The 72089-nt window shown below is 39.8% G+C and overlaps 1 protein-coding gene across 1 annotated transcript; it reads right to left on the bottom strand.

Moving 5' to 3' along the window:
* Window positions 1–14610: 14610 nt before the first annotated feature.
* Window positions 14611–33136, bottom strand: LOC5572258 (farnesol dehydrogenase-like). Its single transcript, XM_001653893.2, has 4 exons — window positions 32996–33136; window positions 15642–16244; window positions 14918–15064; window positions 14611–14840 (listed from the first exon to the last, which is right to left on the bottom strand). The coding sequence occupies exons 2-4, from the start codon at window positions 16233–16235 to the stop codon at window positions 14799–14801; spliced, it is 783 nt and encodes a 260-aa protein (XP_001653943.1). The 5' UTR covers window positions 16236–16244; window positions 32996–33136; the 3' UTR covers window positions 14611–14798.
* Window positions 33137–72089: the final 38953 nt, after the last annotated feature.

Below are 72089 nucleotides of genomic sequence, written 5' to 3'. Positions count from 1 at the left end.
ACTCAGTGAGTAACTTACAAATTCCAGAAGGTTCGTAGTGGTCGAACGACCTTTGAAAAAGCCGTGTTGAGCGTTTGTTATACGAGTTTTTATTTGAATAATCTCGATCGTTTTCCGAAAATGTTGAATAATTTTCTTGAAAAAAATTTGCGAAAAGATTGCAAATATCTTCAGAATTATTTCCTACTTTTTCATCCAAAGTCATTGTCGATGGAAAATTGCACGATTTGAGTTTAGTTTTAACGTAATTGAAAAAAATCTTTGGACATGACTTTATTTCATTTTCAATTTTTATGTTGTACTCGGTAAGTGCTGTAGAAATGGCTAAATTGAGTTGGTCGCAAATAATCAAATATTTTTCTAAATCGTCTGGTTTTTCATATCTTCTGTAAATTTTGTGAGCTTTTTGTTTTCGATTTTTCAAATTTATGATTTGCTTGTTGAACCAAATTGGATTTTTTGAGTTGTGATTCTTTCGTCTCTTCTTAACAGGTACTTCTTCCCTAATGGTTTCCCACAATAAATTGTAAAAGATTTCTATTGCACATTCAATATTATTTTGATTTCTCAAAACAGATTGCCAATTTGCGTTATCTAATTTCAGTCTGATATTACTATAATCGGCTCTACTATAATCGAAAATATTCTCATACACATATTCGTGAGGAGTATGATAAATATGCATAAACATAGAATATTCTATTGCCGTGTGAAACGCTTCATTTTTCCATAATGGTGAAATTGAGTCACTTACACAAAAATCTTCATGCATATTTGTCAATAATAAAAACTAGGTAACAGTTTTGTTTATTTTTAACGTGATTTGTTTGATTAGGGCCTAAGGATGCAGTTTTGTCAAAAGTAAATTGCAAAGTTTCATTATCGCCAACAACAGGGAGTAGAATACTCTCGTTTTCAAAATCAGGAATGAAATCAGCATTACGTTGATTGAAATCGCCATAAATATGCACCTTGTTTTCGGGAGGAAGTTGATTTATGATTTCTTGTGCTATCAGGAAAAAACTCTCGTATGTTGACTTACAAGCCTGATCTGGGGGAAAGTAAACTGATACAAAAATATGAGTTTCATTACCAATATTTGATTTAACCCACAAATGCTCAAATTGGGGCCCAGATAGCCGTAGCGGTAAACGCGCAGCTATTCAGCATGACCAAGCTGAGGGTCGTGGGTTCGAATCCCACCGGTCGAGGATCTTTTCGGATTGGAAATTTTCTCGACTTCCCAGGGCATAGAGTATCTTCGTACTTGCCACACGATATACACATGCAAAAATGGTCATTGACATAGTAAGCTCTCAGTTAATAACTGTGGAAGTGCTGAGCTGAGAAGCAGGCTCTGTCCCAGTGGGGACGTAACGCCACAAAGAAGAAGAAGATGCTCAAATTTACAGTGCCCTTTTTAGGGGTTCATTCACAAATTTCATAACGCCACAAATTGCCATTTTTGACACCTACCCACCCCGTCGTACCATTTTTTTGTATGGAAATTCTACATATTGTGTATGGGCTGCAACATTTTGAGGACAACCACCCACAACATTTTTTCACCCTTCAGCTTTTTATGGGCTTTTAGTAAAATAAGCCTTTTATAGACTGAGCAATTTCCTTGTCAATTTACCATTCCTGTGCAATGTGCCTCTATGCCCAGGGACGTCAAGTAAATGTTAAATGCATAAAATCCGCCATCGTAGGAATTCGAATCCATAAGCCTCAATATGGTCTTACTGAACAGCTGCGTGATCACCGGTATTTGGACTTCTTGGTGGTGCTCATATTTCAATTTTGTTTTTAAACAAATATTTTCCTTTCTTATGAATATAGGTTGTGCCATAGCATCACGTTGTTACCATGATCATTCCGGTCATAGCTGCAAACTTACACCAGAAATTTGCCCTTCTTTCTTAAATAGGCTGTTCTTTCAAATTTTCGTTGGATAATGGATAAGCTAGTCACTAATGTTTCCATATAGAACAGCTTTTTTAAAGGAATATACCCTGAAGGCATTCACCAAAATGAACCCTGCTGTAATTCTAATCAGAAATTTCCCCTTTCTTATATCTTCTTGCATTAAAACAGACATTGTATCTTATGGATTTGCTCATCACTTTTCTGCCATCATTCTTCATTGCCTTGAATCCAAAATAAATATTTTTTTGTGGTTATCTCAAAGAAATTCAAATTAATGATTTACTGTAGCGGCAACCAGAGGCCGCCGTTTTTCTAACATGCAAGTGTATTAACGTTTCCTTGCTGCGGAACGGTTCAATTTGGTCTTTAAACGGGTTCCATAGAACAACACTAGCAGCGACTATCTCAAGGTGATCTTCCATTGCTATCGTTTACGAAACAAGATGTTAATGCTAGAAGCCCAACTCCTACAAAAATGAGTAAAGGAAGTGGGTACCGACGTCCAATAAGCATAGCATAGCATAGCATAGCATAGACTGACTGTACATGTCAATGGTTGCTATTCCGTGATTGATCGGAACTGGTAATAATTGCACTGCGATCCAAATGAATAAAGGATGGGAGTTTCCGCTTACTCTCGGAGTGCAATTTTAGCAGATCTAATATTATTGATCAATAACGGCGCCGGCCAAGTCCTTACAGTCAGTTGGGATAGGGAAGGAATGTTAGGGTGTAATGATTGTTGCTTCTAGAGACCGAGAATACCTCTGCATCTCCACAATCACCACGGGAAGGGTGTTTATTAGTGGAGAAGGAAAAGATCTGGGAGTCACCTTTGGTCGGTGATGCGATCCATGGATAAGGAGGAAAAATACGGCTTATACTTAAAGCTAGTTTTTAGTTTTGTCTCAAAAAGTTTTTGGTAGAAGATTTGAAATAAACGTCAACATCTGTAATGTCGAACCATTCAAAAGAAGTTTTTATTAATGGCGAAAAGAGAAAAATATATGCGTATATTTTAAATTATATGAAACAAGAATAATGCCGACACTTGTAGTGAAGAACCATACATAGTTTGTTTGAAAATTACATAAAAGTATTACTGAACATTTAGGCCTCAAGTAGAAAAGTCTTTCGAAGAGTAGTGTGTGATCCTTTGACCGTGACGCTTGCTCCTGCGGGGGCGGGTGAAGCGGTCAGACAGGATCAATCTTGTTACGCGCGCAGTGCAGTGGGGGGAAGAAAAGTGGCGTGATTCGCGAGATAATTTAGTAGTGTGTGATCCTTTGACCGTGACGCTTGCTCCTGCGGGGGCGGGTGAAGCGGTCAGACAGGATCAATCTTGTTACGCGCGCAGTGCAGTGGGGGGAAGAAAAGTGGCGTGATCCGCGAGATAATTTAGTAGTGTGTGATCCTTTGACCGTGACGCTTGCTCCTGCGGGGGCGGGTGAAGCGGTCAGACAGGATCAATCTTGTTACGCGCGCAGTGCAGTGGGGGGAAGAAAAGAGGGCGTGATTCGCGAGATAATTTAGTAGTGTGTGATCCTTGGACCGTGACGCTTGCTCCTGCGGGGGCGGGTGAAGCGATCATGTTATGCGCGCAGTGCAGTGAAAAAGTGTATAGTATTTCGCGGTAAGCTCAGTGTGGCGACAGGAAAAAAAAGAGCATTACATCCAGGTAAAATCGTTCATTATTATTATTTACTCACCTATTACCATTTGAAACTAAATACGTGCCAGGGTCGAAAATTTAATTTTCGATTCGGGAAGTGTAAAAACATTTCATATATCCATTTGATATCTGGGTGTTTTTATGCGGGGCTTACTGTATATGAAAATGACCTCAGAATGTGTGTGTATTTACTGCCATTCTTGAAATGGGTCGTTGGAATTTCAGTAGAGCTATCGCCTTTCATCTCCCGGGTTAAAATTGTCTGCAGATATAAAGATTTCGAAGGGTATCAAATATACATGCATACAATTTTCTTCCATAAAAGCACTGCCGGTCAGTGGGAGATGGATTGTATACACACACACACACACACACACACACACACACACACACACACACAAATCGCTTCCCCGACATTTGGAAGCGACAAAAGCTGGTGCTGCTGCCTAAACCAGGCAAGCCTCCTGGAGATCCTTCAGCATATAGACCGATATGTCTGCTGGACACAGTTGGCAAAGTGCTGGAGCGAGTAATCCTAAACAGGCTTACGAAATACACGGAGGGAGAAAACGGCCTGTGTGACATGCAGTTCGGCTTTCGGAAAGGTAGATCAACCGTTGATGCCATCCGAACGGTCGTGGAAGCTATGGATACGGCGCGGAAGCAAAAGAGGAGAGGAAATCGGTACTGCGGTGTGGTCACTCTAGACGTAAAAAATGCCTTCAACAGTGCCAGTTGGGCTGCGATCGCCGAATCGCTGCACAGATTGGAGGTCCCCGAGTATCTTTGTAAGATTTTGAGGAGCTACTTTCAAAATCGTACACTGATCTACGAAACAGACGCTGGGAAAAGGTGCACGACAGTCACAGCGGGCGTCCCACAGGGTTCTATTCTTGGCCCGACTCTCTGGAACGCTATGTATGATGGAGTGTTGAAGCTGAGCTTCCCCCGGGGTGTGAAGATCGTCGGCTTCGCGGATGACGTGGTGCTCGTAGTCATCGGCGAATCACTAGAGGAAGTAGAGATACTTGCTACCGAAGCAGTAGACGCCGTGGAAGAATGGATGCGAGGGAAGAAGCTTGTGTTAGCCCATCACAAAACCGAAGTTGTGATGATAAGCAACCGAAAGGCAGTGCAGAAGGCGAGAATCTCGGTTGGACAGTGTACCATCGACTCAAAGCGGGAAGTCAGACACCTGGGAGTGATGATCGATGATCGGCTGAGCTTCAACAGCCATGTCGATTATGCATGTGAGAGGGCCGTGAAGGTGATATCAGCTCTATCCCGGATCATGCCCAACAACTCAGCGATCAGCAGCAGCAAGAAGCGACTACTGGCGAGCGTGTCGACGTCGGTACTCAGATACGCTGGTCCCGTGTGGGTGACAGCACTGCAGACGAAGAGGAACCGCTCCCGGCTGAACAGTACGTTCAGACTGATGGCCATGCGTGTGGCGAGCGCGTATCGTACGATATCATCTGAGGCAGCCTGTGTGATTGCAGGATTGATCCCTATAAGCCTTCAACTCGAAGAGGACAGCGAGTGCTACAGGGACCGACGCACGCGGGGAATTCGGAAAAGAGCCCGGGATGAAACCATGAGGAAATGGCAACAGCAATGGGATAGCGCTGAGAACGGTAGATGGACCCACCGTCTAATTCCGTGCCTGTCGACGTGGGTAAACAGAAAACACGGAGAAGTGAATTTCCACTTGACGCAGTTTTTGTCTGGCCATGGCTGTTTCAAGAAATACCTCAATAGGTTTGGACACGCAAGATCGCCGTTATGCACCGGGTGCGGCGATGTTGACGAAACCCCTGAGCACGTGGTCTTCGAATGTCCGCGCTTCGAGCATGAGCGAGCCGAGATGACATCCGTCGTCGGCAATGACGTTAATGTGCACAATATCGTCCAACGAATGTGTGCCGACGAAAAGAAATGGGACGCGGTAAACAGAACTATCGTTCAGATGATGTCTCTTTTACAACGAAGATGGCGAGAGGAGCAGCGGCACTCTACACAGCGGACAGCACATGGCTCTGAATCGTTGGGGCAGCCGGAATCGTCGGACCGACCTTGGCGCTTGACAAGTCAGCCTGTTGAAGAGAGCATATGAAGGAGACCAACGGGCGCGACCGGAGTAGGCTAGATCCTCCGCCGGGGACTAGACCGAGTAGAGCGGGCGTAGCGTAATATCGGTAATAAGTCGTCAAGGCGCCTGCAAACCGGAAGTCATCCTCCAACCGGAATTGCAGGACCGACCTCGGCACTTACCGACCAACATCGCGTCGGAGTAGGCTATGTCCTTCCGCCGGGGACTAGCCGAGAAGATCGCGAAACAGCTCCGGCAAATGGTAGTCGGGGCGCCTGTGAACCGGAAGTTTCCCACCACCGGAATCGCAGGACCGACCTCGGCATCAGCCCGGTCAGCTTCGGAGTAGGTTAAGTTCACCGTCGGGGACTAACTGAGTAGAACGCGTAGTTGCACCGGCAAATGGTCGTCGGGGCGCCTGTGAACCGGAAGTTTCCCTCCACCGGAATCGCAGAACCGACCTCGGCATCAGCCCGGAAAGCATCGGTTCGGGAGATCTTCCGCCGTCGGGGAAATCTTCGTCGGAGTAGGATAGATCCACCGTCGGGGACTATTCTGAGTAGTCCGTAGCGAGTCACCGGCTTAAGTCGTCGGGGCACCAGTGAACCGGAAGCCATCCTCCAACCGGAATCGCTGGATCGACCTCGGCACTTCACCGGTCAGCAGCAGTGATGCGGGAACAAACGCGTAACGTTATCGGTTTCGGGAGACATTCCTACGTTAGGAACTCTCCGCTGGAGTAGGCTAGCTCCACCGTCGGGGACTATGCCGAGTAGCGATCGTGACAACCACCAGTTTTGGGTCGTCGGGGCGCCAGTGAACCGGAAGCTACCCTCCAACCGGAATCGCTGGACCGACCTCGGCATCCAACTGGTCCAACCTGGAGAACTCGAGAATCGGCGGATTAACAGCAGGCGCAACAGTTGCGCAGGGCTCTGGCGAGATGTCAGCCCCAAACACGTCGCAGCAGAGCAACGAAGCGTAGCAATGACAGAAGCGGTAGTAGAAACATGGCCCTGGCGCGATGCCAGCAGTACGAAGAGAGCAAGGGAAGTACAGGAGCGTAAGAAGGAGCAGTGCAGTGCTTAGCACAATAGCCTCCCCCATGAAGTAATGCCAAGAGGCAGTTCCGGGGGGAATGGCTCGTGGGCGAAGGTGGACTTTAGTCGGTATAAAGGAGTCCGACACTCTGGCGCACGATGGACGAATTCGATATGACTAGCCTCCATATCGAACGTGAAACGCTGGGTTAGTTCGTAAATGTAATTTACCACCTTCTAAAAAAAAAAACACACACACACACACACACACACACAGGGTTGCAAAATGGTGAGTCGACAACTAGGAAGGAGCGACCAACATAGCTCTGGTCCTCACAAGCCCCTACCTCACGCTTCCACGGGTCTAACGATGACAAAGACCGCCAGCTAAGGGTTGCGTACTTAGCTGGTAGTGCAACCTGGGCACTGTTGTCCTTCTGACATCAGCTAGAGTGAGGGGGTGCCAGGTGGGAGCTTGGGATTCTTACCTTTTCCAAGCGAAACTAGTACATACAGCCGTATGGAATACCACCTTTAGTACTTCCCTTGGGAAGTGGCCGAGCGTCTGGTCCTTCTGACTAGGGGCTCAAGCATGGTCTACCTAGGATGTGGCGGGGGTTCATCAGTGGGCTCTGGTGAATCTCTACAAAAAACCACAGATCTGCAAGTAGCCCTGAACAAGCGACCTGGTACCGCTTTCAAAGTGCCTTAGCCCATCATCTGGAGTGCCAACCGGCACATTAGGATCGACGCCAGTAAGATCTTAATTACGGCATACTGGCGGCATGGACTGAGGAACTGGAACAAGGAACACGACATATCTACGCTACAGAGCTGACAGCCGCACTATTCTACTCCCTTAGTAAGGATGGGTGACACTTCCCTGAAACGGCGGGTGGGCCAATAGTGCGGTTGCCCCCGTCCCGTTAAAACCGTGGCAGGCCTTCAAGTACGTTCGACGTCTGTTCATCAAGCGTGATGAGTACATAGGTTCGGATGTAGCATCCCCGATCTACGCCGATCTGGCACTGTACCCGGCCCTTGAAAATTAAGCACATGGTGACGAGCATTAGGTCCGCCGTATCAGCAGCTGAGCGTGAGCAGAATGCGCTCAGAATGCGAGCGGAAACGGCTGAGAAAGCTCTTAAGGAAGCAGCGGAACGACCTACGACGGATGTTCAGGAGACGCCGAGAAGTCACCAAAATACCCGCTCGGAGAAAAGGTTCAGGGAATCACCTGGAGAACAAGAGGATGCAAAGAAGCACAAAAACGAGAAGAAAGGCGTCAACAACCAGAGAGATGCTGGAAGTGAAGGTGAATGGCGTATCGTCGGAAGTCAGCAGAAGAAGAAGAAAAACCGGAAAGTGAAGGAAGGAAAGAAGCCGGAACAGAAGAAGAAAGAAACACGTCAACCTCCTAGGCTGAGGTACAAGGGTGATGCTCTGGTCGTGGAAGCGAACGACAAAACAACGTACGCTGCGCTCCTCAAAAGAGTGAAGGAAGATCCGGAGCTAAAGGAACTGGGCGAAAACGTTGTCAAAACGCGGCGCACGCAGAAGGGCGACATGATCTTCGTTCTGAAGAAAGACCCCTCTGTCAAGAGCACGGCGTACAAGGAGCTCATCGCCAAATCCTTGGGCGACGAGGCCAACGTAAGAGCTCTTTCGCAGGAGGCAGTGGTCGAGTGCAGAGATCTTGATGAGATCACGACGGAAGAAGACCTGAAGTGGGCACTGGCCGAGCAGTGTAACCTAGAAGGACAGATGTCTATGCGGTTAAGGAAGTCGTATGGAGGCACACAGACGGCGGCAATCCGGTTGCCAGTGGATGCTGCCAACAAACTGGTGGCGCTAGGCACGATCAAAGTTGGTTGGTCGGTGTGCCCGCTGAGATTGGTACCTAGAGTCGCCAAGCAAATGGAGAGATGCTTCAAATGCAGAGGATTCGGCCATCAGTCAAGAAACTGTAAGGGCCCGGACAGGTCCGACCTATGCTGGAATTGCGGCGGAAATGGTCACGTTGCTCGGGACTGTACAAAGCGGACTAGGTGCCTGCTATGCATGCCGGAGGACGGAAACGATCATCCGACGGGAGGCTTCAAATGCCCGGCGTATAAAAAAGCGAAGGCGTGCCAATAAGGATGGAGATCACGCAAGTGAATCTCAATCATTGCGACACTGCACAGCAACTGTTGTGGCAGTTCACGACAGAAACCAAGTGCGATGTAGCAATAATTGCGGAGCCATATCGGGTTCCCCTCGAAAACGGTAATTGGGTGGCTGATAGAGCAGGTATGGTGGCAATACAGGTGATGGGCAGGTTCCCCATTCAAGAAGTAGTCGATAGCTCACACGACGGATTTGTTATTGCCAAAGTCAACGGAGTCTTCGTATGCAGCTGTTATGCGCCTCCGAGATGGACAGACGAAGAGTACAATAGTATGTTGGATTTGCTCACAGATACGCTGGTGGGAAGAACGCCGGTAGTCATAGGAGGAGATTTCAACGCCTGGGCCGTAGAGTGGGGCAGCAGATTGACCAACGCCAGGGGGTACAGCTTACTCGAAGCTCTGGCGAAGCTAGATGTGAGGCTGTGCAACGAAGGGGCTGTCAGTACATTCCGTAAAGACGGTCGGGAGTCCATCATCGATGTTACGTTCTGTAGCCCATTGTTGTTGGATGACATGAATTGGAGGGTGAGTGAGGAATATTCCCACAGTGATCATCAGGCGATTCTCTACAGTATCGGCCGGCGAATCTCCCCAGCGCCGATGAGAATGAGGACATACGAGCGGAAGTGGAAGACAAAGGACTTCGACAAGGAGGTGTTTATTGAGGCGCTTCGAACATACAGCAGGGCGAACCTTGACGCAGAAGAGTTGACAGAAGTGGTAGCAACGGCTTGTGACGCATCGATGCCGAGAAAGTTGGAGCCTAGGAACCGAAGGCGCCCAGCGTACTGGTGGAATGAGACGCTTAGTACCCTCCGTGCTGCATGCTTCCGAGCCAGAAGACGCGTCCAGAGAGCAAGAACCGAAGTAGAGAGAGAGGAACGGAGAATCGCTTTCCGTGAAGCTAGAGCTGCTTTCAAACAAGAGATTAAGCGGAGCAAGTCCAGCTGTTACAAGGAGCTATGTCAAGAAGCCGAAGAAAACCCTTGGGGCAACGCCTACCGTATTGTGATGGCGAAGTTTAAGGGTCCGGTGACACCAGTCGAAACATGTCCAGACAAGTTGAGGATTATCGTGGAAGGTCTGTTTCCGCATCATGACCCAACAGTGTGGCCGCCTACGCCATACGAAGACGAGGAAGAAGAACCCGGAGGTGTGCGAATCTCTAATGAAGAGCTACTAGCAGTGGCGAAGGGTCTGAAGGTGAAGAAAGCTCCTGGTCCTGATGGGATCCCCAATGTAGCACTAAAAACCGCGATATTGGCGTTCCCGGATTTGTTCAGGACGACGCTGCAGAAACTCTTGGATGAAGGCTGTTTCCCAGACAGTTGGAAGGTTCAGAAGCTGGTGTTGGTGCCAAAACCAGGGAAGCCACCAGGGGACCCAGCATCGTATAGACCTATATGTTTGCTGGACACACTTGGTAAGCTCCTGGAAAGGATCATCCTTAACAGGCTGACACAATGCACAGAGAGCGAGAGTGGCTTATCGAAGAGACAATTCGGATTCCGGAAAGGGGTCTCGACGGTGGATGCAATCCGGACAGTTGTACAGAATGCGGAGAAGGCATCCAAACAGAGGAGGAGAGGCAATCGGTTCTGCGCCGTAGTGACGATTGACGTCAAAAATGCTTTCAACAGCGCCAGCTGGGAGGCTATAGCCTTAGCACTGCATAGAATGCGAGTTCCTGGCTACTTGTGCAGTATGCTAAAAAGCTATTTCCAAAACAGAGTCCTGGTATATGAAACGGAGTTGGGTCAAAAGTCGATCAGGATCACGGCAGGAGTGCCACAAGGCTCAATCCTTGGTCCAACGCTTTGGAACGCGATGTACGATGGAGTATTAATGCTGGTGCTACCTAACGGAGTGGAAATTGTTGGATTCGCAGATGATGTCGTTCTAACGGTGACTGGCGAGACGTTGGAAGAGGTCAAAATGCTGACGACGGAAGCGATTGACACGATTGAAGCGTGGATGACTGGAGCAAAACTGCAGCTGGCTCATCATAAGACGGAGCTAGTGCTGGTTAGCAACCTCAAAGCTGTTCAGAGGGTTGAAATCAACATCGGTAGGCAAGATATTTCATCAAAACGTGCTTTGAAGCATCTGGGGGTGATGGTAGATGACCGTCTAAACTTCAACGCTCACGTGGACTACGCCTGCGAAAAGGCGTCGAAGGCGGTCAACACGATAGCGAGGATCATGCCGAACGTCGGAGGACCGAGAAGTAGTAAGAGGCGTCTCCTAGCGAGTGTAGCGGTCTCTATTCTCAGGTATGGAGTCCCAGTCTGGGCCGCAGCGGTAAAGACCAAGCGTAATCGGAGGATGTTGAACAGCACATTCCGTCTCATGGCCATACGAGTAGCGAGCGCCTATAGGACGATTTCATCGGAGGCAGTATGCGTTATCGCTGGCATGATGCCCATCTGCATCACCCTGGCCGAGGACGTGGAGTGTTATGAGCGAAGAGGCACCAGAAATGTGAGAAGGATCGTTAGAACGGACTCGTTGGCTAAGTGGCAGCAAGAGTGGAACAACGCGGAGAAGGGAAGGTGGACTTACCGTCTAATTCCAAATGTGTCACTGTGGGTTAATAGGAAGCATGGAGAAGTGAACTTCCATCTGACGCAGTTTCTGTCCGGACACGGCTGTTTCCGGAAGTATCTGCATCGGTTCGGACATGCTTCTTCACCTTGTTGCCCGGATTGCGAGAATGTGGAGGAAACACCGGAGCACGTAGTCTTCGAATGTCCTAGGTTCGAAGAAGTGAGGAGGGACATGCGAGGAGTCACTGTCGATAACGTTGTCGAAGAGATGTGCCGAGAAGAAAGCATTTGGAACGCTGTCGATAGCACGGTATCGAGAATAATGTCCGAGCTTCAGAGGAAGTGGCGTAGCGACCAACGATCTGCTAGCTAGAGTGAACGCACGAAAGGGAAGAATGGCTGCTCGGTTCCGGGAGATATTCCTTTGCCGGGGAACTCTCCGCCGGAGTAGGCTAGATCCACCGTCGGGGACTAGCTGAGTAGACGCGACGTAGCACCGGTCCCGGGTCGTAGGAGCACCAGTGAACCGGAAGTTAGCCTCCACCGGAATCGCTGGACTGACTCCGGCACCCTACCGGTCGGCCCGTAAAAAAATTGAAGAGCAGCAGTAGCAGCAGCAGAAGAAGAATCGGTCTCGGAAGAACTTCCATCGCCGGGGAATTCTTCGTCGGTGTAGGCTAGGTCCACAGCCGGGGAATAGTTGAGTAGACGTGTCATAGCGCCGGTTTTAGGGTCGTCGGGGCACCAGTGAACCGGAAGCTAGGCTCCACCGGAATCGCTGGACTGACTTCGGCACCCTTCCGGTCGGCTCGAAACGTAGAAAAAGAAGAATCGGTCTCGGGAGAATTTTCACCGCCGGGGAATTCTTCGTCGGTGTAGACTAGGTCCACCGTCGGGGACTAGTCGAGTAGAGTGCGTCGGGACGCTGGTAATGGGTAGTCGAGGCGCCTACGAACCGGAAGTTATGCTCAACCGGAATCGTTGGACCGACCCCGGCATCCTACCAGCTGAACAAAGAAAAGGAGAAGGTCGTCGTAATTGTGTGAGTACGCGCTCTGAATGAGTGCAGAGTAGTGTACAAACTGGAGCCGAAGGGCTCAGAATGTTGCATGTAGGTACTAACAAATTGACGGGTCGCCAATGGGCGAAAATAGGTACTAACAAATTACTAACGGGAGGAGCCGAAGGGCTCAGCATGAGGCACAACGTTGAACGGTTTTAAAACTGCTAACAGGAGCCGAAGGGCTCAGGAGCCAAAGGGCTCAGGAGCCGAAGGGCTCAGGAGCCGAAGGGCTCAGCATGTAGAAAAACAAATTGAAGAGGTGCGCTCAGCACGTTAGCCTCCCCTCCGAAGTAATACCGGAAGGTGGTTCCGGAGGGTTATGGTACTAAACCTAGGAGAGTGTTTTTAGTGGGGAAAGCACTTTGTGGATCCCACACCGCGCCAAAAATTACACTGGCATGAGCATGAACATATACAGGCCAGTCTATGAAGATTTTTAAACTCCTAGTTGCATGAAAAAAAAAAAAAAAAAAACACACACACACACACACACACACACACACACACACAAGTAGAAAAGTCTTTCGAAGAAGTTTCAAAATAAACGTCCACATTCATAATGTCGAACAATTCAAAAAATATTTTAAGTTATGTCAAAAAGTTTCTATGTTTATTAGAATTGTATAAAACAGGCATAATGCCGACACTTGTAGTGACGAACCATACAAAGTTTGATTGAATATTACAAAAAAGTAACGTTTACATGAAAAAATGTGTTATCATAAGCATGAAACGAGTAAACGGTAATCCATCCTCGACTGAACACGAATATCTTTTCGCACTCACACAGCGCGAACAGCAAAACTTCTCGGCGCCTCAAAAACAAACCGTATTGCTTGGGCTTTCCAAAACACTGATCAGCAAAACCCACGAACCGAAAAGCAAACTCCCGGCGTCCCGAAAACGAAGCATCTTGCTTGGGCTTTCCAAAACACTGCCCAGCAAAACCCGCGAACCGAAATCCAAACTCCCGGTGTCCCGAAAACGAAGCGCCTTGCTTGGGTTTTCCAAAACACTGCCCAGCACAACACGCGAGCCGAAAACCGAATTCCCGGCGTCCCGAAAACGAAGTTGTCGTATTCCCATTGATAGTTCAACATTTTCAATATCCAAAACTTCACTTTTCGGGAAACGTGGTCACAATTTGTTTTCAATCGAACTCCAAAAATAAACGCGACTGTACTCGACAAATTTCGATCACTGAATCAGGAAGTGGGTACCGACGTCCAATAAGAGACTTTACTACATCCTAATTTTGTGCATATAATAGCTATCCTTTTCATAATAAATTCAACCTTCTTTTCTAAATAGGTTGTTCTTCAGAGCATTGCAATGTGGCTGTGTGAATCTAACAAAAATTAAGGGACAAATCCAAACAAAACTTATTATGTCAAAATTATTTGCTAGAAAACTAGCTGATGTTTTATCTTATAACATTTTAAAAATACATTGTTGAGCCAAACTCGTTAAATACTCATAGGAATCGTACAATTATCTCCCCACTATCTAGTAGTGGGTAGTGATCCATTCGGGGTAGTTTCATAGAGTCCTCTCATTTCGCCAACGTGCCTTTGGAGCCGGCCTTCTGATACCTGATAGCAATATTCTATTGCTACGATGAGTGCTCTAATTATTTAGGTTAGATTTATGGAAAAGCGTTTTGATTTTTCTAATCAGCAGAAGTTCTCCTAAAATGGTCGTAACAGCTACGGCAAATGATATGTAATAAATTGTTAAAAAACGTCACAATGTTTGACTTTCTTACCTTGTTACTCTGCTATAGTATTGTTCCGGGAGATAATGTATTATTTGTTACCTGTTATTGTCTAACTTGGTAGTCGAAGTTGTTCCGAATGATCCACAAAATAACCTTTGAAACATTAAAACCATCAATCTCAATCATTTCTATGGTGAATCAGTCCCTTTATATATTAAAAACAAAAACCCAGAGAAATAAAACCAGAATTAACAATCAAACCAACCAAGGGTAACGAATGCCAAGGGATGTCAGCGACAATATCCGCCTTTATAAACTAGAACGATGATGGCTAGGCACATGAGATGGTTTTCTTTCAACACATTCGCAACAGTGGTAAGCAGGTTTTTACTGATGTGATTTTTTATTGCTGTATAAAAATAAGATCTAAAATAAATAAGATTGCGCTTGAAAGCATACTTTGGTTTTTTCTTGTTCTCATTTTGAAACTTCCTACATTTTTAGAATAATCTGAATGTTTGTATCGCCCTATTCAGACACATTATGATGTACCGGGTGAGGTTTATTTTTAAATAAATTCTCCCATCGGTTTGATGACAAGTTCGTGGATCTGTAACAGTTAATCAACAAGTTAATTGATATGTTTTTGGGCGACTTCCGTTTGCTGGGCAAGCTTGGTGTACTCACTTGAACATTATCTGGCGTGGTTATGGCGTATAACACGGCGTCAGCCACATCCTCGGGTTTCAACTTTGGCATGTACTTTACGAGGTCGTTATCGCCAGCGGTATGATTGGCAACGATGTCACCTTCCACCAGCCCGGGACTGATGCTCTGAAATTGATGACCAGTAATATGTTAGAGCAATAAATGTTGAGTTTCGGATAACAGTGTTTCTCAAACAGATTGAGACATTTAAAATAAATAGTATGCGATGTAATCCCAGCTAAACTATTCGATATCGTACATGATCACCAGCATATGTGGCCATGCTAGCAAGCAGGACAGGATATGTTTTATGAGTAATGGGTGAACATAAATAATGGAACTTCGTTTTTATTTTATCAATTAAAACGAGCTATTTTATTTTACGTGACGTTTCAGCTATTAACTATAACTGATAGTGTCCTAAAAGCCGACAACCAAGAGTTGAACTACAACTTCCAGTCGCAAAAATTATGAACCCTGATCACACCATTAAGCACAGCATAATATGTTTTATTAGTTTGCATAAAAATAAGATTACATAACCTTATTTTCAGCGATATGTCAATCATTCATGTAATTATTTTGATACTGTTTTAAGCTGCCCTCAAATCTGTACTGCAAAGTGAGGTATGGGTTTCAATGATCAATTTGAGAAACGCTGCACCAGCAGATCAAGATTTATTAGTGAATTAGATCATCTTACCGATACTTTGACTTGCGCATCAAGATAGATTAATTCTTGACGGATGCACTCGGTGATCGCGGTGACGGCAAACTTAGACGCTGGATACATTCCATTCAGTGGTCTCGTCCCGGGCACTGCCTGGTGCACTTTATGGCCGAATATACTGTTCACATTGATTATATGTCCGTGAACATCCCGTTGCTTCATCGATTTGACTGCTTCTCGGGTGCAAAGGCACAATCCGATGATGTTAGTTTCCATGGTGGTGTACAAATCTTTGGTGTTATTTTTCTCCGTCAACAGACATTTGGTGATCACTCCAGCGTTATTGACCAGCAGATCGACTCCACCATAGGTTCCCTCAATCCATCCGAAAGCGTGTTTGACATCTTCCTCCACCGTGATATCACATTCGACGCAGTTCAGATTTCCGGCCACGTCAAACAGACTGGCACGCAGTTTTTCCACTTTGTCCCGCCTTCGGGCCAGGGCACAAACGATCATACCCGCTTTGACTAGTTCTTTTGAGATAGCTCCACCGATGGCTCCGCTGGCTCCCGTTACAACGGCCACTTTGCCTTCCCATCGTTTCATTCTCTCGCCGATGTTCATGTTGTGACACTGTAACGAGATAAAGTATTTGATTATTCCTCAAACAATATCAAAACAATTGGTGGAGATCCCCCAGTACCGGACAGCACCCAATACCGCACAATGTCTAAAGATTGAGAAATCATCCGATCAATATGATGTACAGTGCCGGATTTGGGCTTCTGTGGGCCCGGGTCTGAACTCTTGAGGGGGCCCCTGGTACAAAATGAGTGGAAAATGCTAAGTAATATGGAAATGAAATATTCGGAAAAATTAAAAAAAAATGTAATACTACATGCACGAATTTTACTATAACCACATCACTTCGTGAATGTTACGTAAAATAAATCATATGTATCAATCAATTGAAACGTCTTACACAATAGATGTTAAGATTGAATTTCAACTGAATCATTCTCAATCAAATTAAAAATATTCCTTTTCCAATCAAGACAATATGATTTTCGAGATTTGGATAACAATAATAAAAATGAACTAATATTTTTTCAATTTAATTTAATGAACTTGAATGTCATTTGTTATTGAAGAAATAAGCGATACGGTTAGCTTTGGTAATATATCGTGAGGTAATTTCTGATTCCCTACCTTTATTGTTAGAAAAAAAAGATCATTTCGTGACTCGATTAAACTTTAATCTTTGAAATACTCAATTTGTTTTGCATAACGGTAAAACAACAAACAATTATCAAGCTTTGTTTCAATCAGAAATTAAACTAATATTTAAACACAGGGAGCAATTGCTTTCAGAAAAATACATGAGCATCACTCGCGGTGTAATAACAACTTCCAGAACTAGCTACATAAGCTTTCTCCAAGGCTCATGTTTTAGTTCCTTACTTTATAATTACTGTTCGAGATATTGACAACAGTTTGTAAACACTATGCTCGCTTAGACAACCTGCAGATGCTATAGTTTCTGTAAATAGCTCTCGAGCAGAAATTTTGCAAAGTCCATAGCAAAATAACCTTGATATTTTATCCACTGGGGCTAGTAATTTAGGGATCGGTTTAAATATAGTTGTATTTAAATTCTGTAGATTTCAGTCAAAACTAAGGTCAATTTTAAACTTTAAGTAAAAATAGCAATATTTAAACAAAACCATGATAAAAATAATGCAAAATTTAAAAAAAACAGACACAAATTGAAAAGAGTAACAGTAAAATAAGGAAACATCAAATTTCTGCCAGAATTTCGATGTGTTTGATAAGTTGGTACACAGTTCGAACGAAACGTGTAAATTTCTGAGACATATAATGCACATAATTGGATCGTGGAATATCATGGATATTTACATGATATGTCATGTAAACTTCAATTATATGTCATGTAATCTAGCAGGATTTTGAGTGATTACATGACATATAACACATTTTTACATGATTTCAAACTGAAATTTACATGACGTCATGTTTACATCGCATAAATGAAGTTTACATGACGTGTAATCTTCATTATTTTTAACTGTGTAGTTTTAGTACTCTGACAGTAAAATTAAGAAAATGTATGAATTACCGAGTATCTTCGATTTTACTGCATCCTTCCAGAACATAGAGCACTGTAATTTAATCCAAAAGGCTGTTACTTGCTTTATATTAACCCGAGAAGATTTTCAAAGTTTTTGATGGTTTTCATTGGATCAAGGGTTTTTTTCCCAGCCTTGTTCCTGAAAGCAGTCTCGATGAGATTATCAAACAAAACATTAATGTTGCTAGTATTCAATCTACGAAGTATACCGTATCTACGCTAACGCAAACATGGATGGTTTTTATTGCCGAATAGAAGGACTTTCATTAAAACTGAAAAATACAGATGAAAATCGTATGAAATTTAATGCTAACTATAAAACGATATTTCCGATGCATTTTAAATTAAAGATCATTAATGTAAAGAATAATTCATCTTTCACTTTTTTTTTTTAATTCTCGGGGGGGCCCCTGAGCACCCCCCCCTCCCAAAATCCGGGCCTGATGATGTATTAGAAGAAAATAAAACTATTATGCAGAGTAATGTTTGCGTAACACAATGAATTTCATATGCATGCCTTTTTGGAAAAGTAGGAATGTTTGAAAATCTTTAAATAGTTGGCGAATTTCCTGAGGAAATTGCCTACTTTTAGGCGTATTACGCGGTTCAAGGTGTTTTTAATTTTGAAATAACTCAAAAAGAAAATGACTTGTAAGAGTTTGGTCTTCATATTCGGCTTCAGGGGCCCTGATTTTAGTAAGTAACGACATTTCCAATATTAGCGAACGTTGTTTACTTGGGTGATCAATGTTACCCCATATCAGCTGAATCAAAAAATCACTTAAAACATTTATTTAAACATGTTTAAATCTTTCGAAAAACAAAATAAAGTACATAGCTAGGAGCGGTGGGTGCCAGTACTTGTTTTAAAAATATGAAACTTGTAACATTTGTATTGTGAAATGAAAAATTTAAGAAAAACTAAAAAAATGATCAATGTTACCCCGGATTACGGTACCCAACATAGGCTACTTGATGAGATTCACGATTTTTAACTATTGTAATGAGAGAAGCCACGTAGTTTTCGCGAAATTCAAGCCTTATATTGCCATTCCTAGCCTTGATTATAATTATCTTTCTTACAGATTAATGATGAAATGACTGTCTAAATGATGGAAAAATCTTAGTTTGTGAGCTGCGTAAAGTAATGATCTTGTAATTTGGCAATTCCAGAACAAGCATTCATGGTTGGCCACTTTGCTAATCCAATATATGTTTGTCAATTCCAGTCATTATCAGTTTCTCCATTTAACCTTTTTTCCATTCATCCTTTTGTACATTCGACCTTTTGCCTATTCGACCTTTCGTTTTCCGATCTTTTGCCCATTCGATCGTTTGTCAATTCGACTTTTGCACCTTCGTCCTTATGTTCTTCGACCTTCTCTCATTAGACCTTTTGTCCTACAATAGCCCTGAACTATAGAAAATTCTAAAATATATAGTTTCCAAATCTGCAAGCGTAATTTACGATCTTCTTATTCATTCGTGGCGTTTCGTCCCAACAGAGAGAGAATCAGCTACTGAGCTTAGTGTTCTTATGAACACTTCCACAGTTAAGAGCTTTCTTTGCCCATTGACCCTTTTTGCATTCGTATATCGTCTTCCAACACGAAAAGATCCTCGGATTCGAATGCACGACCCTCAGCTTGGTCCTGCTGAATAGCGTATTTACCGCTACGGCTATCTGGGCCCCATTATATAAAAACAATAAACATGTATGGCTGCAGCCATAAGAAAATCTGAGCCGATGTACCTTCCCCGAGATACGGCTGTGATAATTATGTTCTAGGTTATGGCTTTTAGTCTGTTATGCTCAAAGACGAATTTTATGTTTTCATCCGACGTTTCGGACACATTTATTGTGGATTTTCCAAGGAATATGACAATGAACTGTTTATTTTGTGTTTCTATTATGTTAAGGTAACTTACTAAGGGGTCGTCCATAAATGACGTAGCTTTTTTGGGGGGAGGGGGGACTTCACGAATTTGTGACGATGTGTGACGAGGGGGAGTGAGGGGTCCTAGCTAGTGGACGTAGCATTTTGAATCACATCGGTAAAATGAAAGGCGCTGATAAAAATGACATACTATTATTTTTTATCAAACTTCTTTTTTCTTTGTTTGACTTAGAAAGTTGGGTTATAAAATGATGATTCAGCTTCAAAACATTCAATCTTAGATTTTCTTGATAAGTGCATTCAAACAGATTTTTTTATTGCTGTAAATAACTATGTGAAATTTTATTCATGTCTTGATAAATCAATTTAAAAATAAACAAGTTTAAAGTTAAAAAAATTATTCAAAAACAACGTTTTAACGATTTTGAAAACATTATTCTAGTTCTTTTCATATTTTCTGTAAGAGCTTATTTCTTAAAAAAAAAACATTTGTTCGTTTTGGCACATATTACATTGAAACAAGATATTTATTTCGTGAATTATGCTTTCAATGTTGCAGAAGATCTTAACCCAATTTCATCGATTTGTTTTGATATATCAATAATCTTCATGGAATAGCCTGAATACAACTTGATGAAAAACCTGGTTAACAGATTCGAGTGTTATCGAAATTATTCTATCATTCAATTTTCTTAATAACTAGGTAATTTGAAGAAAGATTATTCTTAGTCTTTATTTGTTTTGTTATAGGCTGTGTAGGATTATTTCAGTATGGGGATAATGATGTTAAGCTGAAATATTAATAAAGATGAATAATTTGTATAATAATCGCTAGGATCTTCTGAACATTCCAAATATTACAAGCGTAATCTTTTCTACATCTGGTTACTGATTTCTAAATGGATTTGAATTTGGATAATAATGACGAATAGCCATTTCAAATTAAGATATGCTGTTGATCAATTTCATTTAAATATATTCCCTAACAACGAATAATTAAAAAACAATCCTCTAATATAAAGATTTTTTTTTTCAACCTATTATAAAATCTATTGTACCTCAACTCGTTACTGTTAGCTTCATCAATGTAATCAATGATTTGTTTTTCTACATTTTCAGCTGTAAACTTGTTCTTCATGATAACAACAGCAAAAGTAATACAATTTGGACAACAACTTAAACAGGAAAAAGTTTATTCAAAACTGTTTTCCAAAATAGTTTTGAGCGCTACTGCATATCAAACTTTTAATCGTTACATTATCCTTACGTTTCAGACAGTAATTAATACCAAACTTTGTATTGAACTTCTGAATTCCATTTCTTTGTTTTGATCCAACTGCTAAGAAAAACAAATTAAAAAAAGAGTGGGGGGGGGGGGGGTTGCTTGATATGCTACGTATTTTCCAAGGGGGGCTATCAGCATTTGTGACGAAATGCTACGAGGGAGAGGGGGTGTAAAAAATCATTGAAAAAATGCTACGTCATTTATGAACGGCCCCTTATTTTTTGAGAATAAACATATTTCAAGAAAACTCACATGGGCATTCATGCGTAGTAACATACGTTATTTCTAAATCAGGTAGGCTGTGGGGTGTCAGTCACAAATTTTTACACTTCCTTTGCTCATTCAAGTTTCAAAGTAAGATCCGGTAAGACGCCGTTCACAGTTTTAAGCCAACCCGAGGAGGAACAAATAACTCCCCAATAACTTATGCATACCCAATAATGGTGTCATACCAAAATTAGGTATTGTTCAGTTTTCAAATACCTTAATTTGGTATTATAATGTTATTGAAAAAAAATTTAAAACAAATAAAAATATTTCATTGAGGTATTAAACAGCTATTGAGGTCTGCTGGAGGTATTGAACTACTGTTGAAAAATGGCACTTTTATATGAAAATCCTTCAAGTATTATTGAGGTTTTACAATACCTGACACAGTTATCAGTTTGGTGTTCGTACAATATGCTTGAGATATTATTTGAGTATTTTATCTCTTATGCAGGGCTCATTCATACCTCATTCAGGTTGTAAGTATTGGAAATTATCGGGTATGGAATACCTTAGTTTGGTATTCAGAAGATATTTTCTTCTACTCGGGTATTAGTCATTCGTGTGCTGAATTGTCTACAAATATGTATACACGAATCGCTCCATAACATAAAGGCTAATATTTTTAAAGCTAAACGATCACTTCGACATCTGGTGGCTTTTATAAGAACCGTCGAAAATGAGGTTGGGTGGAGACCCAAGCAAAGTCCAACATCAAAATGAAAGCAAGTTGAAAACATATATTGTTTCCGCATCAAGTTGATATCATAATTTGATATCAATTTATCAATGAAATATTCGATATCATATTTTGTTTTCTTTCTGCTATCATTTTAAATTTTTACTTATATTATCTTTTTATTTAATTATAAATTTATTCATGCTACATGTTTAAATACAACGAGAATATAAAAATAAAGCACTTATTTAGTCGCAGCCATGTTTCAATATCAATCGAAAATATGTATATCTCAGCGAGTTCTCAATTTGCTTTCAATGACAGCAGAAACTGTTTTCAATTTGCTTTCACTGACAGCAAAAAGAGTTTTCAATTTGATTTCATGGGAACATTTTTCTGCTCTCAGTTTTGATATTTTAACCGTTAAAACGACCAAAATGACAACAAACTGAGTTATCAAAATCCGCGACAGCACAACATCATAATTAGTTTTCAATATGATCTCAAGCTTTGCTAGGGGAACGCACCGTGTGCACTCAAGGAAGGAGCACACAATTTTGACTTTTTCTCGGAATTGTTATTTTGTAGACGCTTGGAGCTCATTGAAAAACATGACAAACTTTTTTTTTTCGAAAATGTACAGGTTCAGTTATTGCTCATGTGCGATTAGTGGGTTCTTCAAACGGATGTAGAACCAGAACTTAGTTGATTAAGTCATTAAGAAATTCAAAGCAATTGAATAAATGACATTTGAATGCAATCCTACATCATATTTGATAACGCCCAAAACAGTACTGAAAAGTGCAACTTTTTGATACTGATATTAGTCCTGAAGAGTAGCAATTTTCAGCACTGTTTCTTTCAGTAGGAAAAGTAGGCTGATTTGCAACGTAACTGCTAAAACAGTATTGTTATAACTGTTTAGCAATCAAAATGCGAATTCGTTTATATCTGTTTAGGGTGACACGGGAGGCCGTGTTATTTTCCCTATTATTTGTCTTAACCTAACAATTATCATCAAAACTTTGCAGAAGCAAATCTCGAGTTTTAATGAACCGATGAAGCTGAAAATGGAATGGGTTGTGGACTACGTTATAGAATTATAGTGATATTTTTTTCGCATCGTTATATGGAGTGGTTCTTGAGATTTGCTTCTTCAAATGGATAGGATGAGTATGATTACGTCCCGTGCGGCCTTAAACATCTTATGCAAATGTAGCAAAACAACATGTCATCGCTTGTGTCAGCAGTGTTGTGAAAAACTCAATTTCTAATACTTAACTCACGCTTGAGATTTTCCATGCGAGAGTTGTCAATCACGAAATTCAGCAGTCAAAAAATCTTGGATCTATCAACACTGGCACCTTTTAGACTCACTGTCTCGTATTTCCACAGTATACTCACACACGGTAATAATTTCTTGTAAGTCTGGTAAAATTATAGTAATCCTTTCTAACGTAAACAACAACATTCGGGTTTCACGAGTTTTTGAAGGGTTTTGCGACTGAATCATTTTTTACGGTTTGAGTTGATTGAGTAATTTTGCATCAAAATCTCAAGCGTGAGATTTGCGAAGCAGATCTCTAATGAGTTTGCTCTCACGGGAGAGCGTATTGATTGAGATTTGAGTGTGTGTCTATCAACACTGGCTATGAGTAAATTTACGGTGAAAATGGTTAAGTAATCAACTATATTCATTGGACACCTAACAGAAAATTATTATCAAAACACAACATGTCAAGGTAGCTGTTTAAGTAAAAAATAGTGTAAAGAAAAAGTTTTGTTTCTGCTGACGCGTTGACTACACCTATCAATATTTTGTCGAAAAAATGCATCAATTTTTATTTACAGGCAAACAGTTTAAACTGTTCAAACTAAAAAGACTTTAAGAAATTTATAGGTAAAACCAATTTTGAGTGTTTTCCAAAAAAAATATCACAGCTCAAACATACTTTTTAGACTTCTAGAACGAAATTTATATCATCAAGTTTAGGTTTGCAAACGAATAGTTTAAAACAGATTTTTCGTCTTAGCGCAGAGTGAGCGGAATGCTTTTTCTCGGTTGTTTCTTATTGGTTCAAAAAGAAAGAAATTTTTGGTGAAAAGACGAGTGGTCAAGTTCCAGAAGCTCATATTAATGTCACAGTGTTAGTTTACTTCGCACGGATTTGTTTCATAGTAACTCGCTTAAATGATACGTTATCGTTGAGGGGAGTTCTGTTTGATCTTTCGACCTTGACGCTTGCTTTTGCCGGAGCGAGCGACGAGGGCAGGATCAAACATGTCGCGCGTCGATCTCGTAAGTGAAAAAGTGGCGTGATCGGGGAGTTCTGTTGGAGTAAGTTAAAAAGTGCCGCGATCGGTTCGTTCTTTTTGATCTTTCGACGACCTTGATGCTTGGTCCTGGGCAGTACATCAAGAAAGCCCGAGCTGTCGTCCGTGTTTTTTTTTTCGGGTCGCGCGCCTATTTTTTTTTTTCTGAGTGCTAGCCGAGCAAACGAGTGAAGCTGAAAGTGGATTGTGGCTGCTCAGTCAAGGATAACGGATCAATTGGTGAGCTCGTTTCATGCTACTATTTCTAATCTATAAAATAGGTATGACTGCACATTTAATCGTTACAATGGTGGGATGTAAAAATGATGTTTCAACAAACTATGGATGGTTCGTCACTGTGAGTGTCGACACAAACTCTGATTCATGATTTATTTATGTTTAACATTTTTTTTTTCAGAACTCCCCTTATATACCTTTATTTTTGTAATTAAAAAACTTTGAATGGTTCGACACTACAAGTGTAGACTTGCGAAAGGTTCACTTTATTCAACAAACTTTGGATGGTTCGCCACTGTAAGTGTCGGCATAAGAATAAGAGTGTTCTATGATGTCCCAACCAATTGAGTCTTTTGTTTCCTTTCAAATGAGTAAAATATAATAACACATGCTTTCGTACTGACAGCTGTAGGAATGTTACATTTAGGTATTTGTTCAACAAACTTTGAATGGTTCGTCACCTCAAGTGTCGGCATAATTTTCCTCTACATAGAAATTATATGAACAATTATATTTACGTATAAGCATGTATATATCTCACAAATCATTGTTTATCATGGTCTAATCGCTTATCAAAGTGAATCCTTGACCCAACGATCCTCCCCATTAACAAACATCCCTCCCAGTAACCTTTGTGGAGATGCAGAGGCAAACACGGTCTCCAAATAGCAAAGGTTACACACTAACATTCCTTCCCTCAATCCCACCTGACTGCAAGGACGTGGCCGGCGCCGTTATTGACCTTGTATAAATAGAGGCACTGAATTATGCACACTGAAGAAGATTATGGCCAATCCCAGCTGAACTTCTAGTTGATTCTTTGTGCATTTTCACTGACTTCGGTCAATCACGGAATAGCAACCATTGATATGTGTGGTCAGTCTAAGCTAAGCTAAATGATACGTTATCGTTGAGGGTGAAATACTTCGACGACATCGTTTTGACGATCAGCTTCACAAAGATAAAAAAAAACAGGTGAAATCTTCTCGTGATGGATTGTATCATTTGATTATATTTATAATATTATATTAATTTTGTGTTGGGTGGGACAATCAGGGCACCCAATTGAAGCGAGATAGATAGGAGAAGTGAAACTGTCAACTTTCTATCCATTTCGTGGAATAAGGGCGGGCTCTCCTTCCCATCTATTGGGTCTTTCTGGCAAACATGGGCTTGATTGCAGTGCTGGGAATGGTAATAGTAGTAGGCTTGAATTTTCGCGAAAATCACGTGGCTCTCCCAGTACAGTAGTTCAAAAACGTGAATCTCATCAAGTAGCCTCTGTTGGGTGCACGAATTTTCTAAATCATGAGTGTCATTGAAGGCCCTAAATGCGGGAAATGCAGCGGGAAATAGAACATTTTTCTACAGTAATTTTGGGTTGCCCTTAGCAACGGGTGTTTTGCAATTTTCAAGGCATTTTGCCTACAGCAGCGATGGGCGTGAGTTTCATTGGCTTCGCTGACTGTGATTGGCTTTGTTTGGCTACTGTAGAGTGAATTTCAGATTTTTTCCCAACCCTGCTTGATTGTACAAATATTTGTGTAAACTTACATTTGGAAGGAGATTCTTCTTCTCCTGCAGGTTTCGCGTATGTGTCTTTGCTTATGGATCCGCCATTCATTTTTGACTCTTCAGACAGGAGTATGATTGAATACAAAAAGTCATACAACAAATTGTTTTCTAAGAATAGGCCATTGCTACCGATGTATACCTTGCAACAATATCATACTAACGAATAATTTAAATCAATGAGGGTTTTCTCATATTTTTGGCAAAAGAAATTTTGAGTTTAATTTAAAATTTTCATTTCATCCCATATATGTTCAGCGATATTCTATAATCAAATAAATACCAAAGAAATAAGGTGTTTTTTATGAATTTCTATGTCTGCTTAAATATGTTCACTGGACTTGTCCAAGCAATTTTTTATCAAAAATCGCCATGAATTTTGATTTACATGCAAATAGGTTAGAAACCTAAAGTGTTTTGTAGTTTTGTTTTTGAATAAAACAAAACAGTAATGACCCGATTTTGTCAGCCCCCGATTTTGTCTACCTCCGATTTTATCTTCCCTCGATTTTAGCACCCATTTTGACCCGATTTTGTCTACTTCCGATTTTAGCTTCCTTTTTTCCCGATTTTGTCAGCCTAAAACTGATATTTATTTAAATCAGAGTAAGCACGTCTATACTGGCAATGTTGGGTGCATTAAGTCGATTATGACCTATTATCTAAAGACCGAAATTTCGAATTTTGAAATTTTAGATAATTATGCAAGAAACTGATCAATTTTACCTTGGATAACGGTACAAAGAAAATGGAAGTTTTTTTTTCTTTATTAACGTGAATTTTAACACATATGGCTAGTTCTTCACTCAAAATGGAAGTGAAAAAACAATGTTTATATTAACAAAATCATAGAACTAAGTCCTAAAGTAAAAATGAAACTTGAAACCAGTCAAAATTTTTTTTCCGTTTTAAGCTCTTTCCCGATTTTGTCAACCTTAAATGCAGCATGGGGCTGACAAAATTGGGACATTACTGTATAAATAAACATTTTGAGGGTAATCAATAATTTATATTTCTATCCGAAAATATTCACTGGGCTACTGCAGTAAAATTGATGCCAAGGAAACTACATGTCATCGCTTTGAATTTGGTTTTTAAGCAAATAGTTTAAAATAAAGTGTATTTAATACTATTTTACTAGTGAGATAAATGTTGAAAATATTTCTGCTAGAACATTTTCACTGCGCTTCTACAATAATTTTCATGCCAAAAACACTACAGTATTGGACAAAACATTTGCAGCTTTTTCGATTTTTAATACAAAATGATCAATTTTGGTAGGCTGTATCTCAGTTATTTGTTTACCGATTTGAATGAAATTTTCACAGGAAGTCAGACATAACTTGCATTTCAACATATATTTTCGAACGATTTTTCCATTTACGAGTTCACAGAAACAATTTGACTGAAAATAATTTTTCAACAAATTTTAATAATTTACGTAACTTAAAAAGCTGAAGAAAGAGATAAGTAAACGAAAACTCAAATATAGAACCAAACCATTTAATTCCGCTTGAGTTTGTATCCTTTGACAGATGGGGAGTCGGATCCTATTCTTGGCACTTTTGATTCACTTCGGCAGTGGAATTTTTTGAAAACTACTGAGCTCATATTTGGCCACAATATGCGTCGTGTTGAGATGCTTCTTGTTGCAAAGTTCCACACAATTTGGCTGAGAAAACCCCTCATACCAAAGTTAAACATGGAAGTACCCAAGTAGCTCTGCACCCTACGCATGTTTCGACTAAGTTGAGTTTAGTACACGACACTGAAGACGGTTGAGGAGTTAAATGGTATAGTTCTTAATTTCGTTTTTCGTTTATTTATAGGTATTCCACTAAACAGCTCGAAGATTTATTATCAGTGAAAAATAGTTTAATGGTATCTTGAGCTGTTTTAGATATAGACAAAATGTACAAGTTTGCTGAAAACAGTTTTTGTGTAGAAATTTCTTATTTTTAGATAAATCGCTTCTAACTTTTCGTCATAAATGTCACTTTAGTCAAACCGTTATAACTTTTGAATTCGTAGTTGGAAAAATCGTTCAAAAATATATGTTAAAGTTATTTCTGACTTCCTGTGAAAATCTCATCAAATCGATTTATAATTAACTGTGATCTAGCCTACCAAACTTGATCATTTTGTGTGGAAAACCTGAAATGTGGCAAATATGTTGTCCAATACTAAATAGGTATGTCATCGCTTTATTTTATTGTTGAATGTATTTTCAAAATGCTGAGATGCGTCTTTTGCTAAATAACATTGTGTAGACGTATTTATCATTGATTTTGAATGATGCTCGATTCCATTGCTTAAAGAATTTTCGAAATCGCATGGAAAACAACATAGATAACCCCCAAAAAAAGTCTAACTTTGGCAATGTACACTAAGTTAGACTTTTTCTGGGGGTTGGATTTTCAGGTATAAGATACATTTGTTCATGCTGTAGTGCTGTTGAAAGGATTCCAAAATATAATGTTTACTGAGTGGGAGATATAAGGTCTAAACTTGTTCATCATTATATTTTGTGTCGTTTTCGAGTTATTTGCGCAAATCACTTTCCTCAAAATAGGACTTTAGGCGTAAATGGGTCAACTCAAAAGCGGTCGCGCATTCAGCCGTCACCAGCACCAGCTCGCTCGAATTATGTAGGAAAAGCGAGCTGTTGTCAAGGTACGTGTACTCAGTAAATTATTAAAAATCATGAGTTATATAAACTCATATGTGTTATTCATTAAAATATTTCACTATCGATGGCAATATATACCCCCTGTTTTCAATCATTCTTGGAAGATGTACTAATTTACACGCCCCTTATTGAGGTGAGGATGAATCGAAGCCAAACTCTTAAATTTTCAAGAGCAAAAATCTGGAGAACCAAACATCCGTTTAAGCTGAAAACTCAATCGCTGGTAGTGACCAATCGATTAAGTTTTCAGCTCAAAAAAGTGTTTGGTACTTCAGATTTGTGCTCTTGAAAATTTGAAATTTCGCTTCGATTCCTCTTCACCTTAAAAACCAACAGTTAAAAAAATTAAAAAACCGTGGTAGGTTTCGATTACATTCCTGTTACAAATATGTCCGTAGGTGTACGTCGTTCGGACTGGAATTTCAGAATCATTTAGTTGAACTCAAATATCCAATCCGATTTATAATGTTTAACCTTCGTATCTTATTCAACTAAAGGCAAACTGCAGGCTGTTTGGGGCACGTCAGGAGTTTATCATCAATGTTAACTTCCTTTTCCCGATCAGCCTAGATAGCCGCGTAGTGTCGGTAGCGGTTGTTTAATTTGGCTAAGAATGCACACTACGGACTGCCTAGTCCGGTGGTAAAAGTCCACCTAACAGGTTCATGCGGCTTTAAGCTTACCGTGCCTAAGAATGAATGGTCAGGGGGGTCTAAATAAAATCCAACCGCAAACGGAGCCTGTGGAGTATCAGGGCGCCCTCTATAGTATTATGCTCTTCCATTTCTACCCTGAGCAATGGTGCAGGTGACCTTCTGTTTATCCGAGATAATCGGCTGCCCTTCTTCAGTCTCAAGCCTGAGGCTAAATTTTCAATATGTTGTAGTTTAGTTTAAATTTTCACCATTTTAGTTTAAATTTTCAATTTGACTCAGTTTGTTGCAAAAATAGATTTTCATTTGATTTCATGGAAACATTTTTCTGCTCTGAGAGTGTTTCCATGAAATCAAATTGAATAGCATTTTAGCTACAGTTAAAGCAAATTGTAAACCGTTTCTGCTATCATGGACAGTAAATTGAGAACTCACTTAGATATACATGTTTTCGTTTGATAAAGAACCCGAGCAAAGTCCAACATCAAAACGAAAGCAATTTGAAAACATATCATGTTTTCATCACAAAGTTGACCTCATAGTTTGAAATCAAAATCTCATTATTATATTTGATATCATATTTACTTTTCTTTCTGCCATCATTTTAAAATTTAGTTATGTTTAAATTTTTAATAATTATGAAATTATTGGAAGCTACATGTATAAAGGTTATGAGAATCACTATATATAGTATATTATAAACCATTTATCTTGTTACAAGCAGTGCTGGGAATGGTAATAGTAGTAGGCTTGAATTTTCGCGAAAATCACGTGGCTCTCCCAGTACAGTAGTTTAAAAACGTGAATCTCATCAAGTAGCCTATGTTGGGTGCACGAATTTTCTAAATCAGTAGTGTCATTGAAGGCTCTAAATGCGGGAAATGCAGCGGGAAATAGAACATTTTTCTACAGTAGTTTTGGGTTGCCCTTAGCAACGGGTGTTTTGCAATTTTCAAGGCATTTTGCCTACAGCAGCGATACGCGTGAGTTTCACTGGCTTCGCTGACTGTGATTGGCTTTGCTTGGCTACTGTAGAGTGTATTTCAGATTTTTTCCCAACCCTGGTTACAAGCTTGTTTTGTTATTAAACTCAAAAGTGTATTTCGCAGTGAGTTCTTATATTGCTCTCAATGATAACAGAAACAGTTTTCAATTTGCTTTCACTGGTAGCAAAAATATATTCATAATAATGCGAAAAGTGAAAGCCATAAAATCACATTTATTCATAATAGATTCACTATAGTTTCAACTTGATTTCATGGGTACATTTTTCAGCTCTCAGTTTTGATATTTTAACCGTTAAAACTACCAAAATGACAACAAACTGAGTTATCAAATTCCGCGACATTACAATATCAAAATTAGTTTTCAACATGATCTCAAGCTTTGCCTGGGAAACGAGTCTGCGTCAAGATGATTGCTTTATTTTTATATTCTCATATTGTTTATATATGTAGCACAAATAAATTTATAATTTATTAAAATTATAAATTTAACTTAAAAAAAATGGTAGCAGGACGAAAACAAAATATGATATCGAATGAATTACTGATAAATTGATATCGAATCATGATATCAACTTGATGCCGAAAACAAGATATGTTTTCTATTTGTTTTATTTTTAATGTTGGACTTTGCTTAGGTTGGTTGATTCAATTCGCAGAAAAATTTGTTTTTTTCTCTGTCAGCCTACCGCATCTTTTAAAAAATGCACGAATCCATTTCGGTAAATGCACCAAAGCTCCAAAAATGCGTTCCGTTTTACGAAGGATTTGTATATTTTTTAATCAATGTCGATTCTTAATACAAAATGAATAGATTTCCTTTGCTTGTTACAATAAAATAACTATGAATTACATATTTCGCTTTCGTTATATGAAGCAACATTTATTTTCAATGTACCTTAGCCTGTAATGCTTCGGAAAAACTTTGTCCATAATTTTTCAAATCTATGATTTCTCGACACTCAAAAAGTAAAAAGATCGTGAAAATTCCAGGAAAGTTAGCTCCATAGCTGACGGGTGAACAACGACCTGCTGCGAAAAAGAAACCTAGAAATCCAATTGGTACTGATAGAAAACATCTATGGAAACTTATGGCTACGATTGTTAGTGGGTTTATTGCCGACACTGTTTTTTTTCTGGAAAAATATTTCCGAAAGCCCTTCATTCTATTAAGTTGGTTACACACATTTTTATTAGTATTTATACCATTACATTATTTATGATGACTAAAATAAATGACGAATTTTAAACCACATATACACCATTAGCAAATTTTCAGTAAAAAATAAAAGCGATTGTGAAATCAAAAGTGTATACATCTCTTTAAAGAAATTCCTAATATTTTGAATATCTTCATTTGTAAGCAATGAACAGAAAAAACGGTAGATTCTAATGCCGCCGGTCGAGGATCTTTTCTAGTTGGAAATTTAGTCAACTTCCTTTGGCATCATTTATCTTCGTGCGCACATTCATGAAAATGCAGATGAAGCACAATCCGTAAAAATTCGTAAAAATGTACGAATATTTAGAGATATAGTGCATTCGACAAAATGGGTTCATACATTTCATAAAAGAAACGATAGTCTGCGATAAAACATAAGATTTTTTACGAAATGAGTCTACCCAATTATTTCGTAACAGAAAACAACAAATGATTTTGATAATAAAATTAAATAACAAAAAGTATTTTCACGAATATTTCGTTCTGTTGTTTAATCGCGAGTTTGTGTCAAGCTCAAACATTTTGTATGATGAATTAAATTGGCATGTGTGCAAAATATCATTTTCAAAAAATTATTTTAGAAAAAAAAACACAAAAAGCTGTTTTCTGTATTTGATTTTTTTTTCAAATCCGTTAATGAAAATTGTTTTCACTATTGAACGATTCAATCAATAAAAATTTCCGAGTTAAACATTTTTGAGTGGTGTATAAATCTCGATAATTTATGTCTAAAACTTGACCTTTTTCAGTTCACATAATTGATTTGACAATAAATGGGAAAAAAATCAATAAACTTGCAGATCCAGCATCTTGCATTATTTTTATTTAATTTAGATACAGTTCTTATGGGGCTTCAGCCTTTTTATCGTTTGCACTCATCCATATTCCCAATAGTATCAATCTGAGACTGGATATCTCTATCTCGATCTAAGTCACTCATTTATTTCAGCAACCATAAACTTTTTGCTTTCACGCTTCACTGATTAGCTACTTTCATGCTTATTCGACTCGTTTCTTGAACTAATTTAAATTTGAGTTTGTTTGAATGTTTTCAAAATTACACTGAGACACATCACAATGTAATTCTTTTGTGCTATTGTATATTCTTCTTTTAATTAATTTTCACTGCATATCCCATTGTACATAGTAGTTTGGTTTATGTGTCTGCTCGATACTCGTTGTTTAAATCTCATATCGAAAAAATTTCCATAATGTCGGTTCATGTGCTCTTCTTATCCACAACAGTCCATATCATATTTCACCGTGTTTTTGATGTATACTAATCTCAGCAATCACTCATACATCATTTCTTCACCGTTACTTCATTAACGTTTAACAGACAGCATGATAATTTGTAGAAATTTATATTTATACGAAACAAGCAGCAAATATTTTACACTTGAACACAAGACTCACATTGCTTCCGAATTATTTATGACGCACAAATGTCTGCGGTTGAGATTTTGTAAGAATTCGAGCCGTTATCTTACGACGCCGCGGTACCACGGAACATACGGTCAAGACTATCCACGACGAAATGGTCCTGGTGGTCCTAACCTGGTACTATTTATATAAGATTTGCCGAAGCTCGTAATACGCTTTACCACCCAGCCCAGGGGTTCTCGCTCTATCCTGACGCAGATTCAAAGTAAATCTCAACGCGTATGAAGGAGTTTCACCTCACCAATCTATTAATGTGGTGAAGTAAGTGCACTTCTGCTAGCGCCACGATGAGCGCTTAGATTAAATATGTGAGTAGAAAATCATGTCTCAAGAGACTGAGAGCATATCGAATTAGTGGGATTGACTTGTCCTCTCAGGAAAAGTGGCAGATCGCTGTAGGACTTTGGTTAACTGCTCGTAAATTTGCCATAAAATTTGATCCACCGTCAATCATGGCAGCTGACAAATATTCTCACTTTTGCTTTTACATACCGCGTTTAATTAAATACATGAACGTGACCCCAGGCAACAACCTGTTTGCAAATATGTACACCAAGTGTACGGAAGAGTTCCTAACAGAGTGGAAAGAAATTTTCACAGACGATTTATTGACGAAAGCGTGCAAAACAATTTTCAATGAAACGAGGTAAATCAGACCGCGTATTTTTCTCATGTATCCTCAATCCCATGTCATGCCGTTACAGCATCCAACTCGGTCGTGTGACTGGTGTCTTGTATATGGGATAAGCAGGGGTGACTGAAGGGATTTTCTAAGCTTGAAATTAACATATCCCCATTTCTTTTTATAGCCTTAGAAGCCGCCATTAATTAAAATTGTGATTTGTGTTTTAAAATAATCACTCTATAGTGACCGTCCATATGTATCTAGAACGTGGACAAGTAAGAGGAGAGTAGGGATTTAGAAGCGCATGTAAACAGACAGGGAAATAGATATCAATTGAAAGGAACTTTGCGTCGCCACTGATTCATTTTACGTCATTCCGATGCAATATGAGATATCGGGGGCATGGCATACGCCGATTAGATTCAATTCGAAATATTTGGTAATCGATAAAAATAAAAATAGCATAGTGTTTGTACGTCACGAAATGGCTTGAGAGCGGAACAACAACAATTCACAATACCGTTATTTCGGGTGAAATTGATCACTTTTCACGGTTTTTCTTGTCTGATTTCTATAATGTAGACAATGCCAAACAACTGAATGCAGGAAAACAAGTATGAAGGTGAGCCTCATTGACTCAAGTATCGAAATTTTCTAACAAATGTAATTTTAGTGCTTAAAATATGTGTAAAATAAAAACTCGGGAGATCTCATTTCGGGGTGAAATTGATCACTTATCAATGCCATTATTGTTAGTTCTCAAAACAGCTTTACTTAATAAATTTGAGCTCCCTGAATCCGAATATGCTTGCCAAATTCTTAACAATACAATATTTATAGAAATAATGAATGTTTAAATTTCAAGAAAAACGCAGAAAACGCCTAAATGTATGCAATTTTCTGAAGAATTTCCTGATATATACCAGAAACTCAATTATTTCAACCAAATCAACGAATTGGTACGAGTTTTGGTTGTGAAATCTAGTTTGGGGATATATCTTAAGTATCCTCACAAACTTTCAGGATTCTATTATGTCCAAATCCTTGTCTAGAACTAGAACCTTTTTGATGTTTGTCAACACTGCACCGAACAAGATTTTGAAATTTTACATTATTTCAATAGAAATGATCATATTTTAACGCAAAAAACTTCACAACACACAATGTGGACATACTTACGACAAACAATGCTCATTCACTGCAGGTTACATTGATATTTGTGCTCCATTAGGAAGAAATAAAATCGAGTGACACAGTGATCAATTTCACCCTACTGATCAATTTCACCCGAATTTACGGTACACAATTCCTTCATTTTATTCTTCTTCAAGGGTTCCGACGTGATCGTGTGAAGAGAAAAATTCGGAAAGTTTTCGGAAAAATCGGTATTGGGAGAAAACTGAAATGTTATTTTGTATGAGAGGGTACCGTTTTGTCTCAAATTCCGAACTCATATTCCGAACACTCGGTTTTTGTATGGTAATGTGGTTGAAATATTTCGCTGAAATATGTCATCAAATTACAAGGAAATGGCAGTCAATTGCAATTCAATTTTAATGGTTCTCTACTTCGAGACCAGTAAAACTAGCTCAGATAATAGTTATTTATGCAACAAGTTGCAAAATGATGATTTTTTCAGCACGAGTCGTACATTTATCCAACGAGGCTCGCCGAGTTGGATAAATACGACGAGTGCTGAAAAAATTGAGTTTTGCAACGAGTTGCATACAACATTTTTTGCTATTACGAAAAAACCGTTTAATCGAGCTGTATCTAGGATCACAATCATATTTCAGAATAACCCACGTGGCCATCCATGCGTCGTACAGGCTCAATATTTTTCAATCAGGTAGGCTGTGATACATATACGTACTACATGACTGTCACACATTTTCACGCTTTATAGATAGAAGCGTGGAGGTGGTCAGGATATTCGAGGACAACCCAGGTAAGATGCTGACTGCAATTTTATACCGAATTGTACACTCACTATTCATGTGCTAAGTTGTCTGAACGCATCGGATTTTTTTGGAATTAACTAGATCATCATTTCTCAAACTTGGCTTTCGTGACCCCCCGACCTCTCGTCACCTCGCTCGTTTTATCAATTATAACTGGTGAGACGGTAAGGGGTCGCGAAATTCAAGTTTGGGAAGCTATGAACTAGTTAACTCTACTACCTCATCTTCGTCTTGCTAGACGACCCGATTCCGAAACAGAATCGCCACACGAGTGGGATTCGGATCGTCCAATGGATGTAGGGCAAGTTGCTTGTCATTGGTAAATACAAAACCATTCGAAGGATGGCTGTAAAAGCCATTCAGATATTTAGTTGGCGATTCTCAAAAGAGTGCTGAAAAGTGTTACTTTTCAGCACCCAAAACAGTACTGAAAAGTAGCACTTTTCAGTTCTGTTTCTTTTGTTAGGAAAAGTAGGCCATTATGTTGCTCAATTAATTGATGAAAAGTAGGCTAATAAGCAACGGAATAGCAAAAATTTATTTGCGAAATCATTCATTTGTATGCGATTTATTCGTGATGTTCGGAATTTGAATCAAGGTGTTCGGAATATGAGACAAAATGAACACAGTGTTCGGCATTTGAATCAAAATGGTGTTCCGTACTTTTATGGAAAAACAATACTAAACAAGCTAAAATAAACAATTTTATCGGCACACTCAACAGCTAACAGTTAGACATAGCGAAGAAATTGAAATTTTCACAAATATCAGCTAATTCATAGCTATCAGATGTGTTTGAAGTCACTGCTGGCCTTAAGTGTTCGGAATATGAGTCAAAACGGTACATGGCATTTTCAACAGCCTTCTTGATGGCAAGACGAAGTTTTCCGGGCCCACTTTCATTGAAATAATAACAAAATATCTTCCATTATAACGAAAATTCCAAAGAAAAAATCTCACAGAAATTTGCAAACAACTTTTAGAAAAAAAAACTTTTTGATTTCCACCGAGAATCTTTTTAGGGGTCGTCCATAAACCACGTGGACATTTATGGAGATAAAGGGGTCTGGCCAATGACCGCGGTCCATACAATTTTTTTTTGTATGGACAAATGACCATGAGGGGGAGGGGGGTCTGATAATTAAAAAAATGACCACGTGGTTAATGGACAGCCCCTTTTCCTGCAGGGGATTTTTGCAAGAATGGTTCCAAAGATTCATCCCAAAGTATTTTCAAGGATTCATCTTCCCGAAAGAATTACTTCAGAGATTTCTTTAAAGAATTTTCATAACAGTTCCTTCATTTGTAGTGTCAGGGTTTCTTCTGTTGTGAAAGTAAATCGAAATAAAAAAAAACCCTAGTCCAGAAAGGTTGGATCAATTCTATAAACATTTTCATGAGTCAGTGTACTGTGCATATCATTGGCAAACAATATAGTGGTGCTTGTTTTCCACAAATAGCCATTTTTATCTAATTATTCATTCTATGTCCTATCCGATTTTGACACACTTTAAAAAATGTTAAGAATTCTACAAATATGTTTGAAAAATATCTAGTTAGTTATGGTAATATATTTCTAAAACATTTTTCAAATTCTATGGAAACATTAATTTAAAAAAAAAATATTTTTTCTTCATTTTATTACACTTATAAGAATTAAAAATGGGGAATTTTTAGGGTACTCTCATCAGAGCTACTACATCAAACCAAGATAATTCCAATGTAAGAACTTATCCGCAACTCTTATATATCGCGAACTCTTCTTAAACATCTTGAATAGAAGAAGCACATTTTTTTTCGCTTTTGGCGACAAAACTGAACGTTTGTTCAAAGTCGTCTTGAATTCCAGCATCCAGCGACTTTAAGTCACCTGAAGAGATCAAAAATGGAATATATGGTTAACTTGGATTTTACCTGGTCCAAGTAACCATTATGCAAAACAGATCCCAATCTGGCATTCTTCGGAAAGGACTTTCTCAAGAATACTATGTATTCAGTTCAGTTTAATAAAAGTGATCTAAATAATATTGAAGCTTTAGAAAAAGCAAGATTTATGTTCGTTTTTTGAGTAAGATGAAAACATTTTCAGAAACCTGGAGGTAATTTCCAGAACCTCACTCAGTGAAGTCGGGGTCATGGTACTCAATATTGATGCTAAATGCATGATTTGCGAAGGTTCTTCTCACGCTAAGGACGTCTGTCCTGTGAAGGAAGATACCGTAATTTCGGGTGAAATTGATCATTTTTCACTGTTTTCTTGGTATGCTTTCTAAACTGTTATCAATATCATACAACTAAATGCAGGAAAACAAGTACGACGGTGAACCTCATTGGCTCATGTACCGAAATTTTTCAACAAATGTGATGTTAGTGCCAAAAATCTGGTCTAAAATTAAAAACCGGGGAATCCCATTTCGGGGTGAAATTGATCACTTGTCAATGTTGTTATTGTTAGTTTCGAAATCAACTTTACATACTTAATTTGGGCCTCCTGAATCCAAATCTGCTTGCCAAATTCTTAACAAGACAATATTTATGGAAATAATCAATAATTAAATTTCAAGAATACCGCGAAAAACGCCTAAATGTAGGCAATTTCCAAAGGATTTTCCTACTTTGTTGCAGAAAATTGAATTTTTCAACAAAACGAGCAAATTGGTAAGAGTTTTGATAGTAAAATCTGTTTTGAAGATATATTATTAGCATCCTCACAAACTTTCAGGTTTACACCATGTCCAAATCCTTGTCTAGAACTAGAAGTTTATAGATGATGATCAATTTCACACTAAACTTGATTCTAGAATTTTACATTATTTTCATAGAAATAAACACTCTGTGGCACAAAAAACTTCACTATACACAATTAGACATAATTTAAGACAAACAACGTTCATTTACTATAAGTTGTAATGAGCTTGGTGCACTATTAGTAAGAAATAAAATCGCGTGACACGGTGATCAATTTCACCCTACTGATCAATTACACCCGAATTTACGGTACCAAAAAGTTTGAATGCGCATATTGCAAGGGCCCTCATAAGTCTAACTTTTGGGATTTCCCTTCGCGTAGGCGAGTCGTCGAGGCAGACGAACGGTATTATTATTTTTATTTAGTTGGTGTTACATCAATTAATTTGATAAAACCTCGTTAACGATGTTACGCCAATTTACTCGGTCCATGGCTGTGTCCCTCCAACTTCGATTTTGGTTCACGCTCTCCAGATCTTGTAGCACCTGATCAAGCCACCTCGCTCGCTGTGCTCCCCGCCTTCTTGTGCCAACCGGATTCGACACGAACACTATCTTTTCAGGATTGTTGTCCGGTAGTCTTGCAACATGCCCTGCCTAGCGCACCCTTCCGGCTTTCACTACCTTCTGGATACTGGGTTCGCCATAGAGCCTAGCGAGCTCGAGGTTCATTCTCCTTCGCCACACACCGTTCTCCTGCATACGGCAAAGATGGTCATAAGCACCCTTCGTTCGAACAATCCAAGTGCTTGCAGGTCCTCTTCCAGCATGGTCCATTTTTCATGTCCATAAAGGACCACCGGTCTCATTAGCGTGTTGTACATGGTACATTTGGTGCGGGGGTGAATCTTTTTCGATCGCAGTTTCTTCTGGAGCCCATAGTAGGCGCGATTTCTACTGATGATGCGTCTCCGTATTTCACGACTAACGTTGTTATTAGCCATTAAGGCGAAGTAGCCCGTCATTCGTTTTGGTAGCAATGATGACTTTGCTGCGTGCAATTTCAAAGAGATAAAACTCATTCTTGATAGTTTACATTGGCTTGTAAAAGTACCACTGTACGCGCCAACATATAATTATTATGCTGATACATTTTCAGCTGTGTCAGTGCAAAACCAAATGATTTTCTTTGATTCGAAGTCGTGAGACGAATTAGCAACAATCATCAACTGTGCGTACAAATTTCAATGACGGCCTACTTCGCCTTAACAAGGATCCGAGGTAGACAAACTCATCAACCACCTCCCGTCTATCGTAACACGCCTATCAGCAAGTATTTTGTCTTTGACGCATTCACCACCAGTCCAACTTTTGACGCTTCACGTTTCAGGCGGGTGTACAAATCTGCCATCGTTCCAAAAGTTCTGCCAATCATTTCCATATCATCTGCGAAGCAAACAAATTAGCTGTATCTTGTGAAAATCGTACCTCGGTTATTGAACCCGGCTCTCCGCATGACACCTTTTATCGCGATGTTGAACAGCAGGCACGAAAGTCCATCACCCTGTCGAAGTCCCCGGCGGGATTTGAACGAACTGGAATGTTCGACCGAAATCTTTACGCTATTCTGCACACCGTTCATCGTTACTCTTATTATTCTTGTGAGCTTCCCGGGAAAGTTGTCCATAATATACATTCTTGGTTGTCGGCTATCTCAGTCTTAATCTGCGAACATTTTAATTTATTTTGCCCGACGTTTCGGCCATTTGTTGTGGCATTTTTCAAGGGAAAACTGTTTTGTACAAATATATAATTAGTTTTAAATTTTGTTAGTATAGTCTAATTTGTCTCACATGGTCAATCGTTTTTGTCCTTATTGATTCAGCTGTTCTGCGTGTCGAGTATTCATGATTTTGCTTCTGTGGAAATTTTACAATGATATGTGTGTAATATTGGTCACTAGGTCACAGTTTTAATTACAATTGCAAGCGGTTGGTTCAAAATGGTGAATTTTTGTTTTCCAGCTTTTTTATGGTAACTTGAGCTTTTTATGGTAAATGTAGGGTTGTTGTATCTGTTTGTAGATTTTGTCTATTTCGTTTATTTCGTCTGTTTCTGAGAGTGTGTAGTATGTCTGCATATGTCGTATTTAGGTTGTTTACGTCTGTTCTATAATTGATTGTATTGATGTTATTGGTAATATGGCACATTTCTAAAATAGGGAGAGTTGTTGCTCTCCGAGACTGGTCAAGAATTTTCGTTTTGGTCAGATCGAAATCATGTCCCTCCTCGATAGTATGTATGGATTTGATGTTTGTTAATGTGGGTTTGGTGTCCGCTTAGTCTAGTTTTGAGTTGGTTTTTGGTCATGCCTATGTATGTTTTGTCACAATCTTTGCAAGGGATGCCGTATATTACTCTAGAGTGTTGTGCTTTTGATATTGGGTCTTTAACTGGTTTTAGTCAGCTTTTGTGGTTTTGATTGTACGATAAGCTAACTTTACCTGGTGGTAATCGTTTTTTAGGCTATGGGCTATGGTTGTGGGTAGTTGTGGCAAATTGATTATGGCAAACGACTTTCTGGCAAATGGTTTTCTGGCAAATGTCATACAACCAATGAATCTACTGGGCGCTGCCATCGTCTAAAAATTGACTTTTGGGCACAGTAATACCAGGCGTCCGTGTGTTTAGATCGTTAAGTTGTTAGTTGAGTGCAGTGCAAAAATCTAATACACCCTCCCACCCCTTAGTAAGGGATAGTATGAGGATGCTAGCCTGCCTCCGTTCAGGTTGATTAGGTCTGAGTTCCCCTATTGACCCCCTGACGGACGGAAAATATCCATCCTATTTAGGACCTCGTATCCGTCATTAAGAACGTTCTCACACGGCGGCTCGGAAGTCAAAATGGCTTCCGAGCCTAACAGCAAAGGATTTGCCCTCGTCCGTCATCCGACGGATCGCTCAGGCCTTCGGCCTTAATCGTAAAGGAGGTTTCCTTCTCGGCATGGTCATTCCGGTCTCGTCCTGCGCCGTCCCGATCTTGTCAAGGAAGGAAGACGCCTGTTCGCCGGATCTTCATCGGCTACGCCCGCTGAATGCAGCCAATCCGCCATTCCACCAACCCCGAGCAGCCTCGCTGCGAGTTTCTGGCCACACGGTAGTGAAGGAGCAGCAGTGTGGGCCAACGCGATGGAGGAGATATCACCAAGCTGCAGTACTGAGTACAGTATTCCCCAAAGTCTCGCTTACACGCAAAATATTCAAATCCACACCCACACGCCACACAAGGGCTTAAATAAATGTTAGAAATGTGAATCTTCTTGTTTTTCATACTTTGTTCGCGAAGCCCCTCCGATTACCCAGTAACATGCCGATCCTGTTACACAGTTCAGGGGTCTCATGTTACTGAGCTAGTTACCCGGGAGTGGTTGGAAGCCATTAGCTATTCAGGGGTTCCCAAGGGAGCCCTCCGGGGAGTTATAAGGTGATGCGTTGGAACTTGGTATTCACGGCATTTCTGGAGGATTTGCCGTACAGTGAAGATTTGGTCCAGTGAAGATGATCGGTAATGTTTTTCGTTTCCGGAATTCCCCTGGTAGAGTCTCAAACAAAATTCATTTTGGTGGATTTATAATGCTTATTCACAAGCTAATTTTCTTCCGTCGATGCCGATACCGTAGCAGGTGATTTGCACTCCTCCCCTTTTCATACTACGAGTAACCGTTCTAATTGTTTCAAATCAACTAGAAAAAACCTTGCCCCCACAGGAAACTTTTACTCTACCGAAAATTCTAACGGAAAATCATCAGATAATGTACCCACTTCAAGTAATATGTCTCCCTTTAATTTATTTTTTGCTAACTGAACAATTGAATCAAATTATTGATGCAATGTTCAAAACCATCACTATGACTGAACCAGACCCAGTTGATGTAAAATTTACTAATCAAATTGTCATTGGATTACGTTTTTCTAATGGATGCAATAAATAATAATTTAAATATTTTAAATTGGAATGCTCGTTCTTTGAATGGTAACGAGGATGAGCTATTTAATTTTCATACAGCTAATAACGTGCATATAGCAGTTATTACTGAAACGTATTTTAAACCTGGATCCAAACTCAAAAGAGATCCTAACTTTTTTGTTTATCGTAATGATCGACTTGATGGTGCATGTGGGGGAGTTGCAATCATCATTCATAGGCGTATAAAACATCAACTTTTTTCGTCATTTGAAACCAAAGTTTTTGAAGCTTTGCCAATTCTCAATCAAGAGAATGTTTTAGAAAAATCCTGGGAGACTGATTTGGAAGAAGTGAGAACTATTATGAAAAAATCAAAAATATAAAAGCCTCTGGCGATGATGAAATTTTCTACATCCCCATCAAGAAACTTACAGAGAGTAATATATTAGTCTTGTTTGATATATATAACAAATATTTTCAGTTGGCATATTTTCCTTACAAATGGAAAAATGCCAAGGTCGTACCAATTAAAAAAAAAAAAAACAAACAGACAAAAATCCTGCAGAAGCTTCTAGCTATCGTCCAATCAACTTGCTTGAAAACTTCTTGAAAAGGTCATTTTGAACAGAATGATAATCCATATCAATGAAAATCCAATTTTTACCAATGGACAGTTCGGATTCCGTCATGGACATTCGACCACTCATCAACTTTCACGTGTAACAAATTTGATTCGTTCCAACAAATCTAAAGGCTATTCTACTGGTTTTGCTCTTATAGACATAAGAAATGCATCAAACAGTGTTTGGCATGAAGGCTTGATTGTAAAATTTAAAAAAAACTTCGATTTCTTAGAACTCGAAGTATGAAAGTCCTCCTGTAAGAGCTGGTATTCCTCAAGGCAGCATTTTGGGACCAAAATTATTATACAATATTTTCCACATCTGACCTACCTGAGTTATTTCAGGGATGTCAAAAATCTTTGTTCGCGGATGACACAGGACTCTCCGCCAAAGGACGAAGCCTGCGTGTCATCTGTACCGTTTTGTATCAAATTTCGAACAGACCCATATTCATAACACTCGGTTTTTATAAGACAGTTTGGTTGAAATATTGCGCTGATATATGTCATCAAGTCATCAGGAAATGGCAGTAAATTGCAATTTAATGTTAACGTCTTCCAATCTTTTTTATACCTCGGGAGTTGTGATGATTCTCTAGTTAAAGGGCAGTAAAACTATCTCAGATATTATTATTTGCGAAATTATTCGTTTGAACACGATTTAGGGGAATTAGGGGCATAATGGACACGTTAAGCCAATATTCGTTTTGAGACCATAAAATGGCAATATATTTAATTTACCCGCGGCTATTTTTTAAGTTTGATGTTAGTACGACGGGCTACATTCATTCATGATGATAAAAATCATAGCATATGTCAGAAAAGCGAGATAGACAATTTGGTCGAAAACAAGGCTGGTAAAAAGGTATCGGGGCGAAATGAACACCTGCATGAAATTTAGTGATTCCAATATATTTAATGACTATCAATCGTTTCAATATGTAAAATGGAACTTCCTCAAACATAATAACTTAAAAGAACCTTTCTGGGTTCGTTACTTTGCTCAAAAATTAGATTTTTCCATGGGCTTGCTTATGTGCCCATTTGAAACTGAGAAAAACTTTAAGTCAAATTTTGAAGGACAATTGAAGCAAAAAGTAAACTTCTATATCGTAAAAAATTTCAAATACAATACAGATTTCATGCAGTGTATGAACTTTTGATGAAGTATGCATATTCTCAGATATTGAGGGGGTGTCCATTTCGCCCCGTATGTTCATTATGCCCCTAATCCCTCTACTCGGGCTGTTCGGAATTTGAATCATGGTGTTTGGAATATGAGACAGAATGAAGACAGTGTTCGGCATTTGAAACAACATGGTGTTCCATATTTTTTAATATTACAAAACAAGTTAGGAAAACATTTTAATCGGCACAAATATCAGTTATTTTATGCTTATCGGATGCATTTGAAGTCACTGTTGGCCTTAAGTGTTCGAAAGTTGAGTCAAAACAGTAGTAGATTGCAAAAATCAGAGGGGTTGTGTACAAGACCGCATGACGTTAACTACGCCAAGTGATTTTTTGCATTTGAATTTTAGTCGATTTTCATAGTTGCAGCCTTCCTTTAGTTCAAACTCAGCATAATATCGTGACGGTCCCAACATTTTAGATTTTTAATTGCCGTAAGATGTAGTTAACATCAAAAGAAGAATGAGCGAAGAAGCTGAAAATGGTCTACTTTATAGAGCGCTTCCCAACCCAAAAGAATCGTGGAAGACAATATGAACGAGTTTGGTTACATAAGAAAGGGGTCGACATTTTCCCAATTTTCGACAGTCTATCGTCAAAAATCAAAAGTTTTCTCCATTTGAGTAAAATGTTTTATAAATTTCCGACCGATTGGTGGCAAAATATTGAAAATCTACCGATAAATGGCTGAGTTCTTCTTCTTTCTGGCGTTACGTCCCAACTGGGACAAAGCCTGCTTTTCAGATTAGTATTCTTATGAGCACTTCCACAGTTATTGACTGAGAGCTTTCTTTGCCGATTGACCATTTTTGCATTTGTATATCGTGTGGCAGGTACGAAGATACTCTATGCCCTGGGAATCGAGAAAATTTCCTTTACGAAAAGATCCTCGACCAGCGGGATTCGAACCCACGACCCTCAACATGGTCTTGCTGAAAAGCTGCGCGTTTACCGTTACGGCTATCTGGGCCCCATTAGTGAGTTATTAGTATTTAAAATCTTACATAATTTCGTGACGGTCGCAACATTTTAGATTTTCAATTGACACCCAGTATATTGCCGTAAGACGTAGTTAACGTCAAAAAGTTTGGATAGTTTTCTTGCAAAAATGGAAGAGTTTTCCTAATGCTCCTAAATTCCTCTCCAGCTTTGTGTTCTTGAAAATTTAAAACGTGACTTTGATTCACCTTCACCTTAAGTATTCGGAATTTCAACGTTCTTTTATTTTAAACGTAGAATGCAGTGCATCATAACATCTATGATTCTCAACTCCGGCCGCCCCTGGCAATTTTTATAAAAGGGATGCTGCCGTTAGGCGTTTGTTTATTCTTTACTCATCTCGTTGACTCTGTTAACAGGCATCGCGGCTCTGGCCAGTTTATTTGAAAGTGCACATTTTATTAAGTGCTTACGCTTTCTTTTGAGCGAACTTAATTTAATACGCACGCCTCGTTCGCGCCATCGTCACTTTTGTTGGCCAGCCGCCCATCAAAATAACCAGCCAGGCGGCCAGTATCTCTCCAATGGTATTCGACCATGGCCACAAACGTTTCAAGCGACGCTGAAATCTTTCATCGGGATAATTACAAGCAACAGGAAAGGATTGTGCTGAATAAATAAACGGAATACAGTCAATAGGAATGACGAGATTTGCGAAAAGTGGCACCCGAAATTTTTCTTTCTATTTTTCGTCTGAACTGATACGTTCGTAAGGTGTGAAAAAATGATTGTAAAGCCATGAGGATCAATTCTTAAATGAAATACATGCTTTTTATAGCATTTTTTGATAACTCTAATTCTTAAACTTTCGTATCGTTAATTTCGATGTTACGCTTGTTGAATTTCACTGAATTATTCTGCTTTACTAATATCTCACTATTCAATTGCCATTGAGACATTAACTTCTTCGGAATGAATTATGAATTCACATGATGTTAGAAACACCTCAGTCCAGTCGCATTTACCTACGGCATACCAAAACACTTTTCCACTTTTTCTTTTGGCAAAATACATCCAAACATAAAAAAATGTGAAGAATTGGGCACAATTAATTTGGTTTTGGGGAATAAATCTGAGTAATTTCATCGAATTGTCCAGATTGCCCACTTCCCGGGACTGCAGGGACCGGTCCTGCATGGACCACACTGGACCGAATTTTTCAGAGTATGTGCGTCTGTATTTGGTGCCTTATTACAAAAATATATGCCAAAAAATCCATCTACCGAATAGTACCGATGTGAATTACATATACAAAACTGCGATGTAAACTTACTTTTCGGATGTTCCGGGTTCCCGGAACCGGGTATGAATAACCAAGTGATTTGAGAACATCTATTAACAGTCCACGTGAATACCTATTCAACAATATGAGGACGGTTCAGAATACTTGTTTAGTTACGAATCTACAAGTTGTCAAAATAAGGATCTCCAAAGGGACTTTTTTCAGATGTAGCAGGTTTCCGATGGCTACAGACATGTGTGCCTTTCATTTAAAGTCAACAGAACTAAATTCGGTCAACACACTGATTTTAGCGAGCTGTTTGAATTTTCGGGTCAAAAACGACCCTGAACCACAATATGTAACTTTTTTCATGGAAGCTCCCCTAGGGGCATTCAAAACATTTTTTTTTCCCCAAAAACAAAATTTCCCACAAAAAAATAATTGTCATAAAATTTAAAGTATATAAGTAGATGAAAAAAACGAATTTAGTACTATACCATTTAATTCCACTAGAGTTTGTATCCTTTGACAGATACGCGTATTTCGACCTCAACTGTAAGGCCGTCTTCAGTATCGTGTACTAGACTCGACTTTAAATTGCTAGGTTATTTCAATAAAAAGTTACTTAATTTGAATTTTGAAATGGGTCGAAAAAGACCCAAGGTCCTTACTAACGTTAAAAACGAGACTTTTTTCATAAAAATTATCAATAATCGAAACCTATATATAATTATTTCCTACCTTACTCGCATGTTTTTCTCTATAATGTTTCATAGTTTTGTAGATAAATGTATTGAGCCTATAAAAATCGAACAAAAAAGTTTCGGAACGTTTTTAATATCTAGCAACCACGATACTTCATATTAATAGACAGCCCCTATAACATAATGCAGCTCACAGTCTCCCGAACAAATCATGCATTTTAGATGACTTAAATTTCAACTTTCGACGTTTCTGTGATTTGTCGAAGTTTAGTCCCTTATAACCTCACGTGTTCCTAACACCCCATTTTACGGTATATTTATAGGCAGTATGCTGCATAACCTGTTAAATAACATTTCAATTATAAAACAACACTACTGGAAAAGTCAAAGTCAAAAGTCTTTACAAGTTAGAACAAAATGTTTGTGACAGCAAACATCGGACACACAAAAGTGACGAGTTTCTGTCTAAAGAAAATGCCAAGATGGCTCTTGATTTTGTCACATTTGTTTCCTCTTCATGCAAATTCGAATTTTTATTCGAAAATGGGTAGTTAGTTGAATGAATCACTATTTGTAATTTGTCTTTTGGATCATGTAGCCATCACTTTAAAAAATCGCTCCAGTAAAAAAAAAACTCAGTATTGTTCTTATAACTTAAAGCAAAATGGATGTCCAAAAACCGTAAAATATGATAATTTCTGTGACTTATTCCTCAGGATTATAACTTAAACCCGAATGTCCATCATAAATCAATCTCATCTGCTTGAAAACCGTGATCTGCTCAAGAATACGGTTTTGAAATATAGGCATGGATCACATAGATTTTACCCCAAATCGTTTATTTGTGGACTTAAAGATTTAAGGCACTATTTTAGCATCTCTGTAAAGTCATAATGGCTCTATGAATTACATCAGTCGGTCTGAAATGTGTTTCTCTTCTATTCGGTGGACGTTCTTGTCCGATGTACGGTTTTCAACAGAAGAGGAATCTGGCACCGAATCGCGACAGTTCAAATTGTGAGATGCGGGCGAGAAACTTTCCTCGCTATTTTATTTATGATTATTAAATATTGTGAGAACAACACTCACTCATGTCAAATGTTATTTTCCTTTAGGGGGTAAGCTGTTCAGACAAGCGGTAATTTATTTATGATTATGACTCGAATAAATCGTTTCGTGTCTTAATGTCAAATTTGTCATTAAGGTAGAACGTTCTGTGAATTAGTAAAACACAAATGTGCGGAAATAAGTTTATCAAACTGTGTATGTCGGATATACTTATGATCTTTATAGAAAGTGACAGTGATGCAACACTAATTTCATCGGTAATCGTTTGAATAAAATGAGTACATATAGCAATTGTGGTGCTGCATTCAATATGTTTTACATAGAAAATTACAGTATTTTGCATTTGCAACATTTTCGATTTTCCATACAAAATGATCAACTTTGGTAAGCTATATCTCAGTTATTTATGGACCGATTTGAATGAAATTTTGGGAAAACATCACACATAACTTGAATTTTAACATATAATTTTGAGTGATTTTTTCAATCACAAGTTTAAGAGCAGTAACGGTTTGACTAAAGTGAATTTGTTGATGATTTTTATAATTGATATAACTAAACATATTTAAGGAATAGCTTCATGGTATCTTCAGCAAAGTTGTGGATTTTAACGAGCTGAACAAGTTTGCTGAGGACAGTTTTTGTGTAAGGCTGTCCGATTTTAAGATAAATAGTTTTGAATTTTAGGTCGAAAACACACTTAAGTTAAACCGTTATTATTTATAAATTCATGATTGGAAAAAATATTCAAAAATATATGCTAACATTCAAGTAATATCTGATGTTCTGTGAAAGTTTCATTCGAATTGATCCATAAATATCTGAGATCTAGCTTACCAAAGTTGGTCATTTTGTATGGAAAATCGAACAAGTTGCAAATGTTGTGTCCAATACTGTATCTTCAACTATAGCATGGTAAGAACAAGACAACGTATATCCTCATTTGTCTGACAATTTTTTTGTCTTTCCTGTGACGGATGAATCTTATGAAGATGCTGAAACTAATCAGTCACTAATTCCGGCAAATGTCCTATTGTGCCATTTGTGGATCTAAAAATATGGACTCTCCGAAAGGTGCAAAGTTAGAACGTCTTCAGTCACAAGGATTTTTTTTGATAGCATAAAAGGGCATTCCTTGCTTCGTAGGATATTTACGGGTCACAGCTAGGGTGAACCAAAACCAACTATGTTTGACATTTTTGACTGTCTCTCTGTGTTCCGTAAAGCTTTTTGCATGCAAAAATATTTTATTTTCTTAATGAGTTCTGTCTGATCTTTCGACCTTGACGCTTGCTCCTACGGGGGCCAGCGACGAGGGCAGGATCAAACATGTCGCGCGTCGGTCTAGTAAGTGAAAAAATGGCGTGATCGGTTAGTTCTTTTTGATCCTTTGACCTTGACGCTTGCTGCTGGGCAGTGCGTCAAGAAAGTCAAGTTTTTTTTTCCTTTTCGGGTCGCGCGCCTATTTTTTTCTGAGTGCTTTTATATAGCCGAGCAAACGAGTGAGGCTGAAAGTGGATTGTGGCTGCACAGTGAAGGATAAAGGATCAATTGGTGAGCTCGTTTCAGAACAGAACACCCTTTTTTACCTTTATTTTTGTAATTAAAAAAAAAATTGAATGGTTCGACACTACAAGTGTAGACTTGCGAAAGGTTCACTTTATTCAACAAACTTTGGATTGTTCGACACTGTAAGTGTCGGCATAAGAATAAGAGTGTTCTATGATGTTCCAACCAATCGAGTTTTTTGTTTCTTTTCAAATAAGTAAAATATAATAACAAATGCTTTCGTCCTGACAGCTGTAGGAATGTTACATTTAGGTATTTGTTCAACAAACTTTGAATGGTTCGTCACATCAAGTGTCGGCATAATTTTCCACTACATAGAAATTGTTCATATCAAATGAAAATATTATATTTACAAATAAGCATGTATATATCACACAAATCATTATTTATCATGGTCTAATCGCTTATCAAAGTGAATCCTGTGACCCAACGATCCTTCCCATTAACAAACATCCCTCCCAGTAACCTTTGTGGAGATGCAGAGGCAAACTCGGTCTCCAAATAGCAAAGGTTACACACTAACATTCCTTCCCCCAATCCCAAGGACGTGGCCGGCGCCGTTATTGACCCTGTATAAATTCATTTATTTAGTTAACATCTACACAGATAACACTGAATCAACAATTTCACGCCACAATACTCGGTTCGTGGCCGCATCTCTTCATCCTCGGTTCTGCCCCACGCTCGCCAAATCGATGCGCACTTGATCCGCCCACCTAGCTCGCTGCGCTCCACGCCTTCTTGTACCAACCGGATCCGAAGCGAATACCATCTTTGCAGGGTTGCTGTCCGGCATTATTGCAACATGCCCTGCCCATCGTATCCTTCCAGCTTTGGCCACCTTCTGGATACTGGGTTCGCCGTAGAGATGGGCGAGCTCGTGGTTCATCCTTCGCCGCCACACACCGTTCTCCTGCACACCGCTGAAGATCGTCCTAAGCACCCGACGTTCGAAAACTCCAAGTGCTTGCAGGTCCTCCTCGAGCATCGTCCACGTTTCATGCCCGTAGAGGACAACCGTCCTTATGAGCGTTTTGTACATGGTACATTTGGTGCGGGCGAGAATCTTTTTTGACCGCAGCTTCTTCTGGAGGCCATAGTAGGCCCGACTTCCACTGATGATGCGCCTCCGTATTTCACGGCTAACGTTATTGTCAGCCGTCAGCAAGGATCCAAGGTAGACGAACTCGTCGACCACCTCGAACGTATCCCCGTCTATCGTAACACTGCTACCTAGGCGAACCCTGTCGCGCTCGGCCCCACCAGCTAGCATGTACTTTGTCTTGGCCGCATTCACCACCAGTCCAACTTTTGCTGCCTTGCGTTTCAGGCGGGTGTACAGGTCTGCCACCTTTTCAAATGTTCGGTCGACGATGTCCATATCATCCGCGAAGCAAACAAATTGACTGGATCTCGTAAAAATCGTACCCCGGCTGTTAAGCCCGGCTCTCCGCGTAACACCTTCTAGCGCAATATTGAACAACAGACACGAAAGTCCATCACCTTGTCGTAGTCCCCGGTGGGATCCAAACGAACTGGAGTGTTCGCCTGAAACCTTCACACAATTTTGCACACCTTCCATCGTCGCTCTTATCAGTCTCGTGAGCTTCCCGGGAAAGCTGTTCTCGTCCATGATTTTCCATAGCTCTACGCGTTCGATACTGTCGTATGCCGCCTTGAAATCGATGAAAAGATGATGCGTTGGGACCTGGTATTCACGACATTTTTGGAGGATTTGTCGTACAGTAAAGATCTGGTCCGTTGTCGATCGGCCGTCAACGAAGCCGGCTTGATAACTTCCCACGAACTCATTTACTACGGGTGACTGACGACGGAAGATGATCTGGGATAATACTTTGTAGGCCGCATTTAGAATGGTGATCGCTCGAAAGTTCTCACAATCTAACTTGTCGCCTTTCTTGTAGATGGGGCAGATTACCCCTTCCTTTCACTCCTCCGGTAGCTGTTCTGTTTCCCAGATTGTGCCTATCAGCCGGTGCAGACAAATGGCCAGCCTTTTCGGACCCATCTTTATGAGTTCAGCTCCGATACCATCCTTACCAGCAGCTTTATTGTTCTTGAGCTGGTGAATGGCATCCTTAACCTCCCTCAATGTGGGGGCTGGTTGGTTTCCATCTTCCGCAGTACTGACGAAGGCATTTCCTCCGTTGCCCCGTCCTTCATTGCCTGTGCTCTCAGCACCATTCAAATGCTCGTCGAAGTGCTGCTTCCACCTTTCGATCACCTCACGCTCGTCCGTCAGAATGCTCCCATCCTTATCCCTGCACATGTCGGCTCGCGGCACGAAGCTGTTGCGGGATGCGTTGAGCTTCTGATAGAACCTACGCGTTTCCTGAGACCGGCACAGCTGTTCCATCTCCTCGCACTCCGTCTCCTCCAGGCGGCGTTTTTTTTTCCCGAAAGAGGCGGGTCTGCTGTTGCCGTTTCCGTTTATAGCGTTCCACGTTCTGTCGGGTCTCTTGCTGCAGCATGACCGCCCGCGCTGCATTCTTCTCCTTCAAAACCTCCTGGCACTCCTCGTCGAACCAATCGTTCCGTCGACTCCGTCCCATGTACCCGACGGTGCTCTCAGCTGCATCGTTGATGGCTGCTTTTACTGTTCTCCAGCAGTCCTCAAGAGGGGCTTCGTCCAGCTCATTCTCTTCCGGTAATGCAGCCTCGAGTTGCTGCGCGTATGCCGCTGCGACATCCGGTTGCTTGAGCCGCTCTAGGTCATACCGGGGCGGCCGTCGGTACCGTACCTTGTTAACGACGGAGAGTTTTGGGCGCAGTTTGACCATCACCAGATAGTGGTCAGAGTCGATGTTAGCGCCACGATAGGTCCTGACGTCGATAATGTCGGAGAAGTGCCGACCATCAATCAGAACGTGGTCGATTTGCGATTCTGTCTGCTGTGGTGATCTCCAGGTGTATCGGTACGGAAGGCTATGCTGGAAGTAGGTGCTACGAATGGCCATATTCTTGGAGGCGGCAAAATCAATTAGTAGTAGGCCGTTTTCGTTCGTCAGCCGGTGGGCGCTGAACTTTCCAATCGTCGGTCTGAATTCCTCCTCCTGGCCAACCTGAGCGTTTAGATCTCCTATGATGATTTTGACGTTCAAGCTGCGTGTAAAAAGCGTCTTTATCATCATCAGTGCTTCCGGAGTGAGGGCTGTGCACGTTTTTTATGCTGAAGTTGAAGAACCGGCCTTTGATCCTCAACTTGCACATTCTCTCATTGATCGGCCACCACCCGATCACGCGCCTCTGCATATCACCCATCACTATAAAAGCTGTTCCCAGCTCATGTGTATTGCCGCAGCTCTGGTAGATGGTATGGTTACCTCTAAACTTTCGCACCATTGATCCCTTCCAACACACTTCCTGCAACGCTACGATGCCGAATCCACGGTCCTTCAGCACGTCGGCGAGTATGCGTGTGCTCCCGATGAATTTGAGAGATTTACAGTTCCACGTACCGAGCTTCCAATCGCTAGTCCCTTTACGTCGCTGTGGTCTTCGCCGATTGTCCCGGTTCGTATTCTCTCGTTGATTATTCGTTGCTTGATTTTTTTACGGCTGGCTTGCAGGGCCTGACACCAACCCCCTAGATTTCCGGAGGACCATTCCCCCTAAATGTTCGGAGGACCATAGTGCGCAGTTTAGCTTAGAGTCCTTCTCTGGCACTCGGACGATGATCAGCCGCCCCTGACATGGGGAACAGACGCTGTTGTGAGCCGTTCCTAATATGGAGTACAGACGCTCAAGGTTTGCAGAAGCAAAAGCAAAAGCAAACCCCCCTTCCCTGTCAGCATACGACCAAAGTTCCCACCGGGGGTTGGTTACCCGATCTTCCCTAAGGTTACTCGTACCTCGGCCAGTACCGCGAGGAGGTAGGGATAGGAGTTGCTGGGCAAGAGGCTAAGGACCGCAAAAAGGGGTCTATTTTATTCCTTCAGGTACGCGAGGTACCAATGGTACGCCATGCCCAGCCATTTACCAACCCTGTATAAATAGAGGCACTGAATTATGCACATTGAAGAAGATTATGGCCAATCCCAGCCGAACTTCTAGTTGATTCTTTGTGCATTTTCACTGACTTCGGTCAATCACGGAATAGCAACCATTGATATGTGTAGTCAGTCTAAGCTAAGCTAAGCAAAAATATTTTATTTTCTTTATATTTATCCCAATGATTGAATCAATTCCGCTTATGATCACCAAATCAGCGTTCTTTATGAAATAATGCTTATTTGTTCTAGAAAACTTGAACAAATTACTGAATTGATTATACATTTGGACTATAGGGTAACATATATAACTTGGACATGCATATAATTTGGACAGGCTAGTTGTTCTATGCTTATTTCCAATGAGATAGTGAGAAATATATGTACGGGAAATCATGTATTACATTTGTTATTCACTATGCTTCTTATTAATGATGACAAATTTCATAACAATTACAAATTGGCTTCAAAAACTCGAAAAGCGCTAAGAATTGGCATTCATAAAAAAATTAAAGGCGACAATATGATAAAATATGTCTAAAATTGAAGCTAAGTTCATCCAACAACATAACATGAGTATATAACGCCTAAATCGGGTGATGTCCAAAATAGATTATGGTTTTTCTATAGTTCATATTATTTAGCCATCTGATTGAACACACTGGAATGTTGCATGCATGCATACTTGCAGGCGTATTTCGTGAATCTGATGATCAGAGTAGACAATCGTCACCATCAAATGGAAAAAGTCAGGGACGAAACTAAAAGAAGCATCGTCATCGTCATTCAACCAGCGTCGGATGACGATTTGCCGCAGAGATTCGACACATAGGCTAGGCGTCATGACGAACAAATACGATTCCCTCGTTACGGGTGAATCTTCGTTCGGGAGCACTGAGCCGACTTAAAAAATGAATCGTGTCTTCGACAAATTAGCAGCATTTTTTTGAAAAAAAAAACAAAATAATAAAACACGTCTGGATTGAACAAACGATCTCTGAATTGTCAACCCCACGCGCTTACCAACAGAGTTATTGTGGAATCATGAGGGGAGCGGGTTAATTTGCCAATACAAGCAATTATGTAATGGCATTCGTTGTTTGGTGCGAAGCTGGCGAATATACAGTAAACGGTTTCTTCTTGGGAGTAAGGGTAGCAAGCGGAATGAAGAAAAAATGCTCGTTGACGATTTTGGATTGAAGCGAGTCGTGTATTCTTTCGTCGATGACGAGACGACGACCTGCCAGAGTTATTATACTGGATGACGATGTCTTTTATTATTTCGTCACCGCACAGTGACGAATCTGACGATTGTCTGCCCTGACTCTAGTGCTTTTCGATTCAGAATCACTGTTTCCTGTAGTTTCTTCATGTACATTGTTCCATTTGGTTGCTTCTGTGGTAGCGTCTCTTCTTTCTGTTTTCTTTGGCGGCGGTGGGGAAGTTTCGCACGGGCTCAATGAGCCATTTTACGAAGCAGGTCAAAAGACAGGAGACCTGGGATTTTTCAATCATCGTCGTCAGTTTTCGCGATGATGATGGTTGATGACTGTGCGCATTTCTAGCGTAGCTTTTCATCCAGGCGAAAACTTAAATGGAGAAAAATTATTAAAATATTTCTGATCACAAAAGTGCTTTTTTATGTGCAATATCGGTAACAAAGAGGTAGCTGATACAATAACTAGGTGTAATGTTGCAGTAACGAACATTTTTGGATCTCATTTTTGTCATTTTCTCCATGTCCTCGTTTGGTAAGATGAGGCTTTATTGAAAATCACGCTGGATTTAATCCCAGGTCTCCTGTCAATTGACGCCGTTTCGGCGATCAGCTGTTCCGAAACGTCTCGTAAAATGGCTTATTGGCGAACTTCTGGTGATGATTTTGCTGCTGATTTGTTTTTGGTGACGACGGCTCATCACATCGTTCAGCTTGTGGTGGCTCACGTTCTGTTGTTCCAGTAGGTAGTTGTTTTGGTGTTATTCTTATTCTCCGAGCAGGATTTGCCTGGATGAAGAGGTTGACGACAATAGCAGCAGCCGTGCTACAAGCCTTGAATGGGTTACATGCATGGCCTGATTCACTACTCACCACATAGTAACGCACTTGTGCTAGTGTCTATGCACGAACAATCGCTAAAAGGTAACGCGAAAAATATGTGTATGGCGAAAAGCATCTAACGAATTATTACTCAAAATTGGGAATTATTTTCGAACAAATATTTGGTACCGGTTATACGTAATGCTAATGACTATCACGCCTGCCAAATATTTTTTCGAATAATGCTTTTATTTACGAGAAATTTGAAATTAGATGCCTTTCCCCATACAAAATTAAACGGGAAAACTTCAGCTGATCAACTGTGGACAAGAGCAAAGCAGGTAATCCATTAATAAAAGTGCATTACTCTTGTTGATTTGAGGTCTTCATATGAAATCAGATATTTTTGTTCAAATTGTTTACCAAAAAATGCAGAAAGCAGAACATGAACGAACAACACATTTTTGAGGTATAATATTTCCGGCAAAATTTACGAACAATCCAATGTGCTGCATCGAATTGCCGGACGCTTCGAATGCCGGACACAAGCCTTTTCTCTGTGGTTTTGGACCAAATACCGATACTTCTTTCGTTTAGAATCCATGATCAAGATACCTTCTATATTCGCCATGCATAAAAGATGTCGAAAAAATATTTGTTGGGTGATTTAAGGTCGGTGTCCGGGATTCCAAGTATCCGGACACTTCGAATCAATGCGGTAATTTTGAAAGTATTAATTCAAACAACCGCGGATTTTTGATAGAAGGGAAAACGTATAATACATATATTGGTTTTTCTCTTTGCTGATATTTGAGATCAATGTTTTCTATTGCCATCCTTATTTCAGTAGGAAGTTCAATACAAACTTAAAAACCTAACACCAAACGGAACAATATAGCTCCAGAGTACCGACTATATTAAAAGGAGGTCGAATTTATTTAAATTTAAATTAACAATAGTAAAAACTATAATTAAGAGGATAAGAAGCTAAGAGATGTAAGTGGCAAAGATCTGATTTTGAGAAAACGAGTTTGAAGTTTTTCCATCAATTTTTCACATCATATCGTATGGGAAACATAGAAGCAAGCCAAATTATGTTATTTCTGTTGGGCGCAAAAAACACCTTATAGCTTGGATAGCTTGGAAACAGGAAAATGTTTGAATGTGTTTAACTCAAAACCGATCTAAGTGTTACTTACACCCCAATGCGTTCGGGCCTCGCAATTGTTGTTACATTATATTCTGAAAGAACAATAAAAGAAAGAAGGGTAAATTTGTGATAAGAATATCAAAAGCCTTAGTACCAAAACTTGTTCCGAAAGCGCAACTTAGAAGTATAACTGATATTTGAAAAAAGGGCAATCTCTGGATAAACAATAATAAACTTTTTGCAAGATTTTTTCCATTGTTGGTAATCAATGCCAAACGACTTTATGCCAAATGACCTATCACCACACAATTTACAAGGTTCCATGATTAAACATTTCCTGCAAAAATGCCTGGTTTCAAAGGCCTACAGCTTCTGACAACACCTCGCTTCATATATCCCTTAATCGAGGGCGGTTTGATCCCATACAACCAGAAGTCGAAAAAAAAGTCCACGTAATAACTCGTTTATTCATACAAATTACATCAAACCCGCAAAACACGGTGGATAAAATCGTTGAGTTTCCTCGTAAAAAAATGATTATTTCTGAAATCATTTGTACATTTTGTTTCGTCCCGTACACTCGTACAAAGTAAATCAAATCAATCCGTAGCTGCTGTCAAATCAACATTTGTTATCATAAGTTAAATCGCATAAGATCACAGATTAGTTTGGTAGAAAATTTATACACTCGCATTGTATGCCATTATTCATCACAAAATATGTTCACCTTTATCGCCTCCACTTTTGTACGTAGACGGCCTTTTTGCGACATCTTATACGTGAAATTTTGCACATGAAAGCCTCGCATAACGCAAAACGTGATTTCGTTACACGTTCATTTTGGTTGTCTGGGTTCGAACCGCGGATTTATAATACGCTAGCGTTGATTTTCATTAATTAGCCGCCCGTGGTAGCTAGGTACTCCAGTATCGCCAGAGTTTATACGAAAGTGAATGGGATGGGGGTAAATAAATTTTATAGCAGAGAAGCTTACTTTTGGTTTAGAAGACTGCCTATGTATCAGGTGCAAGGAAAGGCGTGCTATAATAATGGAAGAAGGTAAGCGTAGGAAAACGGTTTCTTGTCCGTCTTTGGTTCTAGCATATAGGGTAACCAATATATTTTGGACCCCCTGGGCCATTTTCCTGCAAATTACCCAGATTAAATGCAACACATTACACACAGAAATTGAAGCCGGCAGAAATTTTCCAAATGTAAACAAAAACTTGTTTCATATTTCTGAACTAAAAGCGTAGAATTTCTTCGGTTTTCCATTGTCAATCGATTGATTAGACTATGGGCAAGCATATTATACAACCAGTGTCGTGGACTTTGTCGCCAAACGATAAAAAATGCCGGGGGTCCAAAATATATACTTTGGGGGTCCAAAATGTATTGGTGTGTCCAATGAAAAACAGTGCATCACAATTCAATTATTATCGACGTTTTTAAGATCCTACATGACTGTATGGGCATCTTTATCTCGTAGAGCAAGTTTTTCTCTACATTTTGGCAAGTTCTTGGTCTTGGTAACGCTGTGCAATTAATTAATTGGGACAACAAACTAAAATCACTTCCTTAGGAGGTCCAAAATACGAACGTTACCCTACTTTGAATCAATAGATCGACTGTGATAGGAGTGGAAGATAGAAGCAAGTGAAAGATACAACTACAAGGTAAGACCTGGATTGAACCCATGACATATATTACTTATGAAGCAGAAGCGGTAGTCATTAGACCAATTCCGTCCCAGGAAGAGCTACAGCTACAACTCTACAGAGGATTAAAATTTTGGAGATCTATGAACCTGCCTCTCTGATATAAAACTAATGCATTGAAATAAAATGTAACTAATTCATGGCTTCTCATCCATCTTCATGTTGTTCATTTGACCTACAGGAGACACCTAATTTGATGAAGCATCATTCCGAAGCGCCCATATTGGGATAAAATACGACGACACCAAACTATAAACTTCTCTGAGCTCTAAATCATTGCTATAATTTGACCACGCCCCCAAGGAGGGAAAATCTCATAGAAGTCAACAAATTTGCCAGTACTAGTTCCTGATTTACTGTTTTTGGGAGACCTGTCGGTGCAAGTATGCCAGATTGTGCGTCAATATTTGCAATAAAATCCTAGAATTATCCCCATTAAATGAGATAACTGCATTTGCATGTAATAATGCATGAAGTGAATGGGCAATTACAATGTATCAGAATGGGAAATTCTGACTGACAGTCAGGTCACAGGTGTGTTCTGTGCATTTATTTTTTCGGAGAGGGCCTGTAGCATCGCATCACAACCACATCCAAAGTGAAATGTTTATTTTCTGCGTCGAAAACGACATTCCTCTGATTTATTTTTGATTCACACATCAAAGGGAATGCTGCCAGGACGTAAGGTATAGTGTATTTCCCTTCGTCTAATTGGACAGTGATGCACGTTTGGTTTATTTATTGTCTACGGTCGTTGCGATGGGATTATTTGGCAAAAATATCTCAATTAATTAAACTGCCGAAAGGGTGCCCGGCCACGAATTCCATTTCAACAAAAACAGCGTAGGACATGTCATTCAACGGTACCAACTCGGGTTAATTACTTTTGAAAGTATAAAAACAAAGCTGACTTTTTCCAAGCCTCCAGTTAAGCAACGTGGGATCAAATTTCAGAGAGGCGAAATTTTGAATCCGTATCCTGTCGATGATGCATTCCCTTCGTGCTCAACATCTAGTTCGAACTGGTTGTTTGGTCCTGCCTTAAGAAACTCCTTTTCACAGCATTGTTCCTCGTGCTCCTGTGAAAAAACGTGTTTTCGATCAACTTGACGCAGTCCTCAGACGTTGGTAATATTTTAAATAATGACAATGTATCTAATAATAGATCTGAACTTTCAAATAATGTTATGCAAAGGGATGTGTTACCATCAACTTCTTCAGAAGCAAATGCTACCGAAATTTTAGTATATTGCCAAAATTTTAATCGCATGAAGAGTGCATCTAAAATGAACGAAATTTATAAAAGAATTCTAACTTCATCCTTCTCAGTTGTTATGGGCACTGAAACTAGTTGGAATGAAAAAATTAAAAGTGAAGAAGTTTTTGGTAATAGTTTTAATGTATTCAGAGATGACCGAGATTTGGTCCTTACCCAAAGAATGTCTGGTGGTGGAGTTCTCATCGCAATATCTACTAAATTCAATTCAGAATTAATTATTTCATCAAAACATAAAGAATTTGAACATGTGTGGGTGAAAGCATACATCGCCGGAGAAACACATATATTTGCCAGACCAAGCTTGCAAATCATCATATGAAATTTTCTTTCAAACTGCTGATGAAATTGTATCCCAGTTATCTCCAGAATTCAAAGTGCATATCTATGGCGACTTTAATCAGCGTAATGCTGATTTTATTCGTGATTCCGAAAACGAAAGCATTTTGCTTCCGGTTGTCGGTGAAAATGAATCATTACAATTTATTTTTGAAAAAGCTGCATTTTAAGGTTTAAATCAAACAAATCATGTGAAAAACCGGCAAAACTGTTATTTGGACTTCTTATTCTCAAACATTATGGATGATTTCTGTGTGAATGAATCTGTTTCTCCACAATGGAAAAATGAAGCATTTCACACAGCTATTGAGTACTCAATTTTTGTTCACAATAATCACAATTTTTACAACTGTGACTTTGAGAATTTCTTTGATTATAAAAACGCTAATTATAACGGAATTAAACAAAAAATAAATAGAATAGATTGGCAATCCGTTTTGAAAAACCAGGGGGATTTAGAAATCTTAGTGACGGATTTTTATTCAATTTTGTCGGAAATTATTCAAATGGAAGTTCCTTTATTGCGAAGACGTTGTAGAAATGGGTCGAAAAACCCTGTTTGGATTAATAAGCAAATAACTAATTTAAAAAATCGTAAGCAAAAGGCTCATAAAATTTACAGGCAACAAAAATCTCGAGAAAGTTTAGAAAATTATTTGTATATTGTCAACCAACTTAATCAAGCAATATCCGCTGCGCTTGAAGAGTACAACACAAAAATAGAAAATGATTTAAAATCTTGCCCTAGGAATTTCTTCAATTATGCTAAATCGAAGATGAAGTCTTACAATTTTCCATCTAAAATGACATTGGATGATAGAGCAGCTGATAATCCAGATGGTATCTGCAATCTTTTTGCTACTTTTTTCCAAGAGACTTTTACTAACTTTTCGGATAAAGATCGTGACTTTGAATATTTTTCTAGTTTTCCTGATTTTACAAGCGATATCGGTGTAAGTCAAATACTTTTACAGGACATTTTAACAGGACTGAAGAATTTAGATTCCACCAAAGGATCAGAGCCAGATGGAATCCCACCTATTTTACTGAAAAACTTAGCTAATGAATTTACAGCACCATTATTTTGGCTATTCAACAAATCACTTGAAATGAGCAGATTTCCAAAAGAATGGAAAAGATCGTATCTCCTACCCATTTACAAGTCTGGTAGAAAATCTGATGTTCGAAATTATCGTGGAATTGCTATTGGTTACATGGTGATTGAATCGAATCAGTACAGAAGTAATTTCTTTTATATGCCTTACGCAAATTAGGCTGGACAACGTTTCCACTGCCATCATACGAGGCTCGATGCATGCTTATCGATATTCAAACCTTAAATGAGCGTCGCGAAATAGCCATGATTTCATTTCTCAATGATATTGTATCGCAGCGTATTGATTCCACCAATCTTTTATCATGTTTGAATTTCTACACGCCCGCTAGACAGTTAAGAAATCGGAATTTGTTTGCATCAAATAATCATCGAACTAACTATGCAAAATTCGGCCCAATGAATCGAATGATGTCTCTTTATAATCAGTATTGCACAGAAATTGATCTGACCATGTCGCGAACAAAGCTAAGACAATATTTTAATTCCTTAAGATATAATACAACATAGAATTAAGCAAATGTGTAGTCTACTATTGATTGACGAAATAAATAAAATAAAAAAAAAATTGTCAATATATTATTATCCTTTACAAACAGAGCTTGCGTGAGATTGCCTGTTTCGTAGAGCTCCAAATAGATTTGGAAAAAACGTGATCTGAAAAAATGGTCACGATTAGCCACCCTTTTTTTTACTGTAGCAGCCTTCTGGAGAATGCCAGACGACTCGTGCACATTCGTCAGCCTCGAAACCGCCAACTGTTGTGTATCCCTGGCCATAGCGCTCTATACAGACTGAATAATCTGTTTAATGAAGTGTGTAATGTGTTCGACTTTAATTTTAATAAATTAATTTAAAGAAATAGGATTAAGTCTATTTAACTATCTGCACGACTTCCAAGTCGAAGAAGTAGCAGATAAATAAATAAATAAATAAATAAATAAATAAATAGTACATATGATTGATTTTTGACGCCGTAGGACGGTCAAGGCATCTGCGAACCGGAAGTACCGGGATAGGCCAGGTTCAATTGCTGTGAAGATCGTGAATTAGCATCTGTAAATGGTCACCGGGGCGCCTATGAACCGGATGTTCCCCTTTTCCGGAATCACAAGAATGTCCTCGGCATCTGTCCGGATTGCATCGGTTCTGGAGTTCTTCCACCGCCGGGGCAATCTTTGTCAGAATAGGTTTGATCCATCACCGGGGACTATTCTGAGTAGTACGTAAGTTATGTATTATACCATATGGTATTAGCATTAGTATTATATCACAGACAAACAGACGTCACACTCTCACCGATGTCCATCGACCACCTTTTTAACGGCCGATTCAAATATACGGTAGGTGGCCAATCCACCACCCGCAGCGCTCGCATCGTTTTTGTTCGTGTTTGACGTTTACACACTACCGCCATCTGTTGGTCCATCGGCCAAACACATCGATTTTAGCATTGGGCGTACATGTCCTCGTGACTATGATTTTGATCGCGATTTGTTCAAAGTGTTACGTCTGTTTGTCTGTGATTATATGGTGAGAATCGTATCATGGGAAATTGAAAGTATAACAGGGACATGATCGGGAAGTCAGCGTGATCAGTTGAAACTTTCATAGAGATCACAAACAAAATAGGAAAAATGATTTTATGAAATATGTAGAACAAGCATGTTGAGATTCACAACATGTGATTCATGTTAGCTTACAATACTGTGTTATCATTTGGCACTACGCCATTGTGGTACAACACTTTTATGGCTTGTCTACAAGCGTACCGTATGTTTGCGTGAATTTGATTTATATATCAGATTACCGTGCCATACTGGAACACTTTTTGTTAGTATTTTTCCGACCATGCCAATGGATGTTGCTGGGCATTCAAAAATCGTTGTTTAGAGTAGTACTTTATATATAAGGCAAATTGATCATTACTCCAATTGAAATTAAAAGCTAGTAAAAATAGTAAATACTCACATAAGATAGAATAATCATAAGACTGCATTTCAAAGCTACTAAGATTTTATAAACATGTAGGTTATTATACAGTTGCATATAAGTATGAAAATCATTTCAAGATAATAGTACAATGTACTGATGGTTTCCATAAAGGTTTGATAAATATGATAGATTTAGCAGTTAAATTAAAGCGGTTGCGTTTGCAGCAGTACAAACTTATTGATTAAATATCAGCTTTAGATTAAATAAAACCTTTTTTTTATACAGAATTTTTGCACTTCTAGCTAAGCTAGAAACTTTCATCTTACCCGGCTATCTGGGGAGCACATGGGGTTTAGGCTCTGTGGTTCTCACTAAACGGTCTATTACAGTCTATTACGGTCTAGTGCGGAAACACGTTTCGAGTGCGGTAACAGAGAAAAAAAAGGGGAAAACAACTCTGTATCACGTCACTTTTCTTTGGCTCGGGCTACAAGTCCGATGTCCTCCTGGAACTACCTCATGGTATTACTTCTGGAAGCAGAGGGCTTGTTGATGCCTCTACGCCTTTGCGTCACCTCTTGCTCTTTTCGATCTGGCTGCAATTTGTCTCTTCAACGTCACTCACACGCCTGGGCCATGTGAGAATTTTTCGATGGATGCTGCTGTGTTTTCGTGGTGCGCTTGACTTCATTTTTCTGCTCGTCATGCTCTACGGGCGGACCGGTTGGATACCGAGGTCGGTCTTGCGATTCCGGTTGAGGGGTAACTTCCGGTTCTCAAGCGCCCCGACGACCCAAAGTCGGTGGTTCGTCGTGATCGATACTACTCGGCTTAGTTCCCGACGGTAAAGCTAGCCTACTCCAATGGAGAGTACCTCGATGGAGGAATATCTCCCGAAACCGGTAACGTTACGCGTTGTTCATACTCCGTTGTTGGCCGGTAGAGTGCCGAAGTCGGCCCAGAGATTCCGGTTGGAGGATGGCTTCCGGTTCACTGGCGCTCCGACGACTCAAGCCGGTGATACGCTCGCACTACTCGGAATAGCCCCCGACGGTGGATCTACCCTACTCCGACGAAGATTTCCCCGGCGGCGGAAGATCTTCCGAACCGATGCTATCCGGGCAGATGCCGAGGTCGATCCTGCGATTCCGGTGGAAGGAAAATTCCGGTTCACAGGCGCCCCGACGATCATTTGCCGGTGCTGTTCCGTGATCTACTCAGCTAGTCCCCGACGGTGGACTTAGCCTACTCCGAAGCTGGCCAGGAATGGAATGGAAAAGGAATGAAAACATTAGAGCTATTGATCAAAAAGCTAATATTTTGTTGTTGACGAAACATGGTTTTATTTACAAAATTCAAATTCCTTAACATCCCATTTTGCATTTCTGTCAAAAATCACACATTTTTATGATTATCTTGGAAATCTGTCATAGGATCGTCGTGATTGCTATTCGTGATCAAACGTCAACATCCCACCGCAAAATCGCTAGTGTTTGGAGGTGATTTTAACCTCCAAATTGCCAAATAACCTCCAAATCATCACCTCCAAGTTAGTTCTAATAACCTCCGTTATATGAAATATGGTGGCGCGTCGATCGTCGCAAGTTTATCGTTAAACAGTCAATTGGTTTCTGATAAACACGACGGAAGAATGGTAGGGCAGTCCTACTAGGGCTATATTTTGTTCATTCATTTGCATACTAAAAGTTGCTCGAAATTTGAGTAGAATTTGTTTTCATCCCTTAACACCCCATTTTACGGTACTTTAAAATAAATAGTAACACCGCTAGCGCATGACGGCTTACCATAGTAGCATGTCCGAAAGAACTTAAAACTATTGAGAACCAGAGCTACAGGTCCAAATCCCTGATAAAGGTGGATGGTTGTGATGGCTATGACCGTGGTCATCATGTAAAGAACAAGCGGACGATGCTGTATCGTGTCAGCATCGAGGAGGCAGCCCCTCTAGCACGATGTAGGTAGCGCAACCCTGGTTAGGTGGCATATTGAAGACTCTTCACCAACCAAGAAAGGCAAAAGTAGACCAAACGGATTGATTTTACGGCAACATACCCGGTAACGAATAAAGGACAACGATTGGAAAGTTGGATCTTGGAACGTGAGAACTTTGAATGAACCCGCGCGTGTTGGGCTCCTGGCTCATGAACTGTGGAATGTCCGCGTGAACGTTACAGCTATCCAGGAAATACGCTGGCCGAGAACCGGAGAACGCGAATTCCGAGCGGTGGACCCCATCGCCAACACTTCATTCAAGTACCACATCTACTACAGCGGTGGCGACAGAGCAGAACGTGGGGTTGACTGCATAGTGATTGGGAAGCAGATGAAGCGAATTATTCGGTGGAAACCGGTAAGCGACCGAATCTGTGTGTTGAGAATGAAGGGCAAGTTCTTCAACTACAGCCTGATCAGCATATATGCGCCAACGAACGATAAGCCCGATGACATGAAGGATGAGTTCTATGAGAGCCTGGATAAGGCCTACGGAGAGTGCCCAAAACAAGACGTCAAGATAGTCATCGGCGACGCAAATGCACAGATCGGGAAAGAAGATTTCTACCGACCCGTCTCTGGAACGGAAAGCTTTCATTCCGTTACCAATGATAATGGCCTGCGGCTGCTGCAAGAGGGATGGCATTCAGCAGTACATACTTCGCGCGAAAGAATATCCGCAAACACACCTGGCGACATCCGAGTGGCGATGCCTGCTCCCAAATAGACCACGTGCTGGTTGATGGGCGACATTTCTCAGATGTCATTGATGTCAGGACCTTCCGAGGCCCTAATATCAACTCGTATCATTATCTCGTTGTAGCTAAAATTCGGGCCAACAACGGCGCGAGAAGTGTTCGTCACTGGTCAACGACGAAGACGGAAAGACTGGTTCGATGAAGAGTGCCAGAGGGTGACAGACATGAAGAATGTCGCCAGAAGCCGTATGCTTGTGGCCGGTACCCGACAGAACAGAGAGCGGTACAGGGCAGCGAGAGCCGAAGAAAAGCGAATCCACCGCAGATAGAAAAGGCAGCACGAAGAAAGTGTGGTAGCTGACGCACAAGAATGCATGAACCGGAATGATATGCGGAGATTTTATGCAACGGTCAATGGTGCGCGGCACAATACCGTACCAGTGCCCACCATGTGCAATGACCGAGAAGGGAATTTGCTGACCGATAAAACGGCGGTGGCTGCCAGGTGGAAGGAGCACTTTCTGCAATTGTTGAACGGTGAGAATGGAAATGTAGCGAGGAACAGGATGAACATAGATGATGACGATCAAGCTGTGGACCCACCGACCATAGGAGAGGTTAAAAAGGCTATTAGCGAGCTGAAGAACTGTAAGGCTACTGGGAAGGACGAGATCCCGGTCGAGCTTCTCAAGCACGGAAACGAGCAGCTTTACCAGTCGATCCACCGAGTACTTCTGAAGGTATGGGAGGACGAAGAATTGCCCACCGGCTGGTTGGATGGGCTTATTCGCCCTATCTACAAGAAAGGGCACAAACTGGAATGTGTCAATTACAGAGGAATTACCCTGCTGAATTTGGCGTACAAAATTCTGTCGCGCATCCTGTTTAACAGACTGAGACCGCTCGAGGAGTCCTTCGTCGGCGAATACCAAGCTGGTTTTCGTGAGGGCCGTTCGACAACGGACCAGATGTTTAGCTTGCGAATGATCCTAGACAAATTTTGGGAGTATAACTTGCAGACTAGAGTGATGCAAATTTTGAAATTTTGGCTCCCCTATGCTTAAACGATTTATATTATGGTAAATAGCATCCTCCCAAAGTTTGAAATGATTCGGAAGAAATTTGACTGTGCACAAGCCATTTGAAGTTTATATGGAGATTACTTTGGAAAACGACAACTTTTTGTGTTCGGCCCTCTATCTCTTCGTAATAATATTTTATGGAAAAATGAACAAACCCTACTGGGTTTGCATTGTGCATGCTTAACACACTGCTCGGCAGGCAACAGTGGTGCTCCTGGCGGGTAGAATAGATCAAAGTAATCCAGGCTACTATGTTCTACAGCAAAAAAGCAGTGTTGCTCTGAAAGTGATTGAATGATCATCAGATAATGTCTGAAAATGGTTTTCCGGTGAAACTAATTAGGCTGATACGTGCTACGCTGGATGGTTCGAAATCAAGTGTTCAGATCGCAGACGAGGTGTCAACCTCGTTCGTGACGTTAGACGGATTGAAGCAGGGAGACGCACTTTCGAATTTACTGTTCAACATTGCACTTGAGGGTGCTATTAGGAGATCTGGCGTGCAAAGAAATGGCACTATTATCACAAGGTCGCACATGCTCCTTGGCTTTGCGGACGATATAGACCTGATTGGAATCGATCGCAGGTCAGTGGAAGAGGCCTTCGTGCCTCTGAAGAGGGAGACAGCGAGGATAGGCCTGACCATCAATTCCACCAAGACGAAGTACATAGTTGCAGGTAGAGATAGAGTCAGGCATGGTGAAGTAAGTGCTAAGGTAGTGTTTGATGGGGATGTGTTTGAAGTTGTTGAAGAATTTGTTTACCTTGGAACACTTGTGACATGTGACAACGACGTTTCCCGCGAAGTGAAAAGACGTGTTGCGGCTGCGAATAGGGCCTTTTACGGACTACGGAACCAGCTTAGGTTCCGCAGCTTGCAAATCGAAACAAAATTCGCCTTGTATAAAACATTGATTCTTCCGGTGGCTCTCTACGGGCACGAAGCGTGGACGTTGAAAGAGTCAGGCCGGAAAGCTCTCTGTGTTTTTGAGCGTAAAGTGCTGCGGACAATACTCGGTGGGAAACTCGAAAATGGTGTGTGGCGCAGACGCATGAATCACGAGTTGTATCAAGTGAGGGATTCCACGGAGGCATGCAAGTCGATTCTGATCGACCATTTCAAAAATATCTGAAACTTTGCACAGTTTTTCAGTTCCATCTAAATCGTCATTTTCCGATATCAAATCTTCAAGTTGAGTCACGACTAACTTTTCAAAAGGGTGTTTGTGAAAATGGTTCAAAAATATTCAAAAAGCTGCACAGCAAAAACGGTTCGTTCGATTGTTAGACAACTAAAGAAACAAAGTTAGACAACTAAATAAAGATTCCAAAAAAAATACACACAGTAAAAAAAAAAAATTTGTTTGCATTAAAAAACATAATTTTTGTCACAAAAACTCAAATATCTCGGAATACCTACGAGGGAAAACGGTCCATTATATTAGCTATCTACCATAAAAATTTGGTGATGGTAAGCCAATAAACAAAAAAGTTATGACATTTCAAATATTTCACAAATTTGACACTTAGTGAAAAAAAAAATTTTTTTTTTCATTGTTAATTTTTTTTAGGACCGCAGTTTGTTGCTGAATTTTTTGTTAAGGGTACCACATGAGGTTAACAAGTTGTTTTCATGATATTTTATTTAATTATTCATAACTATTATAGCATCTATTAGAAAGTTAGACGCGATCCAGTGTTGTGATCTAAAGTCTTGATAGTGTCATATTTTTTATCGTACGTAACTGAAGAAAAATTCTCTCAATAGTGTTGAAACCTTTTGATAAAAGAAACCTATAAGAAATCTAATATTGAAGACAAAAGCTACAAAAAAAGTTTTCTATACAGGTATACGACTAGTTTACCTGCAAAAAGTTTACCTCGTAGAGAACAAGGCGGGTCTATACCCAGGTGATCTAATATACGTAAAGCAGGTCGGTTTTCTCGGCGCTGGTTTTCTCCACAAAGTTAAAATCTGATTACACCTGGGTATAGACCCGCCTTGGTAGAGAATAGACTTTGTTAATCATATTTGGGAGAAAGCGAGTAACTTCAACAACATCAAAAACATGATAGGTACATACCATGAACATACTCACGAAAAAGCTAAAAATATACTACCACTATGGTTATAAAAGATTTAATTGTAAAATTTTTCTTCAGTCAAGCAAACGACACCAAACTAGTCAGTAAAAACTTAAAAGTGATTTTGTTTATTAAAATCTAACGAGCAACATGAGTAGTCGCTTTCTCAACTGTTGCAGGCCGTTTGCAGAAAAAAAGTGTTCGAAAGAGCTACGAAATCTCACCGAAAGCACCATAGATAAACTGAAAGCGGCTGGTTATGCTCCAATGTCTACATTGAATACAAATTAACGCATTTGTACGTCCTGCCGTTTAAACGTTGACAAACGGGCAATCTGTACATCATCGGTGGATCAGGTTGCAGGAAGTTCGAAAACAACAACAACTGAGGAGTTACCAGAAGTACCAAATGCAGATAGTCTTGCCACGGTACCATCAGCGACATCTGTTTCAACAAATCAATCAGAAGATGAGTGCATCCAGAAGGTCAACATCGAACGCTTCAACGAAGGGATAGCTGGAATAAAAGTGACTCCGATTAAATGGACGAAGATGGGTTACGTCAATTATCCCGAGAAAAAATACCGTGAAATCAACGAAGCTGTACGAAGAAACCTCTTCAAATTAGGACCTGAGGATGTGGAAAATACAGACTACGATGAGGTAATTATGAATATGAAGGAAAGGTTCTCGAATCTAGCCACGACAAGGAAAGAAAAATTATTGATTTTGTCGATGCTGCCAAGCTCGTGGTCTATTCAAGACGCCATTGATGAGTTCAAAACCAATAGAAATACAGCAAAAGAGGCAAAACAACTCAAAAATAACTGTCTTGCAACCAAAAATGCTAGGTCGAGTACTTCATTAACAGATGAGACAAAAGAAAAAATAATTCAATATTTTGAAGACGATGAAGTAAGTAGAGCTATGCCTGGCCAAAAAGATTATGTATCTGTAAAAAAAGATGGAAAGCGTCAAGCAACCCAAAAACGATTAATGATGACTACTTTGAAAGAAGCGTATACACGCTTCAAGGAAATTAACGAAAATATTAAGGTAGGTTTTTCCTCATTTGCAAGCCTTCGTCCAAGGCAATGCAAGCTTCTATCCCATTCAGGAACACATAATGTTTGTGTGTGCACAACACACGAAAATATTAACCTAATCTTACATAGTTTGAAAAGAATCAATTTATCAAAGGATATTAAAATGTTAACTGGTAGTATTTTGTGTGAAAATACAACATCAAATTGCTATCTACGATCTTGTTCGGATTGTCCAGATTCTTCATCATTGGAAAATACTTTATTCGTTGAGTTTGAAGAAAATTATATTGATCAGTTATCATTTGAGCAATGGGTGACCACGGATAGGTGTGACCTAGAAACTATTGTTAAACCTGTAGATGAGTTTGTGTCATTTTTTTGCTTGAAATTAGAAAGTTTAATTCCTCACGACTTTATTAAAACAGAGCAATCCCGCTTTTTAAAAAATACGAAAAATACATTACAAGATGGTGAATTTTTAGTCATTTGCAGGCTTTGCATAATTCGCTCTCATTTGAGTATGAAGCACGATCAAAGCAAGCAAAGAAAAACATCCCATCTGTTGCGGTCCACGATCGTCATTGTATCGCAAGGTGTAACAAGTCTGATAAATGGAAGCAGTGAGCGAGAGCCCCAAAGAGAGAGCGATAATAAAATCCATTTTTCTCGCTTATTTACCGTTGGGGATAGGTGTTTTATTTTACTGGCACGATAAACAATCCACGAAATTCTAATATCAATAGTGTCCCCCAGGCTTGGAGCATGTTTAGAGGGGTTTTATCATGCACTACTATCCCCCCAATCTGATCAAAGTTGTAGCAGTATACGATAAACAGTCTCTCATAATGTGCAGCATGTTATGATAGTTACAGAGAGCGATACGTGAGAGATTCTCTCAATTTTCTCAGGATTCAATCCCTGGTCATTTGTGATTTTTCTGAAAACTATAGCTTTGTATTGCAAGATGAAGTGCAGTCCCATCACTGGAACGTACAACAAGCTACAATTCATCCATTCGTTATTTATTTCAATGGAAGTACGCAAATTGAACATTTTAGTTTTATTGTAATTTCCGAAGATTTAAGACACGACTCAGTATCTGTAAATTTGTTCATTGCCAAAATGATTAACTTTTTACGCGTTGATAAGGATAAAGAAATCAAAAACTCAAAAAGATTTATTTCATGTCTGATGGAGCAGCATCGCAGTACAAAAACCGTAAGAATTTTTCGAGCCTATGTCAATTTAAATCAAAGTACGGAATTGATGCAGAATGGCATTTCTTTACTACGTCACATGGCAAAGGTCCTTGTGATGCTATTGGAGGAACCATAAAGCGCATGGCCACAAGAGCAAGTTTAGCCAAAGAACGTGAGCATCCAATTAAAACTGCAAAAGAACTATTTGATTGGGCGAATCGCAGAAAAGAAGAAGATTTAACAAAATTATCATTTTGTTTTACTACTACTGAAGAGTACGAATTAACGGCATCAGAGCTCAGCGAGCAATATAATAACGCGAAAACGATCCAAGGAACCCAAAAATGTCACTGTTTCATTCCATTGTCAGAAAATAAAATTAAAGCAAAACTATACTCGAACTGTACTGATAATGATGCAAAAGTGTTCGTTATTGTAAAAAAATTGAATAACAATAAATAAATAAATAAGTATTAATAAAATGTTTTCATGATCTCATAACGCATACCCAAATCCAAAACTTTTAAAGTTTATATATAACATTTAGAAACTAATCGATCATACTCTAAAAAAAAATATCCTGGTAAAAAAAAATTATTTTCGTGTAATCTGTTAATTCATTTTAATTTATACATATACATATAATATTTATACATATACATAATATTTATACATATAATATACATAATATTTATACATATAATATACATAATACTAATGAATACATGAAAACGACTTATTTAATTCA

Source organism: Aedes aegypti, chromosome 3 (assembly GCF_002204515.2).
Source record: "Aedes aegypti strain LVP_AGWG chromosome 3, AaegL5.0 Primary Assembly, whole genome shotgun sequence".
Taxonomy (NCBI): Eukaryota; Metazoa; Arthropoda; class Insecta; order Diptera; family Culicidae; genus Aedes; species Aedes aegypti.
This window is presented reverse-complemented; position numbering and strand designations above follow the sequence as displayed.

Bases quoted from the DNA above. Each gene is read 5' to 3' on its own strand.
- LOC5572258 (XM_001653893.2), bottom strand. From the start codon at position 16,235: ATGAACATCGGCGAGAGAATGAAACGATGGGAAGGCAAAGTGGCCGTT. The intron at 15,065-15,641 runs GTAAGATGATCT...CATCAATTTCAG, and splicing joins ATGCGCAAGTCAAAGTATCG to AGCATCAGTCCCGGGCTGGT. The intron at 14,841-14,917 runs GTGAGTACACCA...TAACTGTTACAG, and splicing joins CCACGCCAGATAATGTTCAA to ATCCACGAACTTGTCATCAA.